Source organism: Xiphophorus hellerii, chromosome 20, assembly GCF_003331165.1.
Source record: "Xiphophorus hellerii strain 12219 chromosome 20, Xiphophorus_hellerii-4.1, whole genome shotgun sequence".
Taxonomy (NCBI): Eukaryota; Metazoa; Chordata; class Actinopteri; order Cyprinodontiformes; family Poeciliidae; genus Xiphophorus; species Xiphophorus hellerii.
Genome location: NC_045691.1, coordinates 3,528,873 through 3,600,961, shown reverse-complemented (window position 1 = coordinate 3,600,961; position 72,089 = coordinate 3,528,873). Strand labels below are relative to the sequence as shown.

General features: G+C 44.0%; 2 long non-coding RNA genes across 2 annotated transcripts; one reads left to right on the top strand and one right to left on the bottom strand.

The window, feature by feature from the left end:
* Positions 1-23,561: 23,561 nt before the first annotated feature.
* Positions 23,562-36,889, bottom strand: LOC116709860 (uncharacterized). Its single transcript, XR_004336979.1, has 3 exons — positions 36,143-36,889; positions 23,980-24,096; positions 23,562-23,885 (listed from the first exon to the last, which is right to left on the bottom strand). It is a non-coding gene; the product is annotated as an uncharacterized LOC116709860 (long non-coding RNA).
* On the top strand, positions 29,960-55,737 carry LOC116709859 (uncharacterized). Its single transcript, XR_004336978.1, has 3 exons — positions 29,960-30,228; positions 55,330-55,335; positions 55,727-55,737. It is a non-coding gene; the product is annotated as an uncharacterized LOC116709859 (long non-coding RNA).
* Positions 55,738-72,089: the final 16,352 nt, after the last annotated feature.

Genomic DNA, 72,089 nt, shown 5'->3' with positions numbered 1-72,089 from the left:
TACGGATGCAAGCATTCATGGACTTGGTGCAGCTCTTTACCAAGAGCAAGATGGGCATCTGAGAGTAATAGCTTTTGCAAGCCGGGGTCTGTCCAACTGTGAAAAAAGATACCCAACACATAAACTGGAGTTCCTTGCCCTAAAATGGGCAGTAACGGACAAGTTTTTCGATTATCTCTATGGTGCCAAGTTTACTGTTGTGACGGACAATAACCCTTTAACATATGTCCTGACGTCCGCCAAGTTAGATGCAGCTGGTCACAGATGGTTGGCTGCACTTGCCACCTTTGACTTTCGTATTCAGTACAGGGCTGGAAAATCAAACCAAGATGCCGACGGTCTCTCCCGCAGACCTCATGTACAAGATGAAATGGACAACTCTGCTAAAGATGAGGACGACCGTATTGACCGGTTCATGTCTGACATCACTCAGAACGTGACTGTTTCTCCAGAAGTAGTACGTGCAATATGCCAACGACACATTGTCCACTCAGAATTTCAACCACAGTCTGAGTTGCCCTTCCTTGGCTTTATTGAGTGTGTTGCTATTGATGCAAATGCTATTCCACCAGATTACAGCCACACAGACATTTTGCCTGGCTCATGCACTTTACCACAAATGTCTCAACGTGACTGGGCTTTAGAGCAGAAGAAAGACCCATCCATCAGCAGGGTCATAACCTTGTTAATGGGGGGGAGGAGACCACCTCACAGGACGCAACAAAAGGAAGACAGAGAAGTCCAGCTCATGTTACGGCTATGGGGCCAACTAGTTATGAGAGATGAAGTGCTTTACCGGAAAAGACTTCTAAATGGTGTACCATCTTTCCAACTAGTTCTGCCGAGGACTTTTCGAAATGAGGCTTTGGACAGCCTACATGACTGTATGGGACATATGGGTGTAGATCGCACCACAGATCTGGTTCGTGCGCGCTTTTATTGGCCACGCATGCTCACTGACATAAACAACAAAATACACACATGTGAGAGGTGCATCAGACAAAAAGCCAGAGCTGAACACAGTGCTCCTTTGGTGAACATTTGTACCAGCAGACCGCTGGAGCTAGTCTGCATGGACTACCTGTCCTTGGAATCCGATGAAAAAGGGTCAAAAAATATACTCGTAATCACTGACCACTTCACCAAGTACGCAGTGGCAGTACCCACAGTTGACCAAAAAGCAAAAACCGTGGCCAAAGCCTTGTGGAATAATTTTTTTATTCACTACGGCCTGCCGGAGCGTTTGCATAGTGATCAGGGCCGGGATTTTGAGTCCACACTGATCAGGGAGCTATGCAATCTGCTTGGAATGAAAAAAACAAGAACGACTCCTTATCATCCACGTGGCAATCCTGTGGAAAGATTTAACAGGACACTCCTTGCCATGTTGGGCACCTTACAAGAAGAGGATAAGTTAAGGTGGAGAGATTTTGTGCAGCCATTGGTGCATGCCTATAATTGCACAAAAAATGACACGACTGGATACTCACCTTATCAGCTCATGTTTGGAAGACAACCAAACTTACCCATTGACATTGCATTTGGACTCGACAAGCCTACTGGGAGGGGCGAAACACATAGTCAGTATGTAAAAGGCCTCAGAGACAGTTTGACAGAGAGCTACAAAATTGCTATTGAACATAGCGAAAAGACTGCCTCTTACAACAAACAGAGATTTGACAACAAGGTGAGGGAGTCTAAGCTCGAAGTGGGAGATCGTGTGTTAGTGAAAAATGTAGGTCTCCGTGGTAAACACAAGATTTCCAACAGGTGGACTAACACTGTTTACAAAGTGATTAAACAGATAGAAAACCTCCCTGTTTATGTAGTAGCTCCCTTTGATGATGTGGGTCCAGAAAGAGTCTTGCATAGAGACTTGTTACTGCCCTGTGGTTTTCTGTCAGTTGCAAAAGAGCAACCTGAGCCCATAACACAAACCCAAACAAGGAAGTCTAAAAGACTGCAGTCAAGTGCGACAAAAAGAGGTGCTGGACATGAAGTTCCAGAGGATTCGCTGCTGGACAGCGAGGATGAAGATGTGGAGTATTATTACTATCCTCCAACAAAGATGGTGACTGATGTTGGAACCCGAAACGATGATGAACAGGACAGAGACATGCAAATTGGATCTGAAGACCAAGTGTTGGACGCAAATGAACTTGCCAGTGAGAGAACAGAAACTGACAACACAGAACAGGACGTGACAAACGAACATGTTTCAGTGCCATCACTTAATCCTGAAGCTTCACCATTTGAGCCACAAGAGCCAAAAGAGACAATATCAGAAGAGCAGCAGCTCAAGGGTGAGTTAACCCAGTCACCCACACCTCGAATGTCCATCCAACCACCAGACCATGTCATAATAGATATTGGCAACCCTGAAACATCTGAAACTGTTATCCCTATTGGAACGGACAACCATGAAGGGAATGTTGAAGTAAGGAGATCAACAAGAGAAAGAACCCATCCCAAGAGACTCACCTACCCATCCTTAGGAAACCCACTTGTGGTAGTTATGCAGTCTTTACTTGGTGGCTTAGACAACGCACTGCAAATAGCCCTTGAACGTGACTTTTATGCCCCTGTATTTGATGCTTAGGAGATGTTGACATGCAGGGACGCATGCAATTAATGGGGGGGAGGATGTAACCCACATGCATATGTGTGGTACTGTTAGTGGTATTTTATTTCTGTAGGATTTTGTTTTGTTATTTAATGTTCCCAGCAATTTAGTTATATTTTCATTTTGAGTTTTCTTGTCATACCAGAAACCGCCAGCAGGTGGCTTGTGAGTTACACTCTGGTTTAGTCAGCAGGAAACTATTAGAAGAAGAAGAAAACCGTAGCTGGCTGTAGCACGTTGTGCGAATTACTGCATGCTATAAGATAAATTCTTGATTAATTCCGGTAACGGTTAAGAGAAAAGAAGATCCGTGACCTGATCCCTGGCAGTAAAACACATTTTTACTGTGATTTTCTCTGGTGAGTGTTGTAACGTGTTTTTGCAACCGAAATTAAGCTAATGCTAACTGGCGTCATAGGCATTACTGCTCATATATTCCGACAAGGAAGAACAGAGAAACGTAAATAAAACCAATCGGAGAAACGTGTGAGATTAAAATGATGATTTTCACTGTATTGCATTTTTTGTTATGTACAAACTAAGAGGTCGGATACAGTGTGATACGTTTGTTTTGCAAGCTTGCCATTAGTTGAATATTATTTTTGTGATAAATGGAATTTATTGCTTCCTGCATACTTTTGAAACTTAATAGTTAATTAAGTTCTATATATATGCAGGTTGGTTTTTTTAGAACCCTTTTCAACTTTGAAGACTGTCCAGCTGCATAGCATCGCAGGCCTGGATTGGATTGCTGAGCTCCAGGGTTCAACCGAAGACCTGGGACTGCTGGATCCGCTGCCTACTTTGCACTGGATAAGATAAGATTTTGGATCCAAAGAAACACATGGCCATTTAACAAAGACTTGACTGACTGACTTAAATTACTGAACTAAGAAAACAAAACTTCCAAAGGACGAACTGAACTATAAGGAATCTGAACCAAAAGAAAATACACTGCCTGATAAAAAAGGTGGACACTTTATGTTGGAACAAAAAAAAACTGTACCATAATATTCTGTTTCAAGTTGTATTAAATACTCTGTTCATTCTTGATAATATGGTTGTTTGTGCTTATTATCCTCCTTTTTGAACTTAGAAAGATAGACTAACTGTAACTTCAACATTGAAATCTAAGTTTCTCAACTTATCTATTCGTAAGTTACACTAGTTGGTTACACACCACAGATCTGGAATAAACTTCCAGAAAACTGACAAGCAGCCGAAACCCTGAGCTCCTCTAAGGCTAATCCAGCTGATTAGAACTGATTTTGATCCATAATCAATATTTGCTTGATAATTTCAATGATTCATAATTTTTTTCTGTTTGCTGTTTTTATGATGAGAATCATTTTGAGCTGCCTTGTTGCTGAAATATGCTGTACAAATAAACCCGACTTATTACAGACTAAATAAAACTAAATGTTGCTTCATCCATTAATCTTTAACTTTACAAACTGCGCCAGAGGAGATTCAAAAACTATAACTGAATCGAAGGAAGAACTGTTGACCAACAGAGTAAATGCTGAATTATTTTATGTTCTTCCATTTCCTTCCCAGATGAGCAGCAGGAACGTTTGTTCCCGTTAAACCGGACAGAAGCAGCTTCAGAGTCAGACTTCAGGAGTTTGGTCTCCAGCCTGGGAGTTTAATGATTTACAGTGATAGAAATGACAGCCAGCCGTAAATCAGCCGCTTCTTCTGCTGCTCACCTGCTGACTGACCTTTAGTGATGAGGAGTGATGAAGGTCTGACGGGCCTTTCATTAAAGGGAACAAGATGGAGGCGGCTTTAATTTACCCCCCCGCTACACGGAGCCGACCTCCGGGAAAGGTCATGATGCCTTCACGGACCGTTAGCTTACGCCGCTAACAGCTAACAGCGGAACGAACCGCGGCTCTGCGGTTCTGGGTGGGAATAACCCAGTTCTACGGAAGCCCTAAAGGCAAAAGGAAAAAAACGGAATTATTTCAAGACCAAGTTTTCTTTCTATCCTGCTTTTAAAAGTCAAATATAAAAAATATTCTCCTGGAGGAACATTTGTTTCCCTGAAGGAGAGGATAAAATCTATTTATTCATCAATTGTGTTTTTCTGACTAAAAAAAAAAATACACATTTCTTTCATTTCTACAGCAAACAACCAACAGAATAGAGAAGAAAAATGTTTTCTTAAAATCTTGTTTTGTTCTGAAGAGCAAGTGGATAAAAATATTTCTGTCACGTCATTTTTCTGACTCCTTTTTCCTCCTTATTCAACAAACAGGAAAAGAAACAGAATCATTTTTTCTCTTAAGCAAGTGAATTATTTCATTTTTCTGTGTTGGATGAGAAGAAAAAAGATTTTTCCACTCAGCCTTCAGGCCCCAAGTCGAACAAGCAAAAATAAATTATGAATGAATACAAAGACAAAAACTCTTCCCTCTGTTGCTTTTTTGCTGTAGAGATTAAAGAAATGTTTTTATAATCAGAAATACTTAATCGAATAACACAGTTGATCAAAATGTGCAAATTGCATTTTTTCAGGCTCCCTTGGGAAAAATGTTCAAGAATTAAAACGCAACAAAAAAGATAAAATATATTTAAATAATTTTTTTCCCCCTGTTGGTTAAAGAGGATCAGGTTAGCTTAGCATCCGCCTCGCTCTCTGGTCTTTATGCTACGCTAATTAACAACAGCAGCTCAACAGGGATTATAATCCCATGGATTCCTCAGCAGGCAGCTCCAGCTGACGGAAATGATTGTTCAGGGAGTTTTTAGTCCAAACATTAATCCAGAGCTTCAGTTCAACACGAGCCCATGGGAGGAGGAATTAAATCTGACATCCTGACTCCGTCTGTTCCACATTCAGCTGCAGATTCACACAAGAAGTTCAAACTCTAAAAAAACAGAAAAATAATAAAAGATACAGGAAAGGAAATCTACAACAAGAAAAACACGGTGCAGCTGTTAAAATAGCATGAAAGGAGGAACCAAGTAAGATCATTTACAAACACAAACAGGATGAATGAAAAGCAGCAGGATGTGGATATTAATGGTGCTTGGAGCAGCTGGCAGGAAGGATCTGTGATAACGCAGCTTGGTGCATCTCGGATGCAGCAGCAGTGGGAGAGACGTCCATCACTGATGATATCTTAACCTGCAGAATTATGACAGTTATAGTTTTAGAAATGCATATTACAGAATTATTTCTTTTTTTTCCTGTACTGAATCTGAAAGCAGATTTGTGATTAACTACAGGAGCTGTTATTTTCCTGTGGATTTGCTCAGCTGGAGTTTTGGTGTCAGATCAGTGATTAATTAGGAACTTCATGTTTTGATGAAGTTTCTGTTTTTAATTTGGTCATTTTGTCTGTTTTAATAATCTGCATTAATTTAAAATTCATTTTGATTACGAGTCTCTGTGTGTCTGGTTTCCATCTCATTTTTACGTTTTATTTTTTGTAATATTTTTGTATCTCAGTCTGGTAATATTCCATCTTGTTTTCATCTGTTAAATTCGTTCGCTTGTCTCCATATTCCTTCCCGCTCTTTAGAGAATTTCTTTGCTCTCATTTTGTTCAGCTGAACTGACAGTTAAAGATGAAACAGAAAAATCTTCCAGCCTGATTTGATTGTTTGCAGCGGAGGACGTTGATGCTTCACCTGCAGAGAGAGAGAAGCTTCAGATGAAACGGAAATAAAAACCCAAATCTGAGTTCATTTCTGATCTCCTGGTTCTGTGCGGAGGAGAAGGAAACTTTGTGTGTTTCAGGTTTCACCTGGTTTCGGTGGGTGATGACGGATTCAGATGTTGAACTGTTTTCTCCTTCATGTTCCTCTGAAGCCGTTAATCTGAGCCTGAGTCAGACGCTGCCTTTGATTTGTGGACCTGATTGCTGAGGGACAACAGATGATGTGACTCGCGCTGTAATTACGGCGCTGACCTTGACATTTCTGATCGCCAGCAGCGCTCCTTATTCCCAGAGCAGCGCTGCAGCTCCTCGTCCTCCGTCTGCGGCTCCAGGTTAACGTGAATCTTCTCATGCAATTAAACTTCACTTCATTCGCTTCCTGTGAAACGTCAGGACTTATCGTTCACATCAAAATGCAGAATTAAGGGTCAAACGGGATCTGGGTAAAAGTGGCTCCTGTGATGTCATTTTAGGGAAATTCTTACAATTTCTCAAAGATTTCTCTCAAAGTTTTATTTTGTAAGAAAAAAAGTCATTCACAAAAAGTTCGGAGTAAGAAGGGAAAATGGAGGAAAAAACGTTTTCTCTGTAAAATGGCGAGCGCTCTGCCAGCAGCAGGCTCTGCTTCGTGACGCTGAGCGGCAATTAATCTATGGTCCAGATTCAATTATCCATTTATTTTTATTAATTGGTTACTGGGGTCAGATTTGGGGTTTTGTCTCATTTTGTTTTGTGTTTCAACCAATCACAGCCAAGACTAAACCTGTTGATTTCTACCAGTAAAACTGCAGAAGTAAAAACAACCAGGTCGGATTCCAGGCTCATATTCAACTTGTTTTTGGTTTTTGGGTGACATTTGGTTCACATTCGTTGACTGATCCGTCTGAAGGAGTTTCCTCATGAGCCGCTGACAGATTCCAGCTGTTATCTGACTATAACAGATCCAAACACCTGGAAGAGTCAACGGAGAAAAATAATCATCTTCCAAATCTGGACCATCAGATTCTCCCAACATTAAATTCACTGCAGGGAAAATTATCTTTATTCATGAAAGGTTAACAGAGTTATGCAACACAGATCCACAAATTATTCACACTAATGTTTCTCCCTCTCCTTAGACTCGTCACAAACCTGACCTGAAACCAGTCAGTCATGTGATCCTCCGTCACCATGGCAACCCTGCAGCTGGAGGATCTGAGGAGGACGGGTCTTCATCCCGAGGGTCCGGCGTGGAGGACGAGATGTTTCTCCAACGGTTCATCATCCAAATCCAAACCAATTAATCAGTTTTTGAGTTTAATTTGGGAAAATCTGGATTTTTTTCCATCAGTGCTCTTGGGTGATGTCAGCGCCCACGGCGGCCATCTTGTTTGATAAGAGTGTTTTACAGCTTCTGTTTATTTGAACTTTGAATTCAGGTAAACTTTATGACAGAATATTAGGAAAAGATTATGATGTTTTATCTGAGATTAAAGTCAAAGTTAATTTAACTGATCAATATCAAGTTATCGATACCAGGATATTGAAATGACCATGAATATGATGATCAGCTGATCACGGAGGGACAATTTAGATTGTCGTGTCTTATTTTGTTTATCAACCAATCAGAGCTCAGACTGAACCTGCAGATTTATTTCAGAAAGAATCAGGAAGTGAAATCTGCAGAACAGATTCTAGTTTAACAGAATATGATGTGATATGATAATCATAATGGAGCTCAACCATTAAACAAGAAGCAGAAGACGAACCAATCAGAGTTCCTCAGACAGCACCACACCTAGCAACGGGTTGACCGCACGTAGCAACAGGGACGACCACACCTAGCAACGGGGTCGACCACACCTAGCAACAGGGACGACCACACCTAGCAACGGGGTCGACCACATCTAGAACAAGGTCAACCACCTCGGTCCGTTTGTCTCACGGTTCGGTGCTGGCCGGTCCGCTCGGTCCAGAAGCTTTCGGTGAAGTTCTGCTGCTGAAGCAGATGAACTGAGGAGGTCTGAGACGAGCCGAGACCTCCCCAGCTCCTCCTCAGGTCCTCATCCTCGCTCCAGCGTGATGAAGATGCCCCTCACAGATAAAAGCAGTGATTACTCTGAATTACATCTCGGTCATGGAGTCATTAGAGCCGCGCAGGAGTCCAGCTGTGTGACAGGATCATTAATTTGTCCTGCTGAGATCCTCCAGTCCAGAAAATTCCCGCTGCTATTGTTTTCTGACAGCGGCCTGAGAAGTGATCATAAATCAGAGCTTTCTGTTGGCGGCAGGACAAGATGTCCCATCCAGAAAGCATTCATCATGTTAATAAAAGTGTCACCGCTGCGCCGCTTTAAGCTCTCACTGAGCGAGTCAATATCAGCGCCGCTTTAACCAACTTTCCTCTAAACCGTCCGGTGGGACTGGAGATGGGAGCGTTTCATTAAAAGCTGCCCCGCAGCTCCATCCGGTTCTGTTTGGGCTGAACGGAACCGCGGACCCGCCGCATCTGCAAAGAGCAGAGTTTAGATCACAACCTGAACCGAAATAAACTGAAACACTGCAGGGAGTGAAAAACTGACGGCAACGTTCTGGTTTATTCAGTCGACAGAGAAAAAAACGGGTTTTTCTTTCACATTTCATCTTTTTATTTATTCATTTATTACCGAAAACTTCAACTGTCAGAAGAAATTCAGGAGCAGAGTCTAAAATGTTCTAAACTGTTTATATTTAGGTTACAAGCTAAATATTTAGTTCCCAACTACATGCCTAAGACTGAGCGAAATATTTAGTTTATAACAAGTATGACATTAGAAACTGCTGATGGAAAGGGCAACATTTGGTCAAGCTTGCTAATGCTGTTAGCGCCTGCTAATGCTGTTAGCGCCTGCTACTGCTGTTAGCGCCTGCTAATGCTGTTAGCGCCTGCTGAATGGATGTGCAGAAGAAGAGACGGAAACACGTTTATGAGTTGTGACGTAGCGATTCACCGCCTTAAAGTCAGAAACATTTCTAAGTCCAAACCTCCAGGAAGTGGAGGATTGTCTCCATTGTCTCCACTTCCTGTTTCTAACAACATCTGGAGAAACTACAGTTTGCGTAACTTGATTGATTCGTCCCAATCCGGCTTGGAAACACGATTAATTGGCTTTTTTTTTCTGTTTTGTTTGTGAGTAAAGCTGCAGGTTTACTGCTTATTAACGGGTAACAGAGCTAATCTGCAGCCATCCTGACCCGTCATGTTTAGCTCTTTAAAGAAGATGATATTAGAGGAAGAGCAGTTCCTCCATCATGAGAGTTTCCTTCTCTTCTTCACTGGTTTACAGGTTGAGAGGAAATGACAGAGATCGTCTCAGCGTGACGAGCCGCCGTCATGTTAACCTGCACTAACTCGCCTCACCTCGTGGCTCTGCATCGATTCTCTGCAGCCAGACAAATGTCAAAAATAATAACTGCATAAAAAGGTCAACATGGCAGTAAAACAGTCTGAAGGTCAGGACAGATCGTCTGAGTCAGAGGAAACCGGCCGCATCGGCAAGACGCTCGACAGACGATCAGGGAGCTTTTATCTGAACGCTGATCTGCTGACTGATGATGATGATGATGAAGACGATTTTAATTTCTTTGTTTGGTCCACTCAGGATGAATTGTTCTGAAACACCCAGAGTTGCAGGTCTGATAGCAGATTTTAATTAAATAAAGTAATTAAACAAAATAACTTTAATGCTAAGATCCAACAGTCGGTTTCTTTCCTCAGGAGCCTGTTGGGTCAAATTAGCATCATAGCTAAATTTACAGCAATGGAAGGCACAATGTTCAGGTTTACTAATCTGATTGACAGTAAAATCATAGATACATTGTTAATACATGTGGATATGAATTTATTATATTACATTTTGCTCCCATAAAACAAGAAATCTTATGTTTTGTTCTGTTATAAAACAGAATAAATTTAGCTTTATTCTGGTTTCTGTGCAGATTCATATTTTTGTTTCATTTAAAACAGTTTTTTGCTCTGAGTCGGTATGAAGGTTAAACTTTTCAAGGTTTTTCACACAAACAGAAACGCATTCCTCTCTCTGCAGATTCCACAATCACAACTTTCACTCCAAGGATTTCCAGCGAGCGTTCAGCCTGAAGCCGTTACCTCCGCGCTGGGAAACAAACGATTCTCGTTTAGAGTTAAAAACACAACCATTTCACCATGGCAACAGAGTAAATCTGCAGTTTACCAACCTCTGGATTCACCCTCCATGGTGGGCCGATGAGGCCGCAGAGTCCAAGATGGAAAAACGAAACTGAGACTCTGGGCAGGAAGAGGAGCTGCAGAGCGGAGACAGGTGGAGGAGACGAGGGCGTGGCTCGGCTCACCACAGGAAGTGACGCCTGAAAACAGGAAGTAAAGAATCAGATCAGATCAGAACTGTCCAATAATCAGAACCAAAACCGGTCAGAAGAGAAATGAAAACATAACATCTAAAAATAGAATATTACATGAAACTAATAAAAAACAACTTTTAAAAGCAGAAATGTGGATTTAATGAAAACATGTTTAATATCAGATAAAGGTTATTTTAAAACGTCTGGCAAACAAAGCTTTATTAGTGAATAAATTAAATATATATTTTAGTCTGGTTGTTCCAGCACAAGCCCACATCACCACCCGTCCACCGCCGTGCTGCAGGATGAGCTGCAGCCCACATCACCACCCCTCCACCGCCGTGCTCCAGGATGAGCTGCAGCCCACATCCCCATCCCTCCACCGCTGTGCTGCAGGATGAGCTGCAGCCCACATCCCCATCCCTCCACCGCCGTGCTGCAGGATGAGCTGCTATCAGGACAGAAACCGGCAGCAGATCCTGCAGATATTTAAATATTTAAGGGTTTTTTCTTGTGGAACAATTTTTCACCAAAAAGAGTTAAAAAAACGTAACGTGCAAAATCTCATCAACGGTTTTCTGACTTTAAAAAACTATATTTTTTCAGCAAACATCCAACAGAGTAAAACAAAGAGTTTTCTTTGCATTTTTCTCTTTTGTTTGGCTCAGTCCCTGAAGGGCAACTGGAAAAAAATAGTACTTTTCTTTTCTTTTCATGCAGGACAGGAAAAAAAATGTTTAAGCAAAAGAAAAAGAAACATTTAGAAAATCCCTTTTTCTGTTTGTTGGATGAGAAGAAGAAAAATTCTGATTCAACCGGCCTTCAGAACCAAAGCAAGAAAAACCAAAGTCTTAAAAATCATTTTTATTTTCCTCTCTGTTGGTGGTTTGCTGTAGGAATGAAATATATTTTAATAGTCGGAAATATTTAATAGGAAAACAAACTGATCCAATTTTGTACATTGTACGTTCTTTACATTTCTCCCTTCAGAAAAAAATAACATATGATCATAAAAGCTTGTGGTTATTTTGGTGATGTTTGTCTTTCCATGTTCAGATGGTCTAATGATGATGTCTGCTGACAGTGGAGGTCAGAGGTCGCCCATGTGACCTGGCTCTCTGATCGGGGCGTTGTTGAAGGAGTCACGCTCCTCTCCTCCAGGCACTGATGCTACAGCCTGAGGAGAGCTGATGAGCCAATCAGAGGCCAGCAGGAGCAGGTGACCCGGCTGCATGGCGGCAGCTCACCTGAACCTCACCGCATTCGGAGCAGGACCGCATGGATCCGTGATGCGTTCAGGAGCAGCAGGAACTCCCAGAGGGAGGCAGAAGACAGAAGAAACAAAAACCCCTCAGAAAAACCACCGAACTGCTGTGACCAGAAAACCAGACCAGCTCCAGATCCGGCAGCGTGGCCCGACTCAGCAGAACCAAAGACACAGAAGACCAAGTTGGCCTGAATATCTTGTAATTTCTCTATTCATCTAAAAGTTACTGTGTTACATAAAAACTCATCATTACTTCAGAAGCTGTTGATCTTTATCGCCATTTTTTCACGCTGGGCCCACGATGCTAGCAGGTTATGATGACCTGGAGTCAATAGTAAAAGGGTGGAGGTGAAGGAGGTGGAGGAGGTGACGGAGGTGGAGGAGGTGACGGAGGTGGAGGAGGTGACGGAGGTGAAGGAGGTGACGGAGGTGGAGGAGGTGGTGGAGGCTGATGAGAGAGGAGCAAAAACATCTGGACTGAGGCCTCAATGCTTCCATGTCCTGATAAACGCGACAAGATTTCTGCTGAAATAAACACGAGCGAATCGTTTACTGTTCACTATATTAGCTAGAGCTAACGTGATTAGCAGCAGCTAACTTCTTTAGGTAGCGCTAACACTGTTAGCCAGAGAACAAATGTCACTATAATGAATGGATGTTTAAAGGGACACTGAAGCATCTTTCAGCCTTTGCAGCATCATTTTAATATATTTGAGAAATGTTTTGATCCTGATGCTAACCGTTAGCAGCTAGTTAGAAACTGGAGCTCCTTGTAGCTTCAAACTGTCTCCTCTTCCTCGTCTTTATTTCCTTTTGTCATTTCTTTCTCTTTCAACGCTCCGGTTCAAATGGCTGACAGTTTCTGTTCTGGCTGGACGGAGCTAGCACTTGTGGAGCAGTAAAAATGTAATCATCAAGTATATTCATGCTTTGAGTGAATTTTAAATTTTTAATAATGTAATCACACTTTTTGAATATCAAATATAATGCTTCATATTGCTACACTGTGTTAAACCCTTTAGAAACTTGTATTCTCATTATAGTTTGAAATGTTTCAGCTAAAGATAAAATGTTTGTATGCAGCAGTTAGATAAGGAGCGCAAATTACGCTAGAACAGGAAGTAGCCGTATGGACGTTTCTGGCAGAAAGGTGTAACATCTAGTACTACCGATAAAACACAACTCCTTAAATGAGTAGCAGCCAAGAGTGGAGTGTTTTATAATTTGTGTGTATGGGAATAATTGGAGGGGTTTCGATGTCTTGGGGTGTGAGGATGAGATAAAAGTATGAAGTTTCACTCTCACCTCCTCCTGCAGGAACGTATTGCTGTTTGTGTTTGAGTTGTGTCTCTTTGTCTTGAGTGATTTTACTTTCTGGTTTGTGGCTCATTTTTGTGTCTTGCCTGAAATATCTAAGACCCGGGTAGAGAGGCGTGTTTTTGAAGCGATGGTTATTTGAGTCTCTCAACACACTGTAGCACCTAGCATGCGTCATCTACCCAGCATGCATTGCAGCGTAAACAACATGGCGACCTTTGTGTTAAATATTTTATTATAAAAACTAAACAGCCTCTGCAGTAATTTTACTGTGTGGCAGAAAGTCCAGACATTGTGATGAAGACGACAAACGGAGGAGAACCGATCCGTTCTGATCCGTTTGGTTCTGCATGTGGAGCTCATCTCTGATCAGATTGCTGCAGCAGGCCGTGAACCGGACCCGTCTGAGGATTCGTCTGGCGTGTCGGACCTGGATGTTTGTTCTGATGACCTTTACGGCTTTAATGGAGCTCCGTCAGGAATCCAGACACCGATAAGCTCGGCGCCGCTGATCGGGCCGGGAACACTTCATTCTTGACATTTAGCAGAAGCCCTTCAGTGGTGGGAGGAGGTCGGTCCAGAAGGAGAGCGAGGAGCTGACGGAGACAAGGTCGCAGGAATTCATCAGGCGGCTCGGCTTCAGGCCGAGACTTTAACCTTCCAGGAAACTGACCTATAATCTGTGAGCAGCAGGAATCACTTTGTCTCTGTCCGGAGACCCAAGAGGAGAGGAGCAGCATGATTTATATGATTATTACATTAACATTGACTTTAGATTAATACCGGAAGGGCCGCGTCTACACGCTGCTACAGAAGGGAAAACTCGCTAAAACTTTATTTAATCAAAATGCAGATTATACTCAACTAAAACCTGAACAGCAAACTATTTATTTATCCAAATGAAACACAAGGATCTGTTTAACAGTGAAAACTATTCAGTTTGTTACAGTGTTAGGACACCGTTAGCCCGTTTAGCTTAGCGTAGCTTAGTTGTATACCACTAGCACTAGCACCATTATGCTAAGTCTATTCAACTTATTTAACTTAAAGTCAAAATTAGTAAATTATTATTGACTAATAATGGCAAAAACTGTTTAACTATTTACCTTATTTTCTCCATTAAACATTTTTCAGCTTCTATGGACCAAAATCTGGGACAAACTTCCAGAAAACTGAAAAACAGCCGAAACACTGAGAGCCTTTAAACCGAAACTTAAAGCCACCTGGCGAGAGTTGATTCTGAACCATAATGAATGAAACATTGACCAACATATTTGATGTGTATTGATTATTCTGATGATGGCATTCATCAAAACGTAATGTTTGTTTCTGGTTTATCCATCGGTGACTGTATGATGTTTTTATGACTTTTTTTTATTTCTGTGTGATAATTTTAATGCACTTTGAACTGCATTAAAATATGCCACACTAATAAACCTGATTGACACACATCATCCTGCCAATGGGAATAGAGATGGAAATTAGTAATTTGGCTGTAATCTCATGTATTTACATGTAAATGTTGATTAATATATAATGTCCTATTTAAAAAAACAACAACCTTAAAACATTCAACAAGAACAAAAGGAACAAACAAAAGGATTTGTGTTGTGTACTGACACGCAGTTGGGAGAAAACACTAATTTATATCTGAAATGAAATAAATTGACTGTGGTGGGCGGGGCCAGGCAAGCTGGCCAATCAGATTCTAAGGATAGCCTTGTGGCCACGCCCCCAGCCAGAACGAAGGAATTTATTATATTCCAGTTTCTGAGATGAAGAATAATGAGCAGCGGAGGTTTTTCCTGAATGATGAGGTAGCTATTGAAATGAATGAGTTTTTAGAAAAGGTGAGTTTGTTTGTTTACTGTTAGAGAGAAAGACATAAAGATGGAGGAGGAGAAGAACGGAGTGAGTCCAGAGGAAAACGTGGTGTTTGTTTGGTGCGATCGTTGTGTTAGCCGCTGTTAGCCTGAACAGAAGGAGGCCAGAGGGAGAAACTGGGACAGCAGGCAGCAGGATGAGTAAAGAGGAAAATGAATTTCATTCTGAAAGGAGGAGGAACAAAAGTTAAATATGGAAATAGATGAATGGAAGGAGGGAGAGACGTGAGAAAGCTGCAAACACTGAATGACTTCCTGTTAGCGAGCGAAGCCTGACTGCCGAGGTGTGAATGAGGGAGAGGAGGATGAAGAGGAGGATGAAGAGGAGCAGAGTGACGCATGTGAGAATCCACGGAGCCTCCAGGTGGTTCCTCCGCCCTGCAGCCCGGCGCCATGGCAACAGGATGCAGAGCCAGCATGTTGAGGCACGGCGTGAGAAAACCGCTCACCATGGAGACCAGGAGCCAATCAGCAACCTCCAAATGGAAAACAACTACATACAGCAACATGTTTCACTGCAGCAGAACCAGAACCAGAACCTTCATCATCAACTCCAGTCCATCTGCCCAGAAACTCCAGTTCAGTTGTGAGGTGTGAACACTAATTGACCTCTGACCTCTGGTCCTCCAAACCTCCGTCTGGGTTCGGTTGAACTGAACTCTGATTTGGTTTGAATGTGAACGCCAAGCAGACCGGAGACCGCTCCAAAAGCAGGAAGTGGACTGCAGCGCAGGGCATTCTGGGTAAATACAACCAAAGCTAACATGCTAGCCTAGCGCTAGCAGCAGAAATGGCTCCTGGTCTTTAGCCAAAGACTAAAGAGAAATCCTCCAACACTAAAATCTGACGCCTCCATCTTGTTTCCATCTGGTGAAGAAGGAAGTTGCTCTCAGCGTCTTCAGAGGTTTTTGTGTCGTTTCCTTCAGTGGTTTTTGGTGCAGCGCCCCCACAGGCCAGGAGGGGAACAGGTTGGTTTGACTCAGAGAACCACAGCAGCTGGAGGTGGAGCAGATGATGGAGTTCTTGTTCTAGTAGAACCGGGTCGACCGGACCATCAGGAGGTGACGGAGGCTGGTGAAACGAACCGGACTTTCTAGGCAAACGGACTGGAGTTGGATTAAAGTGATGGGAGTTCGTCCTCCTACATCCAGGCAGAGATCAGGTTTCTCTTCTCTTTCTGAATCGTCTTAAAACTCATTTATTTGTTGAATCCTTTTGCTCATCCTGACAGGTGGGCTTTGTTTTAATGATCTTATCTATCTTAACTTGTCTGTGTGTTTGTTACTTTGTGGACCTTTATTCTAAAGTTCTTCATGGATAAAAGCGGTATGGTTTGCCGTCCTGCAGACTGCAGTCCAGGTCAGACGTAAAATCCTCATTAAAGCTGCAGCAGGAGTTTCTAATGAAGTTCATCCTGATTATTTTTGCAGTGTTCAGGATTCATGCTGCTCCATAGAACATTTCAGTGTTTTCTCTCAGCTCCAATCTGGCCCACTGGCAGCCACTTGTAGTGAACTGTGTGTGTGTGTGTGTGTGTGTGTGTGTGTGTGTGTTTAAGGTGGGGGCAGCGGGGTCGCGACCTGCTGTCAGGCAGCATCTGCTGTGATGAAAGGCCCTGGCTCTGACGCGGGCTCTGCCAGCTGCTGAAGCCGCCGGCGCTCTGATCTGCTCAGAGTTTCTCCTGTGGATCAATAAAGCTTCACCTTCATGCTTTCTGCTGGCTGGACGTCTGCACACACTTTCTGGATGGATTAGCATCAGCAGCAGGTGAAGGAGAGGAGCAGCAGTGACAGGTAGGGTCAAGTCTGCTCTGAGACTCCACAGCGCCCTCCAGTGGAGTGGTTTATAACCAGTTTGAGCCTGTTTGTCTTCAAACAGGTTTAAAACCTGAATGTGTTCATAACCTCTTTGTCGGGTTTATAATTGATCTCCTGGATCCTCTGACACGTTTTTACCTTGAAGAACCAAAACGCTGAGAGTCGAGGACGAGCCGCAGCCGGCGTGAACGCAAAAACATCAACACCTGAAGAAAAATTCAAACACAGCCTTCAGATTTCATATAAACACTACGTCTGCAGGCGGATCCTGGATCTTAAAGGGACCAGATGGAAACAAGATGGAGGCGTCAGATTTTAGCGGTTGGACGATTTCCCTTTATCTTTGGCTAAAGACCAGGAGCCATTTCTGCTGCTAGCGCTAGGCTAGCATATTAGTTTTGGTGGTATTTACCCAGAATGCCCTGAGCTGTAGTCCACTTCCTGCTTTTGGAGCGGTCTCTGGTCCGCTTGGCGTTCATATTCAAACCGAACCAGTACGGGGGAATTTTTCTGCCATAATCCAAGAGATTATATCTGAAGACTTCATGTCTTTCTTCTCAAAACTTGTAATGCTTGAACTACAAACTTCTCGCGCTTAGACGTAGTTTCTGCTCGGACTCTTTGCTTGCGTACGAAACATTTTCTGCACTCTTCTGGAACAAAAATCCACCGTCGCCTGGCAACCTCTCAGCCAATAGAATGAAAGCATTGTCCTGCTGTTTGTTTCCATCTGCCTGTGTTGCTACTATCGATTGTAGGAACCTGCGCCACCTACTGGATGCAGGGAGTTGGTTGCAGCAACTGAACTTGTTCCTGATTCTGAATCTCTATTGATTTGTCTTAAAGCATCTTTTCTCTGATTAATAAGCGCCTGTGTTTGCAGGAGGCGCCGTTCCCCATAACGAGCTCTGCTGCTGTCAGAGGTAAACAATTCTTTCAGGATTATGGATCCGGCGACACGTCACGTCTGAGCGGTTCACTTCTAAAAGCTCATTTCAATGACAAAATACAAAGTTCAACGCCGACACAGTTTGCAGACACGCTGAGCTAATTAGACGTCGCTAAGCAGCAGAGTGAGGAAGCCGACACAAAAACAGGAATTTATGACTTTACTGACGGAGTGGAGGCTGAAGGGAAACGCGTTTCTGCTCCAGACAACATGCTAATTACACAGAGCCGGCTGCAGGCACCGGGCCGAACCCACGTTAAATCAGACCCGACCGGAACCGGCCCAGAAACCAACCCGGTTCTGACCCATCAACATCTAAGAGAAACTGAGCAGAATTTGTGAAAGAAACAGGAACTATTCATCAGAGAGAAACAGAGAAAACATGAAAACCATACATCTTAGAGATTTAGCAGTTTTTGCTAAATGTCCTAGTTAAAGTCATGAGGAAACTGCTACAGTTTCAGAGGTTTTAAACTAATAAACTTTGCATTGGAATTCAGCTGATTGACAGAGTAAATGTGAGCAGGGAAACTGCTAGCAGAGTTTATCGGTCTCAGCCAATAACATGAAAGTCTGAAAGGAACAGGTCCGTTTGCGGTCCGGCCCAAATGACCAGAACCAGGCAAGAGAAGAAATGAGGATTCCCCAAACCAGCGGTTAGAGAAGGTGGCGTGGATCGGTTCAGGAAGCTACCAGTCAGAAACAAACCGCTGAAAACTCACCAGGACTCCGTGTCCTGCTGAAGCTTCATTCATGTCTCGGTTCAGGTTCTGATGGGCTTTTATCGTTTCTAGAACATGATGCAGATAGCGACCAAACCACCGACAGATCTGGACCTGGGCTGAGCTGAGCGATCTGATGGGAACAGCAGCACCGAAACACCCGGATGAAAAGGTTTCTGTGATCCTTCATGTATCTGCGTTAATCTTTCCCGGGTCGGGTCACAGGGTCCAGTCCTGGAGTCGCCGTTAGTTAGAGACAACTTTGGTTTTTGCTAATAACGAATAAATACAAAACAAAAAGTGTTTATATGCTATGAAAATGTTCACCAGTCTCTGAATGAATCTCAGGGCGTTTCAGGCCCGACGGCGTGAATTTAAAGATCAGGTTTCCGCGGTTCAGAGAACCACGTCTTCTGAATCTGTAAGTAACAGAGAACGCCGGCGGGGAGGTTTGTTCCTGGCTGTTCAGTCATAAATACTAAATTATTAAACCTTTTACCTGATAATTTATTGTTTTTTGTGTATTTTGTCGCCGCTGTCCTTCATCCGGATCCGTTTGACTCCGTCTGTCGTGTAAATCTTTCCTGAGTGGAAGCCGTCGCCGCGTCAGTAGCTGGGTAGACTGAGGAGAAGTCTGTCAGTTTCCAGATTTTCTGTGGAAACTTCCAGCTGAAGGTTGCTTTGTCCCTCTGACTCGACTCTTCTGAAGAGAACAAACATTTCAAAGAGAAATCTTCTCTCTCACGTCTGAAAGGAAACAAAAGGCAGGGAGGAGAAACACGCCGTCTCAGGGGACGGCCTGGTTCCTCCGTCAGCCGACACTTCGCTTCAAAGTTCCCTTTCTTTCCCCGCCGAGCAGAAAGCCGGAGCCGGGCCGCGCAGCAGCTTTAAACACCTCAGACGTTTATAATGGAGGAAGAAATGAAAAGCGAAAGGAGCAAAAAGTACCTGGAAGCAGACGGAGAACTCAGCCCAACACAAAGCTGCAACTTATCAGAGTTTAGCAGAAACAGGCGCCGCGGTTTTACAGTGGAAAACATTTCATGATGAAACTCGGAGAATCTCTGGTTCCTCTGGAAGCTGGAGCAAATCTGGTCGGCTCAATGAATCCACTTTTATGTCTGATATCTTCCTGATAATACAGATGAAAAACATCGGCTTTGTTCCAGCAACAGGTCAAAGTCAGAGACTCGATCCGAGACTTTAACCTGAAGGTGAAAATAAATCTGCACGAGAGAAAATGCACTGAAAGGTTATTTATTCTGAGTTGTAGTGAACTGAGATCAAAGTGATTTATAAGAAAGAAAAATTAGGAAAATATAAAAAAATATAAACTACTGGAGTCTTTAGACGTCAGCTGTGTGATTGGTCAGCTCTCTGATTGGTCAGCTGTGTGATTGGTCAGCTCTCTGATTGGTCAGCTGTGTGATTGGTCAGCTCTCTGATTGGTCAGCTGTGTGATTGGTCAGCTCTCTGATTGGTCAGCTGTCTGATTGGTCAGCTCTCTGATTGGTCAGCTCTCTCATTGGTCAGCTGTCTGATTGGTCAGCTCTCTGATTGGTAAGCTGTGTGAATAGTCAGGTGTCTGATTGGTCAGCTGTCTGATTGGTCAGCTGTCTGATTGGTCAGCTCTCTGATTGGTCAGCTCTCTCATTGGTCAGCTGTGTGATTGGTCAGCTCTCTGATTGGTCAGCTGTCTGATTGGTCAGCTGTGTGATTGGTCAGCTGTCTGATTGGTCAGCTCTCTGATTGGTAAGCTGTGTGATTAGTCAGGTGTCTGATTGGTCAGCTCTCTGATTGGTCAGCTGTGTGATTGGTCAGCTCTCTGATTGGTCAGCTGTGTGATTGGTCAGCTCTCTGATTGGTCAGCTGTCTGATTGGTCAGCTCTCTGATTGGTCAGCTCTCGTCCTGCAGGTCTTCATCTTTGTTTTTGCTCCTCGGTGAGTCTCTGCTGCTCCAGTCTGAGTTGGACGTGAAGCCAACGATCCGCCCTCGGCTCTCTGGCAGGTGGCCAGCCTGAAGCGATGATGTCACATGATCTGCTGTCCAAACCTTCATCAGCCTCTTCATCACTGCTAACAAGCTGCAGACAGAAAAAGATTCTCTGTCCTGATTTAGTCTTTCCTGCTGCATGTTGGACACATTCATATTTTTGTGCATTTGGATTTCTTCCTTCATTTTGGACGTTTCTGTTTATGTCCAAGGTTTTTCTGCGGCTAATTTTATTCACGTTTTCTGGCTCCTCATTTCTTCCCCCTGGTCAGTTTGACGGCCAGCCCAGTTTTCTGTGGCTCAGCCTTCCTCCCAGCCGTCAAACCAAAACTTCCTGTTTCCTGTCTGATAAAACTCTGAGTGATAAAATATGAACCCCAACAAAAGAGGAATAAACATCTGAGACTCAGGTGACAGAGTTGGACTGAAGGAAAATCACCCAGAAATCAAAATGTTTAGGAGTTAAACAGTAAAAATAGAAGAAAAACCAGAGAGAAAATCAAGGAGGAAACCAGAAGAGGCTGAGTGAATAAAGGTGGATGAAGGATGAAGGGCAGACATGCTGGTTGGACGTTAAGGCCACAACAGGAAGAGCTCAGCGCTGCGCTTCCTGCTGGATGGATGATCCAGTAAATCCGTCCTCTGCTGCAGGAGGATCGTTACCGCGGGGAGGCCGGGCGCGGCGCGGCGCGGCTCTGAGCCGTCCGAGTCCACGCTGCTGCAGAAACCAGAGGAAACACAGTCTCACCGCTGACTGCCTGGTTACCGTCTGTTTCCACGACTCAAACCAAAACTCTTCCAGTTCGTCCCTCCCTTCAAAACCTGAACAATCGGTTTGAAACGACCGCAGGAAGTCAAACTCAGTTTCACTCTGGCTCAACTCATGAACCAGAATGCATAAAACCATCAACTAAATAATAATAAGTAGATTACATGTCTGAATTCAGTAGCTACATCGTTTTAATGAATAAAAAAATAACACATTTTGTGAAGCTAATTTAGAAATAGAAGAAATTTTCCTGTATTTGTGTTTATGTCTGACAGTAAATGTGACTTTTTGTTTCTCGCCGTATCGATTACAGACGATAACTTCACCTCAAGTCCAGCTGAGGCAGCAGCAGAAGGAAGAAATACTGCCACCTGCAGGTGGGAGTTAGCATCACAGAAACACAATGTTTTGGATCATTTTTACAGAAACTCACAATTTTACATTAGAGCACAAAAAGTGCAGGATTTGTCGACTTTGCATGAACTTCTGTGCTTACGGAGAGACTGACTGATTTAATCAGCCGAGGTGGAGAGAAGCAGGAAGTTGAATCGTCTCTTCCTGTTTCTCATCAGGAAGAGAAACAGGAAGTTGAATCGTCTCTTCCTGTTTCTCATCAGGAAGAGAAACAGGAAATCTTTGGTAAAATGGATGAACTTCAAACCCAGACAGAGTTTTACATTTATTACGGTATTGAATGGATCTTATCCCCTACTCCAACATCTCTCAGTCCGACTCGCAAAAGCAAAGGAGGTGGATTAGCAGCTGATGATGTCATCCACTCATGTTACTGTAGGTCGTCGTCTCTGCTGATTGACGCTGAACTGTTAGCATGTTAGCAGAATAATGAAATTGTTACCTAGCAACAGTCTTCAGCCAGAGGCCTCTTCAGAGTCACTGCGTGACTGACTGCTACTGGAGATGCTCAGCATCAGCATCCACAGACTCTTTAAATGATGTGACAACATTTAGTTTCCTTTGTGATAAATAAACTTCAGATTTTTATGCACTTTCTAGTTTTTGATGGATGAACTTTATTCTTTCTGCATTTAATCTGTTTTGAACTAAAAGTTTTAGCGTTTTGTTTGTTTATGAGTCAATAAAAACAGAACTGAAGTCATTTTAATCAGTTTCTCCCGCCTGCTGATCCGCCCTGAAACGTAAAACTGGCGACAGACTCGAGTTTCCTCTGCAGCAGCTTCTGGTTGGTAGAAGAAGTGAAAATCTTTCTGTAGTTTCTGATGCAGGATGGATTCCCAACAGGAGGAGAAGGTGCTGAAGGAGCCGTTTTCTAAAGTCAGCTCCTTCACAGAGAGTTCAGTAAAACGCTACAGGGCGGCGAAGAGGAACGTCTCTGTCAGGGAAAATATAAATGTTTCAGTGTGTTTGTATCTGCAGGCTCCTGTGAGCGTTTAACCTGCCAGACGTTCCAGGGTTTTAAATGTTTCTGAGGGATCAGGACTTCCTCCGTTTTCTGCTTCCCTCCTGCAGAAACATGCAGATCCGACTGACTGCTATGCTTATGATGTCATAAATTATTCATGTCAACAACACGACCTAAACAGCTTTAAATCAATGAAATATTTACAGTGTGGCAGCTGCTTCAGAAGTTCAGACATTTGAGTAAAATAATCAAATCTTGTTTTATTGATCTGAATATGAAACGGAAGGAAAATTCTCCAGGATTCTGATGTCGAACTGAACGTCGGACGTCTGGAAATCCGTTTTCTGCTGCAGATCGACTGGAAGACGAAGGAAAACGAAACCCTGACTCCATGTGTGACCAGTTTTAACGTCCTGAGTCACAAACTGGTACCGGTCCGTTCAGTCGTTTCCTCTGGGCATCAAAAAGACTCTAAACTCTGAATGAGAAAATAAAAATGTTTTTCTCTGTTTGTGGTGCGTTTTTCACTTTAATATTAACATCTGCATTTCTAAGAATCATTAATGCTAATAGTTGATGAGCTGTTAAAGTGAATCAGTTCAGTCCTGGAGATATTCATGGTTGTATGTTCCATAGATTTCAGGTCAAACTCTCCAGATATTTTCTTTATGTTGGCCTGGAAGTCATGAAGGTTCAGCTACGCCCTGCGCTGCACTTGCCTACCAAGATGGCGGATCAGTGGCGCGGCTCACTTCTGGTTCAGATTTGTGGGAACCACATATTGAACTGCTGGGCTCAGCAGTGAAACGGCGTTCGGCAAAAATAATGCAGAAGTTTGCAAATTTGCACAGAAACACAGAAATAACTTTAATCTGTTTAGACATCAGTCAGCTAAACAAGGTGATTTGAGTTACACTTTACAGGAATCGGTTTCCAGTCTTGCTGTCAGAACTAGCATGCAGCTAACTGTGTTAGCAGTAAGACGTCCAGCGCTGCCAGGTGTAAAAATGACCCGACTCTAATAAAATCTGACCTGCTGTCGGCTGGAGAATCTCCAGCAGAACGGCGTGGAACAGAGTCTCTGCTCATCCATTAACTGCATCCACCGTCTTCAGGGTCCAGCTGCATCGATGCCGTCTGCAGGACAAGCACAGCATCAATAACCAGCAATCTGTTGACACTGCCAGTCGATATCTCACATTGTTAAACAGCAAGCAGCAGCTGCACTTACTGCTGACGGACTCTGCAGGTTTCCAGACTGATGGACAAACTTCAGGTCGCCGTTTGGCTGCTGATGTTTCCACCTGGACGGATCCGGACCAAACCAACCGGGTCCAACCTGCAGAAACTACAGAAACAAAGCTGGTTCAGATCTTCACTGACTGACTCGGCTGCAGATTTTTACCGTTATGTTGGGATTCTGCAGATCCACGCCGGCTGGTGGGAACAAGGAGAGGAGCTCCAAACAGTTTCTACGACGCATCAGAGAGGAAAACGTGAGGAGCAAATTTCTGCCAAAAAACTCAAATTCTGAGACTAATCTCAGAAATTTTAACCTTTAAAATTTCTGAGATGAATCTGAAAATTTGGAGTGTTTTCTAGAAAAGTTTTGACTCATTAAAAACAGATTACAAGGTTTTTTTCTAAAACATTTCTGAGGTTAATTTTTAGGTTCTTTTTTCCGTTTATGGCCCCTAAAAGCTGTAATAAGTCTGAAGGAGTTTTCCATCATGAAAAATTTATTTTTTATCTTTCAGATCCAGTTTGACTGATATCAACCAACAAGTAGGAATTAAGAACTGGAAATGGGATCAGTTCTTTACTCACAGAATGTGTAAACACAAATAGTTTCTGTAATTATGGTCTAATTTTGTTTACAGTTGGTTTGATTTATTATTTCGTTTATATTTTAATATTCTGACATTGCTGCAATCCTTCCTTTGTTGTTTTGCACTTTGCAGCCAGGAAGTTGCAGCCAAGTTGATTTTTACCATAAATGCCATTTTATATCATACAGTTCTGCCGTGTTTCCACTCATACGACTGTTCTACAGTTTTAACAGAGTCGTACAAAAAGCAAAAAGACAGAAATATATTCTCCGTTCTCCAAATCATGGTGAGTTTGAGCTCCAACCATCTGGGAGAGATTTCTCCAGCCAGGACATTATTCAGAGAAATTTTAAATGTAATCTGGCATGATGTTTTCACTCAGTTTTATTATTTCATACATTTTCTGTTTTTCTATTTAAACTGTTTTTGCCTTGCTTCAAGGAACATTTCCATAAAGAGTCAATAATAAAGTAAAACTGGTACATCTACAATTTTTATAGAAATTAACTGTAAACCGACCGGAGTCGGATTAAACCGGACTGGAGTCGGGTTGTACCGGGCCGGAGTCGGGTTAAACCGGGCCGGAGTCGGGTTGAAGCGGACCGGAGTCGGGTTGAAGTGGGCCGGAGTCGGGTTGAAGTGGGCCGGAGTCGGGTTGAAGCGGACCGGAGTCGGGTTGAACCGGACCGGAGTCGGGTTGAAGCGGGCCGGAGTCGGGTTGAAGCGGGCCGGAGTCGGGTGGAAGCGGACCGGAGTCGGGTTAAACCGGGCCGGAGTCGGGTGGAAGCGGACCGGAGTCGGGTTAAACCGGACCGGAGTCGGGTTGAAGCGGGCCGGAGTCGGGTTGAAGCGGACCGGAGTCGGGTTGAAGCGGGCCGGAGTCGGGTTGAAGCGGACCGGAGTCGGGTTGAACCGGACTTGAAGTGGATTTCTGGCCTGGTTTTCCTCCGTTTCTTAATGTCAGCTCCTTCATTCAAACTGCTGAGGTTCATCTGAATCCAGTCTCTGTTTAAAACAGTCGTATTAAATAATCATAATGTTATTTCATCCTAAATCATATGTTGTTTTTTCTTGTCCATACCGGTCGGAACCGGGAGCGGACCCAGATAACGTTCTGGCCGTTTGCTGCTTTATTACCGTCGTTTCCCACAGCGTGACTCGTGCAAATCAACGCCGACTCGTAATCTGGTCGCGTCTTCCTGCGGGTTGAGGTGATGAGTGGCGGCAGCCTCAACATTACGGCAGTAAAGCCCAGTGAGCGGTGAAGCCGGCGCTCTGCGGCGCAGAACCGGCTCTTTCAGTACATTATGACAGGAACGCAGCCCGTTGCAGTTAATTGAAGGGCTCTGGGCTGTGCATGAGGATGACAGCAATAGCTCATGATTTATTGTTTTCATTTGGGTAATTTTGCTTCTTCATCTGCCGTCTCCGCTGCCCACAGCACCAGATTCATTTTAACACCAGAGCCTGAGTCACTGATGAACAAGATGTCAGAAAACTGAACCAGAGCTGCGACAGAGTCCAACCGGTCACATGACTTCACTCCACAGCAGAGACGTTAAGCATCCAGCCTCCAGGCTGAAGCTCCAGGTTTTTCTGAACCGTAGAGAAGCTGCTGCTGCTGACAGAGGAACCTGAACCGAGTGCAGGATCAGAGAGGAAATGTTCAACTGTTTGTGACTGAATTTCCCCCTGATAAGCAGAATCTGATCAGCAGACGTTTCACACCTTCCTTCCATCTGGAGATAATAATAATATAATAACAATAAAATGCATACAGTTCCCTTGAGAAAGAGCTAATTATGCAAACCGAAGGTCCATGTGTTCACCACTAAGGCTGCATTCAAACCAGCCCTGTTCAGTCCTAATCCCACTCCAGTCCGATTTAAATCCAACTCCAGTCCGTCTGCCTAGAGAGTCCGGCCCGGTTGGTGAGGTGTGAAAGCTAATCGACCTCTGACCTCTGGTCCTCCAAGGACTAAAGAGAAATCCTCCAACCGCTAAAATCTGACGCCTCCATCTTGTTTCCATCTGGTGAAGAAGGAAGTTGCTCTCAGTGTCTTCAGAGGTTTTTGTGTCGTTTCCTTCAGTGGTTCTTGGTGCAGCGCCCCCACAGGCCAGGAGGGGAACCGGTTTGGTTTGACTCAGAACCACTGCAGCTGGAGGGGGAGCAGATGATGGAGTTCTGGTTCCAGTAGAACCGGGTCTAAGACTGAAACCAGCGTCTCATTTTTACTTTCTCTTCCCAGGCTCTCATTCTTCCTGTCGTGGTTCCTCTCATGTTCTCAGGTGAGGTTAGAACATAGATGGAGATGTAAAGCTGGAGTTTCATCTCTGCAGACCAACAGTATTAAACTCTCAGCATCACCATCAGTAATTCAGAAAATTAAACCATGAGTGAAACCCTTCGAAGTGTTTACGGCTGAATCCGGTGCCGTTTGGCTAAAGGGATGAAAGACGTTTTATTCATGCGTCGTCGTCCTCTCTGCTTCGTGCCATCGGAGGAAAAGCCGTTTTCTCTTTAACTGGCTGCTGCGCCGTCGGGCCTCCAGTTTCTGTGACTCATCCTGTGAAACTCATGAAATCTGGCAGCAGGCAGGTAGACTGTCCCTGAGCCAGAGCGGCTAAATTTACTGCAGCAAACTGACGATTTCTCCCAGTCACAAAGAAAACGACACCTGGGTCCAAAACCAGCAGTCAAAGCTTTCATTGGGCTGATCTAGCGGGTTTTACTGGTTCTGTAAGAACAAGGAGCTGGATGAGTTTCAGCTCTAAGGATTCCCTGACGCTCCGTTATGTTTCTGTTTGGCAGTAATGATGTTGCACCTCCATCTGCGGACAGCAGTTTGGTTTGCTCCTCATTAGCAGTCTGCTGAGGTCCGGCGGGTCGCAGCGGGTCCGTCTGAAGCAGCGAACAGATGGCGGCCGAGCCACCATCACGTTTCATATCCAAGCCCCGAAAGACGGGAGGCGGCGAGGAAATTCAGCTGAGACCAAAGAACAAACGAAACCAAACGAAGGCAGCCGGAGGTCAGCGCTGTAAAAACGAAACATCACCAGCTAGTTCTGGTTTAGTTTGTGGTCGGGACGCTCCGATCCGCTGTTTTCATTTCTGAATTATTAATTTACCTGGTAACTGAACCAGAACGGCTTCACCATGTCAAACAAAACAACTTTCATTTATTCAGTGCAGTTTGGGCTAAAAACTGGAACAACAGGATGTGGGTCAAATATTTAAAACAAACTAAACCTGGTTCAGAAACTTTAATTAATCTGAAATAAATAACAAAACCTGATGTCCAAACAGAATTAGAGTGAATAGATCTGACATTATGCTGTCACCAATATCCACGCTTGAATTTTTTCAATATTGAGATCGATACAGATATTAATATCAGATCGTTGCATCTTTAGATTCCAGTGAAAATAGTTAGACAAAACTAACTTGTGTAACTTTTCAGCAAATATAGGAGCTGGTTTAAAAATAATCCCTTGATACGGATCAACTAATAGCTATAATTACTTATTAATTTGAAAAGGAAAAAACATTTGAACTCACAACAGGAAATAAATTTTGCTCCACTGCAGATTATTTAAAGCGAGTCGTTTTCATCAACATGAAGGAATTATTGGTGTAAAATAAACTCCTGATTTTAACTGAACATCCTGTTTTAAATGAGTTTTGTCTTATTTTAAATGCGCTGAAATGTCTTCCAGTTTATCGCTTCCTTTCGGTCCGAGCGGAACCAGAACCAAACTCTAAACTCGAAGGTGTCGTTCCAAAGGGAAAGCAGGAGAAAATGTAAAAACAATAAAACTCAGTTATTAAAGTTCATTCATCTGAACTCGTCTTAATGATCAGTTTTCATGTTTTAATCTGATTTTCTTCATGTTAAACCTGCTGAACTTCTAGATCCGCTTGTTTTAATTTTATGTTCTGTCTCCTTGGTTCCATAATAAATATGAATAGTAGTGAGCGTGTGTAAGCCTGCGTGTGTTCGGCTGCATCGTGTCGGTTCTGGCTGACAGAGGAGCCAGCCGGGTCGGTTGGTGTTTCTGGGCTTCAGCCAGATTACAAACATACGGCCTCTTTATTACGCATCATACGCAGTAATAAATCACAAACTGAGCGGTTCTGCTGGTTAATCACCATGGTGGGTTGGAGGTCCGTATGGACCGGCGGATCATTACGGGGCTCAGATGGAACGTCCTGGTTCTGGTTCTGCTCAGGATTAACTTTAAAGGTTTCCTGCTTCTGAAAGTTCTGGTGGCGATTAACAGAATTAAATGTGAAAGTGACTGAAATCAAATCAAAACATTTATTTATTCAGCATTCGTTTGTCAGGTTGAAAATAAAACTTTTAATCGTTAAAGATTCTTTCCATTAAACCCACATTTATGTATTAAAATGTATTTTATTGATCTGATGTAATATTCAGGAGTTAAATGTGTTTAATTATCAGAAATAAAATCTTGAAAACTTGTGTTCAGCTGAGCAGCATCATGTTTCACCTAAAGCTGCAGTAACTTTTGTTTGTTATCAATCTCCTGCCTGAGTAATTTTACCGTATGAAGCAATGCACCAAAACAACCAATCAGAGCCAGGAGGCGGGGCTTAACGCTCTCAGTCATCATCAATAACATAATTATGAATAACATCATAAACCGTCGACTGTTGTTTCATTTTCCATTTAAAACATGTTGAGTTTTCCTGAAAATAGTTGATGCTAATAAACTTTGTAATGAGAAATAAATCTAAAGCTGCAGGTTCTGGACCCGCGGCCCGGGTCCAGAACCTGCTCCCCCGCCCCGGTTGGGGTCATGTTAGCTCCAGTTTGTCAACAATATAAAACCAGTTTGCTGTTAAACTGGGATGTTTGGAGCCATAAAAGCTACAGCAGCATTTTATGAGTGAACTGGGAAATAAAGCAGCGTTAACGGCTGGAATCATGTGTGTGTGTGGTCTGGTGTGTGTTTGGACACACATCATCCAAACACCTAGCACTGATGCCATCTTTTAGAGTTTCTATATTCTTGTTCATTTCTTGCTGTACATGATGAATAATAAATTTATCTGGAACTAAACGGCTTTAAAACCAATGAAGACGCAGCAGCACACACACCCACACACGCACACACACACACACCCTGCGGTGGGAGGGAAAGGTCAGGCTGGTTTCAGAGTGACACGATGTTTCCAGGTTTCATAGAAACGCGCCTCCGGTTCCTCAATCAGACCTCCTGAGAGGTTCTGCTGGTTCTGGTCGGGTTATCGCCTGATCCAGAAGCGATCCTCTCAGCCTCCAGAGACAAACGCAGCTGTTAGGCTGTTAGGCTATGGAAATGCCAGCGTTGTGAGTGGAATGTCCTCACACACACTCACTCTGGGTGTTTCAATTAAAAACCCTTAAGTTGTTGAATATCCATCTGAGCTCAAAAATAAATAGATTTATTTTTTAATCTGTTCTTCAACCATCAGATTGGAACAAAGTTCAACTTTCCAGAGTTTCTCTGATCATTCATGGAGCTTCTTTAGAAATCTGGACGCTGACATTAGCGTTAGCTGCTCATGTTTAGCATTCAGATACTATTTTAGGCTAGCATAGCTTTGCTGATAGGCTAACTCCTTTTAGCTCAAATTGAACACAACAGTCTTTTCCAGCGTCCAATCAGATCGTTTAGCAGAAGAAATTAACCCAGAGAGAAGCGTTGTTGTTGTTAGCGGATGTAGCTGTGCGTCAGAATTACAGGCGTACCAGAAACGTGAATATAAAGTTTCCGTTGCAAAATGGAATTTAGTTTATGGAAAAGCAGTAACACCCCGAACCACACGGTTCATGTTGTGTGTGTGTTGACTGTGTGTTAGCACTGTGTGTGTCAGCAGTGTGTGTGTTAGCTGTGTGTGTGTTAGGGGTATGTGTGTGTTAGCAGTGTGTGTCAGCAGTGTGTGTTAGCAGTGTGTGTGTTAGCACTGTGTGTGTGTTAGCTGTATGTGTGTCAGCAGTGTGTGTGTTAGCTGTGTGTGTGTCAGCAGTGTGTGTGTTAGCTCTGTGTGTGTGTAGGGGTGTGTATGTCAGCAGTGTGTGTGTTAGCTGTGTGTGTGTATTAGCTGTGTGTGTGTGTGTAGGTGTGTATGTCAGCAGTGTGTGTGTTAGCTGTGTGTGTGTGTGTAGGTGTGTATGTCAGCAGTGTGTGTGTTAGCTGTGTGTGTGTGTAGGTGTGTATGTCAGCAGTGTGTGTAGGTGTGTATGTCAGCAGGGTGTGTGTTAGCTGTGTGTGTGTGTATGTTAGCTGTCAGAGCAGGGAGGGAACCCAGACGGAGCTGCGCTGAGCGGCTGCAGATGCTTCGTGTCACAGAGACATTGTTAGCGCGCCGCGCCGCTGACACAACGCTGCAGACTCACACGCTCCAGGCTCCTCGTTTTTAACTGACATCTTGTTTTTGCTCTCATTATGCTGTCACAATATTAGTAATTTGTTGGGAGCTGAGACTGTGAGTGAATTCTGATGAAGTCGAGTCTTAATGAGCTGTGACTGTTAACGAGCCGGCTGCACCAGTCCTCCCGATCCGTTTTTCATCTTTTGTTTCCATCTTCCTCATCGGATCAGGAGGTGGTTGTCGCTTCCAGCACATTTCCTGTTTTCTGTCAACAGGAAGCTTTCCTCTCATTCCACCAGCGGCCGTCCAGAAGTCAGCCTTCAACCCAGGTGATCAGGTTTTCATCCTGAGACTGTAGGAAGTCATTTTAAACTGAAAATCTGAGCCTGACTTCCTTCCTGTTTCTCCCTGAAGGCCGACTGCTAAACAAACACTGACACACAGAAGCATGTATTTCTATCCATATTAGGACTTTGCATTGACTTCCATTCATTTCTACATCCTGAACCTTACCCCTATCCCAACCCTAACCAACCAAAACTCAATTCACACCTTAGTCCTGAATCTGACCCCTGACCCAAAAACAGCGTTTCCCCTTGTGGGGACCCACTGCTCCTTGTGGGGCCCAGGCTTCAGACCCCACAAGGAGCAGTGGGTCCCCACAACGTAGTATGTGTCAGGAAAATGGTCCCCACAAGGTATTAAAAACAAACGCGCACACACACACACAGATTAGCCAGTAGTCGGTATGAAGTTACAGTATTGTTGCACGTTTCCTTCAGTTCGCATCCTGATGAAATGTGGTTGGAGGGTATAGAAAAGGTTTAGGTTAGAAAATAAATCAGAAATGTTTAATCCTGTTCCAGTAAAGGAAGTCGAGCCGCTCAGAGTCGTCTGCAGAGAGCAACACGCAGAATAACCTCCGTCTGACTGCGGATCAGTTGATGCGTCTGCCTTATTAAAACTGGATTTTTCCTGCTGGTTCTGAGGAAAACATGTTGGTTCTGCTAAACGGTGAACTGCAGCAGCATGAGGCTTTTCTGAAGGAGAGTAATCCTGCTGCTCGTTTTGTCTGGGACTTTGGGTGGCTTTAAGAGAAATGGATTTTCAAGCTAAAGCTGACCGGCAGAGATACAGAACCGGCTCAGTTTGGAGAGCAGAACCGGCTCCCTGCAGAGTTGAGGAAAAACCCAGAAAGTTGTTTTCGGTTTCCGTCACAACGTCTCTTCAGATTATTTTGGATTTCATGCTGAATGTGGTGCTGAACACTGAAACATCTGGCTTCACCTGCCAGGAACAACAAACTGGTTTCCTTTAGCAGAAATCCAGGTTTGGTTTTTGATCCAGTTTCAGACAGAAAACTGACAGGAAACTGGACGCATGTGACCTTTGACCCTTGGCAGGCATGAGCTACGAGCGAGGGGTGAAAACCGTGACCAGGTGGAACCTGAACGATTCCAACTCTGCAGCATCAGAACCATCTTCCTGTGTTAACGTCTGGTTGTCCCGCCCCCAGACCATCTGACCAATCAGCGAACAGCCAGCTCTTTAACGGAACCGGTTAAAGGTTGTCCATCACAGCGCAGCTTGGCTCTACATTTGGATTTGAACGGTTTTTGGTATTTTCCCATCAGATCGGGCGCTGAAGCGTCTGAGGAACGTCTGCTGACCTGCTTCACCGCAGCGGTTATGGGACAGGAATCAGGCTGCAGATGTTCCTGCATCCATTCAAGTTTGACAAATATTAGCAAAGAAAAAAGGTTCTGAATCAAACTCCAGGTGCTGACAGCCTCAGAGAGAATCTGGAGAAACTTTTTATGGGAAGTTGGATTTCCGTTTCTTCTGAGGTGAGCAGCTGAGCCGTCAGCGATATTAACCGTCCAGATGTCCGAGTTTGTCTTTGTTGGTGTTGATGGAGATAAAAATGTCCAGAGGAGCCAGTGAGGAACCCGACATGCCGGACAAGATTAGATCACTTTAATCCAGAACATTTTATCCTCTGCTGAGGAAGCTCCGCCTCCTGCTGTGGTGAATTTCCTGTGAAGACTGGGGGAGCTGGAGGCTCCGAACGGAGGTCCGGAAAGTCCAAACGTTTCTGTTTGGAGCTCAGCATCATGAGAGAAAAGCAGCAAATCCAGATCAGACGGGTCTGAAGACAGGAAATGATCTCAGCTTTAATAAAACGAACCAGGAGAAAAACTGATCAAATTGCTACAAGGGTTAATAAATGACGGGGATGATCAAAACGTAAATTACAGACCAATTTGTTACAGTCAGGACAGAACAGAACAGAATCTGATCCAGGTCCAAACATCAGGAGGAAAAGATTCTTCTGGTTCTGGGCAAAAAGCAAAACAAAAAAACACCAACAAAATGGACCCAAGAAGAGTTTGAAATGAGTCTCAGCCAGTCCTACTGAAGAACTGTTCAGCAGCAGAGCTGGAGATGAACTATAACCTCGTCTCCACTGAACCGGACTGGTCAGTTCGTACGAATCGGTTTGGTCCAGTCCGGTTCGTTTCGTACGGTTCGGTTCATACGGTTCAGTTCGTACGGATCGGTTCGTATGGTTTGGGTCGGTTCGGTTCATACAGATCAGTTCATACGGTTTGGGTCGGTTCAGTTCGTACGGATCGGTTTGGTCCGGTCCAGTTCAGTTCATACAGTTCGTTTTGTACTGTTCAATTCGTACGGTTCGGTTCATACGGTTTGGGTCGGTTCAGTTCGTTTGGGTCGGTTCAGTTCATAAGGTTCATACGGTTTGGGTCAGTTCAGTTCGTTTGGGTCGGTTTGCTGTTTTGTCCGTTTGTCCGTTGTATTCCACGCAAGCGACAGTCTGCTAGCAACAGTCCGGTGAGAAACGTCTGTTGCCATGCTGCCATGTTGCGGGGTTTAGCCCCGCCCACCCAGCGAGAGTGGGCGGGGCTGGTGGAAACGCTCTCCTCAACACGCCGGAACATAAAACTGTTGCAGTTTCATGGCTGCAACACGATTTGCAATCGTAAATAACTCATGTCCCGTTTCCACTGGGGCGTGAGGCACTTTATTAAGATGCTGTGTGTCCAATACAACGCCCCCTGCTGGTAGAACAGAGTAAGTGCCAGGACATGCTGGAAACAACAAACAATAAGGATAATAATAAACCCAACTTTTGGGAGGATATTACTAATAAATAACACCTCTGGTTATTTTTACCTGGAGTCTCTGCTGTTTCTCTGACTTAAACCTCAGCAGCTGTTTCTGTTTGTTCATATTATCTGACTCACAGCTGGTGTTTGATCAAAACTGAGCATCTACCACAGAACGACTTCTAGACGAGCGAATCTCCAGGAGAAATCAGAAAATCATGAGAATATCTGAAACTGGCAGCTCTAAAGTTTTCAAACTGATTTTCTCCAAAGTGTTTCATCGACTCTGGAGTCAGCAGCTGTTCATAGAGGAAACGGCCCAGTCAAAACCTCCACCTGAATCAGTCAGGTCCAGACGAGGACGACTAGACTGGACTCAGTGGAAACGTTTGTTTCTGTCTTCATCTTCACGCTTTGACTTCCCACTGAGGGACAATAAAGAGGATTTCTATTCTGATGTTTCCCATAAAAAGCCAGTTCCTCACTGGTTTGCTGTTTGTCCACCAGGATCTGTTACTATTTCCCCCTCTGAATGTGTTTTACAGGAGCTGAGCTGATGAAGGTGTAAATAATCCCAGAGGAGCATTCAGCCGTCTCTTCTGCTTTGAGTTTCGCCTGAGCGGAGTTCACCTGCCTCATTACGCCGCCGTCTCTCTGAAAGAAACCAGCTCAAGCTTCACTGTGGAGAGCTATTTTAGGAAGCCAGTCGTGTTCTGGTGCTGAAAGGCCGAGTCTTTCATCTGGAGCCCAACGAGGCGCCGAACCGCCGGGACGGTCTACACAACCTTTACATTAAAACAACAAACTACTTCTGTTATCATCCATTATTTTACTTTTATTTTAAAGTCACGTCCGTTTTTTAAAGAAGACCTGAGCAAGAGGCACAGCGATGTTACTGTAAATGCATCAATAAAAACAAAACCATAAAATTCACTTAATACTAAATAAAAACTTCAAAGAATAAGAATAGGATTAAGTCTTATTGAAAATATTAGCAACTCCTCAGTTAAACGATTTTAGAATAAAAATGTTTTATTTTTTTATTATACAACAAAATTTAATTTCAGTAAAACCAAAACAAAAAGAAGAGGAAGGAAGGTGCCTGGGCAGCTGGAGAAGAACTTTTAAATTCATTAATAAAACATAGAATAAAATATAAAATGATCCTATAATCAGAGAGCAACAGGAGAAAAAAACTTTTCAATGAGACGAGAAGCTCACATGCTAACAGCACCGCTAAAACGGATCAGGAACCATTTCAGTCCAACCAGTTCCTGCTAGCCAACCTGCTAGCTCTCTGTTACCATGACGCCCAACTACGATGGCACAGGGAGTCCAGAAAGAAATCTACTTCCTGTAATTGGTTCGGATCCAAGCCGGTCTGTTTTCACACAGAACCAAGAACCAAACCACAGCTGGTTTGGTCAGATCAGGAAGTGGATCTGGGTCCGGTTGTTTGGTCCGGTGCAAGATTCAGTGGAGTGGGTTCAGCTGGACTAAAAGTCCGGACCAACAAGGAAACAAACGGATCCGTTCAAATCAGACCAGATGGTCAGGTGAGAATCTGGTGGATTTAGAAAATCTGCAGCGTAAATGAAAGTATCATCAGCAAACAGACGGAGCTCAACGTTCAGATCTGGGACCAAAAAACGATTCCTGAACCTTCTGACAGCAGAACCACGCCAACCCAGACTCCCAGGCTGTCTGACAGGAAGTGACGGCCGAAGCCTTACAGAGCGAACAGCGGCGGCGGTGATGAGACCAGATCGCACATCATGACCGGTTCACGCCATTTAGAACCAAACGGCGCTTCAAAACGTTTGGCAAGTACCGGGGGTTTGGATATCCATCTGTAGTTTAAATCTGTTTCCAGATTTTAGGATGTTAGTTTGGATTCTCAATTATAGATGAAATCAGATGATAGCAGCTGACAGTAGGTGACAAATATAAACTAATAATTGTCAATGAATTTCTCTATATTAACTTGTTTGCATAGACATAATTTGAAGGATAATTTATTTAAGTTGTCACTAATAATAAGAGTTAAGTTTTACACACAAAAGAAATAGTCTGGCAAAAACAAATCCTGAAATGTAAAAGTAATGAAAGTGAGTGGTGAATGTGTTTATTTCAGATTCCTGCATGGAGAGGCGGAGCGGCTCCTCAGATGTTCTCTCTCTGCTGCTGCAGTTATCAATAAATCATCTCAGTCTGACTGAAGCTTCACACTTTCAGCTTTCTGGATGTTTCTTCCTATTTTCTTTCTGCACAGCATCTCTTTGTCTCCAGCATGCAGCTCCGCTCAGACTGAACGTATTAGGATGTAATTATGTTTGAGGATGAGACGCTGAGCTGCAGCAGGACGGCGAACAAACGAGCGAGCCGCAGAGAAGAGACGGAGCGGAGCTCATCACGGAGCGGCAGGGACAAGTTTATGATGAAGCTGCAGCCTGAACACGTCTTCATCACTGCAGCCTCTGATTCCTCCTCCTCAGTTTGCCTCAGGGTAACTAAAGACGTCTCCAACTCTGAATCATCTCTTTGGAGCTCAGAAGATCTCCAAACCTCTGCAGCAGATTCTGTAAGCTCTGAAAGTCGCTGGTTGGTTCAGAAAATCCTGAAGATTCATTCAGATTTGGAGAATTTGGAGTTCAGAGACGAAGGTTTGACAACTTCCAGCAGCCCAGTTCAGTCCGCTTTAACCCAACTCCAGTCCGTTTGTCTTGAAAGTCCGGTTCGGTTGGTGAGGTGTGAATGCTAATCGACCTCTGACCTCTGGTCCTCCAAACCTCGGTCTGGGTTCGGTTGAAGTGAACACCAAGCAGACCAGAGACCGCTCAAAAAGCAGGAAGTGGACTACAGCGCAGGGCATTCTGGGTAAATACAGCTAAAGCTAATGTGCTAGCCTAGCGCTAGGAGCAGAAATGGCTCCTGGTCTTTAGCCAAAGACTAAAGAGAAATCCTCCAACCGCTAAAATCTGACGCCTCCATCTTGTTTCCATCTGGTGAAGAAGGAAGTTGCTCTCAGTGTCTTCAGAGGTTTTTGTGTCGTTTCCTTCAGTGGTTCTTGGTGCAGCGCCCCCACAGGCCAGGAGGGGAACAGGTTGGTTTGACTCAGAGAACCACAGCAGCAGGAGGTGGAGCAGATGATGGAGTTCTGGTTCCAGTGGAACCGGGTCGACCGGACCATCAGGAGGGAAACAGCCTTCATTCCCTGCAGCTGCTCATCAGCAGCAGATCTGTCTAGTGTTTGTAAACTCCTCCCAGAGATCAATTCAACATTTTCATTACTGACAGATTTTCCAGATCAAACCTCCAGCAGCTGCAGGATAATCCTCCTAACGGGTTTCCTGCTAACAGAAATCTGGCATCATCTGCTGTATTCACAGTCAGAGTCCCGGCTTCCCGCTGCCTTCGCTCCACAGATCAGACCCAGAGAGCAGGAAACGGGCCGAAGGATCAAACTTTCCTCGTGTCATTCCCACGCCAGCGTTCCCAACCGCCTGGAAGCATCAACGCATCCCAAACAGCGCAGCTCACATCGTTACCAACACAACAACGAGATTCACCTCAACCCACGTCGCCATGGTAACAGCCGCAGAGTCAAGCTGATTCCTGCACACCGGAGGACGCTTGTAAAGGCTCGTCTGCACGGAGCGAGGAAGAGGGGGAAGAGTGGGAGGAGGAAGACGGGTCAGCTGGACGGCTCCTCTCCGACTGGAACCATCAGAATCACTAAACCCAAACGGGCTGAACTGAGAGGACGGACAGAAACCCGTTTCCTCCACAGCTCAGCCTTCAGCCGTTTTCTGGACTCCTTTGAGTATGGATCAGTTTATCATTCATGGCTGAGTGGCAACATGGCCGCTGCGCCTGCTTTAACCCCGGAGCTGATCCAGTCGGTAAACAACACGATTCAGCACCAGGCGGGAAAAACCCAGGAAACGATGCGTTCGCTCCAAACTTACTTCCTGCTCACTGATTCATTTAATAATCCATATTTATTTGGTGCTTTACTGAGACTCCATTATGAATATTCATAGTTTCAGCTCAGAGCGGTTTCAGGTCGGACCGGGCCGTCGGACCCGGATGAATCGGAACCACTGATGATCCCTCGTGATCCCGTCCTGCTGGACCGCCTTCTCAGCTGAATAAACCCGTTTAGAGCCGCTGATGTCAGATCACTTCTAAAAAACTTATAGGTTTTAAAACTCATCTTTTAAAAGTTTGGTTTTTGTTAATAAAATAAAAACTATTTTGCAAAGAGGATTTCTGATTTTTTTTTACATATAAAGTTGATGTTTCAGTAAACTGGTGTAAAAAAACATTTCCATCCTAATCACAACAAAAATAGATTTAAAATGTATTATAGTTACTATAGAGATGAAGATGTCTTACTGTATGTGTATTTAAAAACAGTTTTTTATCATTTTTAGTCAACGTTACAGAGAAGGATTGTGGTCTAGTTAAAGTTTGCAGTGGAAGCTGTCTGACGTTTCTGAGCCAGAGCAAAGGGAGAAGAAAAATCCGTGTTTTTGGGACTAAATAGTCGAGTTCATGAACATCAGAGTCACTACAGGCACCATGATGTGCAGCAGCTTTGGTCTGGTCGCAGGTTTGATGAGATTTAGTTTGATTTTTGCTCCAACGGTTTAAATCCTCCCAGAACTGCAGCAGCAATCAGTCGGAGTGAATCCCGTCGATCCTCCTGCGTGTTTACCGAGGCTCGGCGTCCGCTGGGGCTGATGGGAGTCAAACAGGAGCCGTGTTGGACGCACACCTCGTTTTCAGAAATTCCCTCTCAGGTTTTCCTTCCTGCCGGTTTTACGTCCAGATCTTCATGACGCCGCAGAAGCTGCTGGGCCCGGTCTGCAGGGTTCACCGAGTCTGCAGGGTTCACCGAGTCTGCAGGGTTCACCGAGTCTGCAGGGTTCACCGAGTCTGCAGGGTTCACCGAGTCTGGGTCATCGGATCTGTGAGCTCACAGGACTTCACTCTCTTCTTCATCACCACTATCATCATCGTCATCGTGTCTGTCCCACCAGGAAGCAGAGACATGAACGCCATGAACTAAACGGGTTACTTTGTTTTTATGACGGGGAGAATCAGGTCAGAATATAAAATCATTACAGCACTGAGCGTCTCAGGAAGTTAAGCTTTGGTATCAGTTTTACAAACAAGGAAATAATTAATTTTTTTAACACCAGATCAGAAGCAGAACTTTGACTTTAAGTCTATTTTGAAAAAATAAAACTATATCAAAGCTTTTCTCTCATTAAAACAATTTCTTTCTTCTAATTTTACAACTTTCTTCTGGTGACGTGACATATTTACCAACATTAAATTCACAAAGTATTTCATGTAGAAGTCGGATAAAAGCGTCATGAGCGTTCAGACGGTTTAGAAACGATCCGATCCGATCCACATCTGGAAGTGGAGCAGATCGGATCGTTTGGTGGAGCAAAGATCGGATATGGATCCGACCTTGGCCCAGTGTCGGTCCAGACCTGAGAACAGCGGTACCAACACTGGAGGGAAGGCGTTTGATTGGACGCCGCCAGAGCTCCAGCCAATCAGAAGCTGAGGATGGATGAACTCCAGTGAGGATGATGATGTTCTCTCTGTGGGAAACTTGAACTCTTCCTCTTGGTGTTCTGACCCGAAGGCGCCGTTTCCTCTGAACCCAACAGAATCATCGTCTCAATCAGCCGCCATTTTCACTGCTGTGACTCCGGCCTCCTCTTCCTCCTCCTCTTCCTCTCTTACTAACGGCTCGGCGGCGGGAAGAGAGAGGAAGGCCTCCCTCCTCTTCCTCCTGGTCACTGCTTGTCATTGGCTGTAATGAATGGATGATTCCTCCACTGCTGGATTTAATTAAATTTCTTATTCTTACACTCGGGCAGGATGAATGAATGAATGAATGAATGATGGAGGAGTGTGTTCATGAACAGCGTCTGGTTTTACAGGACGTGTGAAACGTGAAGTTCCAGTCGCAGTGAATGATCATCAGCTGATTCTGGATCAGTAAAGGCTTCCTCCTCCTCCTCTTCCTCGCTGGACGCTGCTTTGTTGCCTCAGTTTATCATCATAAATCCTGTTAGCGTCAGCAGCATCAGTCGTGTTTCCATCAATGTTTCTTATGCGCGTTTTGAAGTTTTGTATTAGAAACAGTTGATGGAAACAGCAACATTCAAAATAAAACCTTTCTACACTTGCCTGAGTTGGTTTTCAGTTTTTCTGAAACAGTTAAAGCACTAAAGGCGAGTCGGGAACATATGAAGAATTTTTTACCCAACCAGTGGTGAGTCCGTGCCTTAGCAGAGGAACGACTCCTATTGTTTTGAGACGTGGTTCATGATGATTACTGTTACTACTTCCTGTTTATTACAGCCATGTGTAGCATCAACATCTGACTAAATTAGCCTGTTGATTCGCTCCAAACCGTAGATAGAAACGCGTCCAGCTCACTTCTTCTTTGCGTGATGGTTGGATGGAAACATGGAGTCTGTTTCTGGATCAGTTCCTTCTTCAGGACCAAAGATCTTCTATGTTCATTTTAAAGCACAAGATAAAACCAATCAGGCTCAACAAATACGCGAGAATAAATCCTGAATATAATGAAAGGAGCAAAACTGATAAATAGAGTCTGGTGCTGATGATCAACCAGGACAGAAAGTCTTTCCATCTTGCTGAAGATCTCAGGTCTCAGACTCGTTTTCAACCTGGAACTACAGGAAGTAGAAGAAGTTGTAGTTTTGAGGTTCTCAGGTGTGTTGGAGATAAAAAGATCTGTGAGATGTTGAGGTGGAATTACATTAAAAACCTTTCATTATAAAAGGAAAGATTAGGGTTATGCTCCACTTCTGAATCTGATGATTTCTGCTCTGCTTTTCTTGATGCCGGCATGTTGGAGCACCTGAGCTGCAGCAGAGCGGCCATCTTGAAAGTTGTGCCCTTGAATCTGCAGCGTCAGCAGTAAACATGCATCATGGCTGACGGGGCTGAAAATGGCCAGCGGAGAGCTTTGTGGAGACTGACCTGCAAAAGCTGACGGACGTGATGTGACAACCTGAGTGAAACAAGGTGACATTGGCCTGATTTACACACCTTGTCATCTCTAATCCGGCTCCGGCAGTCGGTCGGTGGGTTTCTGAAGGACTCGGACGCTCTGGGTCACTTTGGCTTTCAGTTTTGATTTATCTCTCTATTTTGGTTCCCCAGCTGTTTATTAACCTTCTGCTCACTCTGTGTTTCTGTTTGGGTTAAAATCTCTGTTTTCATTTGATAAACTCTCCTGTGTGTTTTAGAAAAGTTACACAGTCAAACTGACAGCAATAATTTGGGTTATTTAACATACTGTACAAAAAGTAGGATTTCAGACTCGTTGTTCATTCATCTGTAAACATCACAGTTTCAAACTTAATACTGAGCAGACTAAATATTTAGGTTGAAGCTCAATATTTAGTTTACAAACTAATTATTGTGGTCTAACCTCAATATTTAGTGATCAGGCTAACTAAATTTAATATTTAGCTCTCAGCTAGGTAAATATTTAGTTAGCTCAGAACTAAATATTTAGTTTGAAGCTAAACATTTAACTCCAATTTAAATATCTAGCTTCAAACTAAGTATTTAGTTTGCTGACTAACTTTAGTTGTCAAATAACCCAAATTATTACTAATGTTTGACTTAAAAGGATGAGAAGTTTTAGTTCCCTTTCCACTGCCGTTTCTTTATTTTCTGTGATATTTAGTTGAAACGTCTCAGTTTTAGTTTTTATTGGTTATTTTAGTTCAGACGACATTTTATTAACTGGCTAAAGCTCAAAGCTGCAGCTCTTCCTGGATAATTACCAAGAAACAAGAAATAACTGCAGTGAATGTTGACAAGTTTTCAGCCAAACCCAAAGAAATAAGAGCATTAAACCAGAATATTCCTGCAGAACCTGAATCTGCAGGCTGACACCTGAACACCCACTCTCCAACCTGCTAACTCATCCTGAAGTCTCTCCAGCAGACGCCTACAGGCTCCCAGCAGAGCAGGAAACTCACCGGGATCATCGGCTGATCCACAGAGGAACCGAGCGGGTTCAGGGGTCACCGGTTGCTATGGGAACATGTCTAGCTCCTGTCTGTTCAGCGGAACCGCTAACAAAGTGCTAACTTTGACTCAGGTCTGATGAGTCAACGCCTGCAGAGGACGCCTGTCCTGCAGGACAGACTTTGGACACCATGTCTGTTAGGAAACATGCAAGAGAAGCAAATATTCATAACATAAATCTGAGTTTTCCTCTTCAGGTGAACTTCCCATGAGGAGTTCTGCAGTTTTAACTTTTTTATCACAAATATTGTGAAAAACCAAGAGGAGGAAAAATCCCACCTGCTTTGTTTCTCGTTAAAAAGTCTGAAAAGTCAAAGTTTTCTTCTCTGAAGCCTCAGATTTCTGCATCCTCGTCATCATTATCTAACCAGCAGTGACACACTGACCACATGCACCCCGACGCGCCGCCGCCTCCCCCGACATCGTGACTGCGACACGCCGGCTCAGATCAGCCGGCGCTGACTCACAGCAGCCGTCCTCACGTTAGACAGCCGCGCTGTCCTCCAGCTGCTACGCGTCAGCTGCTGCTGAACGTGGAGGACGGCTGGAACCCTGCAGCAGATCCTGACCTCAGCTGGAGCCGCGCCTGGTCCAGAGATCCTGATGAATCACAGGAACAACAGCAGCAGCTTCACACAGAGTCATCAGTTCAGTCTGTCACCTAAAATCTGACAGATTTTAGGTGCTCACAGAGCACCTAAAATGCTCTGTGCTCACAGACATCTCAGCCCGATGAGGAGGATGAAGAGCTCACCCACAGACCGTCCATGTTTAACCTCCTCAATCGAGACGAGTGAAACGGTTCATCATCACACTCTGGATGTTTTCCCTCCTGATGGTCCAGTCGACCCGGTTCCACTGGAACCAGAACTCCATCATCTGCTCCACCTCCAGCTGCTGTGGTTCTCTGAGTCAAACCAACCTGTTCCCCTCCTGGCCTGTGGGGGCGCTGCACCAAGAACCACTGAAGGAAACGACACAACAACCTCTGAAGACAGTGAGAGCAACTTCCTTCTTCACCAGATGGAAACAAGATGGAGGCGTCAGATTTTAGCGGTTGGAGGATTTCTCTTTAGTCTTTGGCTAAAGACCAGGAGACATTTCTGCTGCTAGTGCTAGGCTAGCATGTTAGCTTTGGCTGTATTTACCCAGAATGCCCTGCGCTGTAGTCCACTTCCTGCTTTTGGAGCGGTCTCTGGTCTGCTTGGCGTTCACATTCAAACCAAACCAGAGTTCAGAGGTCGATTAGCATTCACTCACCAGCCGAACGGGACTTTGACTAGGCCAGGGGTCAGAAAGCTTTCCAATATTTTGCATTCAGTTCACCAACATGAACCAGCTTAAAGCCATATTGTTATAGCTACAAATGGAAATTTATTTACAAAAAATCTTATTTCTATTTTTGTTAAATTAAAGGAAACATTTAAGAAGAAATAAGAGGATGATACACTTTCTTCTGATAAAATATTTGTGGAAAATTATTAAAAACATCCCATTGTTAAATTAATGTAAAAATCTCTTGATGCCATTTTGCATAACCGTTTTAACTGTAAATTATTAAATTGTTTAAACACAAACAAAACAAGTGTTTTACATTAAATGTATTCAACAGCTTTAAGCATTTTATTAATTATTTAAGTAATGATTTTATTGCAAAGTCAAAAATCCTGACGTAAACATGACTCGTGTTTAAGTCAAACTTCCGGAGGCCATAGCGAGACACGAGGCCTCCTGCCGCTAGCAGTAGTGCTAGCTAGTTAGCTGAATAGCTAACTATTTTAGCAGCAAACACACAACTCTGCGGTACAAAACAAACCAAACACACACAAACATCCACACGCCGTTCTCTTTAAAGTGTTACCTCATTACTTACCTTAAAGGCGGGAGACAGAAGGAGAAAACAACCACAGGGAACCGGATCGATGCTCCCGCATTCACTCGCTTGTATTGAGTAGGGAAAAAAACACGCGAGTGCCCCTAGTGGATCTTTTAGGTAATGGCGCTAAAGGCTAAACCAACACAAACTAAGGCAACTTAATTACTTTTTCACATATTAAACCAAATTAAGAAAACATTCAAATGCAGATAATAAAAATAAATGAACCTGGGGCGTGCTGTGGTGGCGCAGGGGGTTAGCAGGCCTTAGTCGACGTCGCGAGTTCGACTCCCGGTCCCGACGACCCTTGCCGCATGTCTTCCCCCCTCTCCTCACCCTCCTTCCTGTCTGCCTACTGTCGAAAAAATACGAGCCACTAGCGCCGCAAAAACTCTTCGGGAAAAAAATAAACAAATAAATGAACCTAATATTAATAAATCTAAATTACTCAGGATTACAGCCTCCAACACTAAAATCTGCATTTCTTATATCTATACTTAAAACATTACAATGTTAAGTAACTCCACATTTTTTGTGGAAGGTTCATCTTTTCACATATTTTTTCATAGAATATCAAACATTTTCAAAAAAAATGACGATTTATTTTATTTGGGACTTTTTGGTCGTACACCCACAGCGGAGACTATGAAAGCCGTAGACGTCAGTTTTTCCAGTCCTAAGATGTTTGAGCGTATGATGATAATGATATTTGGTCCACCTGAGGAGCCATGATGGAGAAGCTGGTGGATCTATCGGATCCCAGAGATCTGTTGGACCTTCATCGAGTGTCTGACTGATGGTTTGGTTTGGACCGATGGACGAGCGATGCGTCTTCACTGACTGGGCCCGTCTCTGCACTGCAGAGCATGTCTGTCTGATGGTATCAGAGAAGCAGGAAGGTCAACTCCTGACTTCAGGATTCAGAGGATGAAGCATCGTCCTCGTCCTAATTAAGCTGCTGACCTGTGCCAGCAGCTCTGTTTCATCAGCTTTGATGTCTCCTGTTGGCAGAAAACATTTTAATTCAGTGGTTTCATCTGGACTTGATTTGGACTCGGTTCTGTTGGTTCTGTCCGGCTTCAGCATCAGCTGAAGATCCAGCTGCTGCCAGATGGGCGTTGCGTTTGAAATTCAGATACCTTCCTTAAAAATCAGCTGAATGGTTCCCTGTGGGAACAGGAACGCTTGGTTAGCACATCTGTAGGTTAACCTGCTCCAGGAAGCATAAATCAGCAGGGACTGCCCGTCGCCTAGCAACGCCACCGAAGCCTCACCCGTTGCCTAGCAACTCCCGCTTTATTGTTGTTGACTTCCAGGAACCACTTACTGGATTCTTGTCGGTTGTGCAGGAGGCTCCACTAATGCTTTTCAAAGATGTGGTTCTATTTGCAGCCATTTTCAGGTGTGAGTGTAAGCTTTGATTTGGGGGGCGTGGCCAGCAGCTTATTAGGATTTAAAGTGACGGAGGCCCTAAAACAGCTCAAAACAGGCAGGACTGATCAGACTGCAATCTGATCGTCTCAGAATGATTTTAGATCAAATGTTTAATGAACGTGTTTCTAGTAGCCAGTAGACCTGTCCTAACCTGATCTAGGAAGCATTCTGCCTTTCAGCATCGTTTCTCCTGGGAGCAGGAAATGGTGAGGCTGGATCCAGTGTTTGAAAAGTCAAAGATTTACAGCAAGCAAGCTGAATATTTAGCTTCAGTTTCTGAACAAGCTAAGAGCTAACTGTTTAGTTTGAAAAAAAAAAAAGCTGAATATTGAGCTTGCAAACTAAATACTTGCTAATTAAGCATTGAGCTTGGAGCTGTAAATGTTTAGCTTGCTAACTGAACATTTAACACAGTTAGATGTTAAATTTAACATCTATATATATAGCTATAAACACATATCTTGTGTTTAGCTATAAACAAATATATAAGCTAATATAGCTAAATTAGCTTTGGCTAAAATCCATCCATTTTCTAACACCTTGTCCCTGTGGGGTGAGGAGGAGCTGCTGCCTCTCCAGCTAACGTTTCGGGTGAGAGGCAGGGTCACCTGGACAGGTCGCAGGGCAACACAGAGACAGACAGGACACACACACACACCTAAGGAGAATTTAGAGAGACCAGTTAACCTGACAGTCATGATTTTGGACGCTGGAGAACCGGAGAGAACCCACCATGCACAGGGAGAACATGCAAACAGAAAGACCCAGGCCAGGAATCAAACCCAGAACCTTCTTGCTGCAAGGCTACAGTGCTACCAACTGCGCCACTGTGCAGCCCTATTTAGCTTGTGGCTAAAACTAAATATTCAGCTTTAGCTAACAACTAATGAATGCTGAAAGTACTGTATTTATTGATTTGACCATAAATGATCAGTTGATTATTTATGCATTCAAACATCTCATCCATAATTTTGGGTTTTTTGCAGACATTCTCCAGCAGCTGTTTCTGGTCCGCCGATGATTTGTGCTGCTGGTTGTTTCCGACCGCAGCTGCAACACGGATCAGGAGGAATCAGCTATGCGGCCTCCCATATGTTTCCTCCTTCTCATTTCTCCTTTTCTCTCAGAGAAACAAACTGAGAATGTCTCTCTCTCTCTCTGTTCCTGATTCAGTTCTTGGGTCTCTGTTTCTTCTCTGAATCGTTGTCTCTGTTGCAGGTGAAGCGTTGAAACTCTTCCTATCTTATCTTCAGGTAGGAGGTTCACAGGATGAAGGTTTGTGTGTTTTAGAGTTTGGATCTTCTGCAGAGGATGGAGCAAAGCTTCATCTGAGGAGGAAGAAGGTTCATCTGAGCTTAAACTAACACCAAACAGGTTTTACATCTTCAAGGTTCGTTTGAGGAAAAGCGGATTTAGATTTCAGGAATGTGTGAAACGTTTTTCTGTCTCTTCTGTTTTACCTTCTGTCGTTTTCGTCTCCCGCCTCTGTTATCACCTCGCTGTGTTTCGGCAGCCAGTCTCCCTCATGTCTGCTTTCCTGGTGTTTGTCTTCAGATCCAGCTGGACTCTTCTCCTGCAGCACATTTCTGTTTCTGTTGGGTTTTACTGAAGGTCTAACTGGCATTTCACTGTTTCTCCTCGTTTCTCTTTGTAGAAGTTTTTATCTTTTTTACTGGATCCAGTCCAAACCGGTTTAAATCCGTCTTTATCCTGATGTCAAACCCAAACTGTGTCCGAGTTTCAACCATCTACATCTTTATTATCCTATATATATGCTACATGGCTAGCATTGAGATGCTATTTTACATTAGTATAATTCCACTCCACGTCCTTTTAGCACAGCTTGAACACAACAATAGTCTTTTCCAGCGTCCAATCAGATGGATTAGAAGCAGAAATGAACCCAGTGGGACGAGAGAATCGTCCATCGCTGCTGAGTGGACGTAGCTGTGCGTCAGATTTATGGCCGAACAAGAAGCACACAAATACAAAGGTTCCAGTCGAGGGAAAAAATGTGATTAATTGCTTAAAATCGCAACGTTAAAATTTATGTAATTAATTAGTCAAAATGAACGCGCTAAAGTCCCAGTCCTAATTAATTTATAGTTATTTGAAGTGATTATCTTCTCCAGTTGTTCTGTAAATTGGTCCTAACTTATCTGGATCAACAGTTTTCGTTCTTCTTCTGGAACTTCCTCATTAATGTGAGTATTCATAACAAACAAACCCTTTAAGGAAAAATAAGCTGCTATTATAGGTGCACATAAACATCAAACATGGACATGAACTACTAAAATGCATCATAGATATTGTTGTGTTTGTAAAATGTTCAGACACAGATTAGAAGTCGTTGCCGCCTGTTTCTGTGCAGAGTCTGTAAAAACGTAGCTTCAGGAAAAATCTTTCTGTTTCACATCAGTCTTCTCTCTTCATCCAGTCAATCAGCTGGAGTCACATCAGAGATGTGGGTCAGACGAAAGGAGGACATTAGCTCAGAGAATCAGGTTAACCCAGATCTCTTCTTCTGATATTAACATGGCCTCGGGTGGAGGGGAAGTAAGTGATTATATCAGAAAAGTTTTCTGGCACCTGGAATACGAGTGTCTCTGGAACGAATGTCTGCCTCGTCTTACCTTTTTGTAGACAGTAAGAGAGAAAAGTTTCCTGTAACCAGAGAAAATCCAACCATCCATAAATCTTCTGCTCCTATTTACGGTGTTTCTAGGTGTTGAGGATCGGTTCTGGTGGGTCGGGTCTCTGCGTTTTGCAGGTGAAATGGTTCTGGTGATTTCATCAGGTCGTGACCTTTGGCTGTCATTGGAGCGGTTTGCAGCCGGGATGAGGACCGGTTCCTCCAAACCCGACACCAGGGTCTCCGGATTAGAAGCTTGTTCCCACCAGCTGGGAACAAACTTCCAGAAAACTGCAAAACTGCTGAAACACTGAGTTCCTTTAAAACGAGGCTAAAAACCCTCCTGTTAGATTCATAATCACTGGAACACTGACTGCTACGTTTGATCATTTTGATGATAAACTTGATAAAATCCATCAGTCTGGAAGTGGTTCCTCAACCATCTCCCAGGTTCTGGACTCCACAGAACCACCAGGATCCACACCTGCAGAACCTTTCCAGGAAATTACTTCTGGAGCGATTAGTGTTATTTTTATTTCTATGATTATCCCAGAAGGGGAAGCGTTCCTCTGGTCGTGCCTCCAGTTGAGAACCAGCTGATGTGAAGGTGGTGGAAGCGTCCGGGGCTTCGCCTCCATCAGCGTTCGCTGGATCAGCTGCAGGTGGAAGAGCCCGCTCTGTCCGTGACCTTGTCAGTGTGATGGAGCAGGATGAAGAGTCGTCCCTCCTCCTCCTCTCGCTGCTGTAATTGGACCATTGATTGGTGCTGTCTGGACACAACAAAGGAGTGACGGCAACAACTGTCTGCAAGCAGCTGGAGACGGGAGGAAGCGACAGAAAGGAGACTAAATGTTACCTTTAAAATAAAAACCTGCTGAATTTCATCATTTGATCAAATTCCTGCTTTCTGAATGTAAACTGGAAGCTCAGTTTGAACAGAGATGTTGTCTGATTAAACCTCTTTGGGTGACAGAAATACGTTCATCCCAGTTTTTGTGCGGATGGAGAGGAAACGGATCAGTTGCATGTTTCAGGTTCCAAGAATGATGGAGCAGAAAAGCAGGAAGTTTCTTCATCCAGACTGTACATGTGTCTGCGTCGCTCCGCTGGTTAAACTGCAGGGTCAGGAGGCGGAGCTTCTTACGGGTCTGAGCTGCAGGTTTTACCTCCGGAGGAGAGCGGGGGCGGACGCAGCCAGGTAACGGGCTCCTGGGGGCCACATGATGTTTGCACATATCTGCACTCTGGAGACGCCTCCTATTAACGTGACTAATGTGTGTTTTATAGACAACATCACTTCAATGTGTCCATTACAATCATGGGAGGCAATAAGAGCGATGCGGAAAGCTAAACACATTTTTATGACGCTCATGCATCTCCATAAAACACTCCGCGGCAGCCGTAAAGGAAGAGAGGAGGCGACAGAAGCTTTTAAAGCTTTATTAAATGGAAACGGACTCCTGGCTGCGGCGCACCGTTAAACGGACTCAGTTTGGAGGTGATCACTGCATGACGGCGGCGTTTCTCCCTTCAGGCTCAGCAATGACTTCCCATCATGCCTTAGGAGGTTTCACACAGCTGCCTCATTTCAGACAGAAACTGAAACTGAGCAGGTGTGACCCGGAGGAAGAGGAAGATGGAGAGGGAGAGGAAGAGGAGAGGAAGATGGAGAGAGAGAGGGAGAGGAAGAGGAAGAGGAGAAGAAGAGGAAGAGGAAGATAGAGAGGGAGAGGAGAGGAAGAGGAAGATAGAGAGGGAGAGGAGGGTATGATCCTGGAGTTTCTGTTTGTCTCAATCCTCCAACTTCTGCTTCCAATCTGCAGCAAATAAGAGCAGCTGCTGGACTGACCTGGACTTCAGGGATGCTAACGCTTCAGTGATGCTAACGCTTCAGAGATGCTAACGCTTCAGTGATGCTAACGCTTCAGAGATGCTAATGCTTCGGAGATGCTAATGCTTCGAAGATGCTAATGCTTCGGAGATGCTAATGCTTCAGTGATGCTAATGCTTCAGAGATGCTAATGCTTCAGAGATGCTAACGCTTCAGAGATGCTAACGCTTCAGAGATGCTAATGCTTCAGTGATGCTAACGCTTCAGAGATGCTAATGCTTCAGAGATACTAACGCTGCTGCTGTACTGATCCTCTGTTTTCTGCCTAGCGACGCCGCTGCCAGCAGGTTGCGGGTCAGAACCTGCAGAGCTTCTTGTCTCCTTCAGCTGCAGCAGCATTTACTGTTCAGAGATTAGAAACATCATAAACCCAGCGCTGAATGATCCTGTGTGTGAGGACAGCGGTGTGTGAGGACGGACGGCGGTGTGTGTGAGGACGGATGGTGTGTGAGGACGGACGGCGGTGTGTGTGAGGACGGCGGTGTGTGTGAGGACGGACGGCGGTGTGTGTGAGGACGGCGGTGTGTGTGAGGACGGACGGCGGTGTGTGTGAGGACGGACGGCGGTGTGTGTGAGGACGGCGGTGTGTGTGAGGACGGACGGATGGTGTGTGAGGACGGACGGCGGTGTGTGTGAGGAAGGCGGTGTGTGTGAGGACGGCGGTGTGTGTGAGGACGGACGGCGGTGTGTGTGAGGACGGACGGCGGTGTGTGTGAGGACGGCGGTGTGTGTGAGGACGGACGGCGGTGTGTGTGAGGACGGACGGCGGTGTGTGTGAGGACGGCGGTGTGTGTGAGGACGGATGGTGTTTGAGGACGGACAGCGGTGGGCGTGGCCTGAGACGTTTGGTTTGTTTGGTTCCGGTTCGATAGAAATCCAGTTTAATCCTCATGGTCGTGTTTTTCTTCCAGCAGACACACTTTATTCTTCCGGCTAAAACTGATCGAATGTTTCTCTTCAGTTCTGGCAGCAGATCCTGTTTTAATGGGCATCATTAAACGTATTACTGCCACTGTGAGCCGTGACAGCTCAGCGAACATTCCCGCTCTGAAAGCACGCCGCGTTCTGATCCGGCTGAGGGATGACTGAACGCTGCTGAAAGCTCTCAGAACCGTACGATCCGGCAGCGGGCGCGCCAGGAACCTGGAGGTGATGACAGACGAGGAAGAAAAACATCTAAATTACTTCTTCAAATTGTGAAAGCTGTTAAAAGCAACTCCCAGCAGCGTTCGGCGGGACAGGCTGACCAGACAGACAGATTTCCCTCTGCTGAAAAACTCTTTCAGAAAGTTAAAATGCTGTTTGTCACATAGAAACGGCAAAAACACTAAATATTACAAAGTATTTTTGTTCAGTTGAAATAAGACAAAACTAATTTACAAATAACTTTTCAGCAGGAAATATCCAAAATGTTGATTAAAAGTAACACGTTCACTGGCAGATGTTTCCTCATCACTCTATTCCCACTTTGTAAGTGAAACAGCATTTTAAGTCGATATGAAACTAAATATTTGGTGGATTTTGTGTTTCTACATTCAGCACCTCAAACTCCCATTAAACCAGACAAACTGGTGTTTAGCACAGAAACCAGTGAGAATGCAGACCAAACGAGGTCACATGATCAGGATCAAAGAGGAACTTTCATTTAAATAAATGACCTCACTTCCTGCCACTGCTCCTCCTCCTGCTCCCACATTCATCTGGACTCATCGCTAAATGATTCTGTCTGCTGCCTGAGTCTGGCTCTGGTTCTGCTGCAGGTTTCTTCCTGTTAATAAGGAGTTGTTCCTTCCCACTGTCACCACATACATGCTCAGGATCAGAGACTCCTGCATCAGCAGCATGAACGACGAATCGACCTGCTGAGAGGATGATAAACGATAAAGATGCTGTTTCAACCACTTGAGCCCGACTGACAGACTGGCGGCGCATTGTGACCTGAATGAAATGTGAATATAATCGGTGAGCAGCTGGTTGTGAACGTGATTAATAATAAACCTGAGCAGAAACAGCAACGACTCAAAGCTCCAGGTCGACAAGAACACCTTGCAACGCTGGAAAGTGGATTTTACATGACACTGGCCCTTTAAGTCACATCAGACATGAACAGGTGGTTCTGTCAACCACAGCAGAGCATGCAGGAGGATCCGCATCTGTTCTGCATGCAGCGGATAAAATCCTGCAGCAGAACCGGGTCTGGAGCTCAGAACCGGGTCTGGTTCCTCTGGGATTCAAACAGGGACAGAAACAAAGAGCAGCAGCTCTCCCTCCTGCTCCATTCAAACGGCTACAAAGGATTCATTCAGCTTTTAATTGGCAATTAGTTTCTCTCCAAAACTAATTATCTGGATGATTGAAGCTCACTAAGAGTTAGCTCTGTTAGCTTTGGTAGCTCAGCTGGGCTTCAATGTTGTGACAGGATGAGGCTAGCAGGAGGGGCTAGCAGGATGGACTAGCAGGAGGCTAGGAGGAGGCTAGCATGAGGGGCTAGCAGGAGGCTAGCAGGATGCTAGCAGGAGGTTAGCAGGAGGCTAACTCAAAGCTTCTCTGCTTGGAGACACCAGAGAGCTGCAGAGATGCATCATGGGAGAAAAGCCAGTGGTCAAAGCAAAGCCAGCTGCTGAGCGTCTCCAACATCGTTCTGTTCTGAACAGAAAGACCCAAACCAGGTTTGAAACCCGGGAATTTAACCTCTGCAGCGCCGCTAGGCCTGAAACAGGAAGTGAGAGTAAAATCCTGAGCTGATGAAGCATCAACACCTTAAACTGATTCATGATGATTTAATGCAGATTTCACCAGAGCTGGTCTGTAAATCGTCTGTCGGAAATGAATGAAGGCGATCAATTTTATCCAATCAGATCAGCTGTGTGATCGGATTGGATCGGACAGGTCTGTTAGGGCCGTCTGGAGGAATCAGCGTGGTCAGAGGAATCCACCTGTAGTGCGGTTTGTAGAAGCTGGAGTGAGCTGAGCGGGCAGAACCAGCTGGTCCGGACCGGGCCGAGCCGGCGGAGGAGGAGCGGCGCTCTGATAAATGGAGAGGCAGGACAGCGACAGTTTAACGCAGGGAGATGGATGGCGAGGAGTTCAGCAGATCTCTGAGGGCTTTGAAGCCATTAAAACTCCTCAGCAGTTATTACACGCTCCTGTAGCTGAGATCAGCGGCGCTGCGCTGAAGCCGGTCCTGAGAGGCGCCATCAATCAGCCGCCTCCTCTGCTGCCAGGGTCTTCATTTTATATCCACATAAAGCCACAAAAACACTCCGGATCACCAGATGGTGGACAGAATCCGCTGCTTCCTCCTGGTTCTGTCTTCATTCAGGCTCCAGAGGAGTTAAAAAGTTAACCTTTGACCTTTGACCTGCTACCTGAGGCCTGTGGACACTGAGCTGGGAACACTGGCAGCTGACTGAGATGTTTTCCTGGTGGAAATAATCTGCTGAAGGATGAACCTGTTGAAACTCAGGCTGTTGGTTCTGAGTCAAACCAACCTGTTCCCCTCCTGGCCTGTGGGGGCGCTGCACCAAGAACCACTGAAGGAAACAACACAAAAACCTCTGAAGACACTGAGAGCAACTTCCTTCTTCACCAGATGGAAACAAGATGGAGGCGTCAGATTTTAGCGGTTGGAGGATTTCTCTTTAGTCTTTGGCTAAAGACCAGGAGCCATTTCTGCTGCTAGCGCTAGGCTAGCACTTTAGTTTTGGTTGTATTTACCCAGAATGCCCTGCGCTGTAGTCCACTTCCTGCTTTTGGAGCGGACTCCGGTCCACTTGGCGTTCACATTCAAACCGAACCAGAGTTCACTTCAACCGAAGTCTGGAGGACAAGAGGTCAGAGGTCAGAGTTAGCTTAGCATTCAGTCCAAACAACTGGACCGGACTTTCTAGACAAACGGACTGGAGTCGTGTTAAAGCGGAGGAATTGGGCCCATTTGTTCCGGTTTAAACAGTTTGTTTCCCTCGTTGTTTTTGAATCCAGTTCAGTGAATTCTGGTGCGGATCAAACAGCCGGATCCAGATCAGATCCAGATCCTTTTTCTGATCTGGTTTTCTGTCCAGTGGGAGTACAGATTGACACCATTTATTTACAGATTATGAATGCTTCCAAAAAATCCCAACATGAAAGCAACCAGCACCAAACGTAAGAAATAAAGTCTGCTTTTGGGTCGGACCAAACGATTTCCTGCTGTGAAAACGTCCTAAAGTGAAGAAACCTGGTTTGATGCTAAACTGTGTTGGATGCTAGCAGAGCTAACTGTTGCTGTGAACATTTGCTGGGCTGATTTAGAGAAGCAGGAGAGTTGCTGGGTGGATGAACGCTCAGATCACAGCCGGATCATAATTCTGTTCACGTCTTCCAGGTTTACTGAGTTTCTGGCCAAAAGAAGCGCTGGCAGAAGAGCTGCAGCTGGTCGGAGATCAGGAGGTTCTGATGGGCCGACGTGTCGGTTCTGTCTCATCCTGTCACTGAACCAGCGACGGCAGATAGTTTCTGTTCCCCTGCAGAGCTGCAGCTGTCACGCTTCCTCCTACGCTGCTGTCACCGCGGCTGATAGGAAAACCTTTACCTGACATGATGACGGTTCTGGAGAATCCAAATCTGTTTCATCAGTTTGATGATAAATCATCATCAGGCGTTTCCTAAAAGCTGCAGATGAAAGAAAAAACAGCTGAGATGTTTTAAATATTTTCTTTCTGACTAAAACCTTCAGTAAATCAGTTTGTTACATTTCAAAACCCACAAAGTTTTAAACGTTTCTTTGGTTTGAATCATAAACTTCAGTGGGATTTTATCAGATGAGACACTAAACGGAGCCAGCTCTGTTCAGACCAATTTAATCCAACTCCAGTCCGTCTTCCCAGAAAGTCCGGTTTAGTTGGTGACCTTTGACCTCTGGTCCTCCAAACCTCAATCTAGATTCGGTTGAACTGAACTCTGGTTCAGTTTGAATGTGAACGCCAAGCGGACCAGAGACCGCTCCACCAGCAGGAAGTGAACTACAGCGCAGGGCATTCTGGGTAAATACAACCCAAGCTAACGTGCTAGCCTAGTGCTAGCAGCAGAAATGGCTCCTGGTCTTTAGCCAAAGACTAAAGAGAAATCCTCCAACACTAAAATCTGACGCCTCCATCTTGTTTCCATCTGGTGAAGAAGGAAGTTGCTCTCAGTGTCTTCAGAGGTTTTTGTGTCGTTTCCTTCAGTGGTTCTTGGTGCAGCGCCCCCACAGGCCAGGAGGGGAACAGGTTGGTTTGACTCAGAGCAGAGGAAGAAGTGGGTCACCTGGACCATCAGGACAGAAACATCCTAAGAAAACTGTGACTGATAAAGTCCTGCTGTGTGAATATAAAATGTCGAGGCTGCAGCCTGTGAAGTGAGTTCTGACGCAGAGAGCTGAACAGAAAAACATGCCGCACGTTTAGGATTTCACATGTAAAAATGTTTGACATTGGGGGGAAGTGAACATCTGAAGGTGTATGAAAGGTGCAGCAGGACTCTTGCTGCCTGACGTCTTCTCATTTCGGTTTCTCAGGCAGGTACGACGGTGACCCACATACCGAAGATCAAAGACGAGTTACAGTTTAAAAAACTTCAGTTAATCTCCAGAGCCAGGCTGCATTTCACACAGAAACTTCAAGGAACGCGATCAGCTTTAAAGATCTGCTGACGCCTTTGGTTCAGAAACACAAACTAACAGAGAACAGAAAGAAAAACGGTTTTCAGATTCTCATTTGGGCTTCATGGATGTTTCTGCTCTTCATCTCCAGACCAAAACAGTCAGAAAGACAAGCAGCTGGCTGCTGAGAGTCTGGATGAGTTTAGTCTTCAGTGAGTCAGGTGAAGTTGACTTTCAGGTCTCAGCAGGTCTGCAGAGGCTTCCAGCCCCCATCAGTCATTCTCTGCGCTTCTTTGTCTCCTTTGTTTCCCGCCTGTTGCATCACTGAGTCTTTCACTGTTTATCTGTGCTGAGAAGTCAGTCGCTGAGCGCAGAACCTTCGTCTTTCCTGCAGTGTTTTCTCCTCTTTTGTAAAACTGCTAAGTTATGTAAGAGCAAATGTCCCAGATTTCAGAAGAACCTTGAAGAATCAGACAGAAAACATTTTTCTGAGTCCTGCCAGGAACATTTCAGCTGATTCTCTGGTTCAAAGAAAGGCCTGAACGCATCATCTGAACGCAGCGCCTGAACGCAACGAATGCAGCGCCTGAACGCATCACCTGAACGCAGCGCCTCAACACAACGAACGCAGCGCCTGAACGCAGCACCTGAAAGCATCACCTATTTACAGCGCCCAAACGCATCACCTGAACGAGGCGCCTGTTTAAAGCGCCTGAACGCATCACCCGAACGCAGCACCTGAACGCATCACCTGTTTACATCGCCGTTAACAACTTTGTTGTTTCAACAACAGAGTTTCATATTTTGTTGAAACTCAACAACAAACAGGTTTGGTTTGTTGCTGAGCAGGTAAAGATTTTTTTCCTCTCTTGTTAACTTGGTGATTTTGTCTCATGTTACAGAAAGTTCAAACATCAATACGTTAAACTTTAACTTCCTTAGAAGATGCAGATTTTTCTTTAGTTTCACATCTTCATCTTTCTGAAAATCGGTTAAAATAATGAATAAACATTCTGAACATGTAAGTATTACAGGTATTAGCTGCTGCTTCACGCTGTGAGGTTCGGTTCGGCCTAATCTGTATCGGTGACCCTCTGACCTCGGCCTCCTGGATGACATCTTCATCCTCCGTGGTTTCGCCGCCGCTCGTCTTCACCGTGTCTCTGCTCTGGCGTCGGTTCTGCTGCCGTCAGCATCCAGGCTGCCGGATGATGCAAATGAAAGGATAATTACTGTTTATGTCGGCTGCTTAAATGTGAAACTCTGACAACAGAGCTTGTGGATTTTATTACGGGAGTTTAATTTTAATTGGATGTAGCTTATGTTTAATCATCCATACGTTTTGAAGTGGAGGATTAATGAATGAAAAATGGAGAACAGTCAGAACTGCAAAAGCTGCCAAGCAGCAACAACTGAACGAAACCTCAACATAGAAAACTCATCAGCACAACCGCGGAGTTTCACTGGATGAATAATATATTTATTATATTTACATCAGAACCAACAATGTTTAAATAAAAACAGTTTGTGAAACATTTGCTAAGCTACGCATAAATCCTAAAGACAGCAGAACCTTTTCTCATCAGTAAATATTTTTTAACATATAATGGTTCCAGCTGGAACCTTTGTACTCACCAGTTTCTGGTACGACCGTAAATCTGACGCACAGCTACAGCCGCTAACAGCTGTGATGATGATGGCTTCTGTCGAGTTAATTCTGTTTCTAAAAAGACCAATGATGTGTTCAAGTTGTGCTAAAAGCAGTTAGCTTATCAGTGAAGCTATGCTAGCCTAAAATAGCATCGTGATGCTAACATGTAGCAGCTAGCGCTAATGTTAGCATCCACATTTCTAAAGGATTTGCTCAAAGAAAAAAGAATCAGCTGTTTAAATAACCTGAATATCAGATTAAAACAATAAACATGTTTGTTGTTGAGTTCGTTTATTCAATAATTTAGCAGCAAAAAAATGTTTCTCAATTTATTGATTATATAGTTATTGATTAATTAAAGATCCTGAAATGAACTCAATTAAAATTTTTAGTCAAACTAGTTGAAGGAAATGAAACTTTTCTGCCGTCAACATGAGTTCAGGTTTGTTGACAGGTTTAGGTCTGACGTAGTCGGCCATTTTGTAGCCGACCGGTAATCACTCTCCCCACGGCGCCTTGTCAGATCCTGTTTCTGACTTTATGCTTTAAATCCTGATTCATGTTTTCTTTTGTTCGCTTTGACAAACATGTTGAAAAAAAGATTTTATTGTTTTATTTTCCTAAAATATTAAAGTTCAGAGTTGTACGTATTTCTGAATCGGATGACGTTCGGAAACGTGAAAGAAACCTTGAATGAACAATAATCTCATGGCGTTGCATTAATCCAAATAAATCAAATTATTGCTGTTAATTTTTACTGTGTAATTTTGCAAACTGCAGTGGAACAACGCAGACCGGGTCGGGCTAATGTGCTGCTCTGTTTGCAGAATTTATTGTAGAAAATGTGCTTTTGGTCACTTCAACTGAAGCTCTATGTTTGTTTTCTATGTTTATTTATGTTTTTTCCTTGCTGTCTCCATGCAGCTCAGAGCTTTTAAAGCAGAGCGAGAGGAAAACATTTTTCCTTTTTAAACAGTGAACGCTCCTTCCGCTCCCTTCAGTCAGACACGTTCCAGGTCGTCTCCAGGTTTTCAGAGTAATGGGGGTCAGAGAGCAGCACAAACCCGGCATTTCCGCTCCACAGCTGAGTGGAGAGACAAACAGCGGAAACATCCGCCGCTCGTGTTTGGCTAAATTGAGATCAGATGGAGTGTGAGTACTTATGCAGGTCAGACGCTGCTCCGTGTTTTCCATCTGAATTTCACTCTTGACAACATGTTTTCTGCAGCTGCAGCATCATGGCGGATGCTGCAGCTGCAGCGACCGAATGCTTCATGAATCGGTTTCAGGCGGTTTCTCTGACGGCCGACGCGCCTCAGCGTCTGTCAGCGTTTGGTTAAGAGTTCATGATCGACGGCGGGCGTCCTGCACACAATCCGTCTGAAAACAGAAACGTTTTCAATAAAACATCTTTTTCCTTCGTAGCTGAAGTTTTTTCCTCCAGATGAGTCAGAAACTAAATCATCAAACCTGCAGAGAAGAAACATAAATAATATTTCGCACTTGATTAAAGCTGAGATTTAACTGAAATGAAAACTGGATCAGAGTTTTTACATTTAAATAAAACAACCAGAACATCTGAACATTTTTAAAGTATTCTAATAAAAAAGAACAAAAAAAATGTTTTATTTATTTTGTTCTTAAGCTTCCAGTAATGGCATAAAAGGCCAAATGTAATAATTAACATCAATTTATATGGAGATAAATTAAATCTGGTCAAAACTGATTTTGAAACTAAAATAAAAAAGATTTGAAAGTTATGAAGCAGAAGCCGCCACGCAGAACCTGCTGCTGATTATTAATCAAACGCTAAAATGATCAAATTAAATAACTTCCTGTTTAAAGGTCAGAAATCTAAAACCTTTATTCTGTTCTATGGAAACTTGAGAGCTGCTGATTTAGAACCGAGATCTTTAGAGACGATTCTCACCGTCAGAGGAAACATCGTGTGTGTGTCGGGGTGTGTGTGTATGTGTGTGTGTAGAGCCATCAGCCTCCATCCTCTTTGATCCAACTGACCAAACTCCTGTTTCCATGGAGACGGAGGCATTGATAAAGACCAGGAGCTGCGACTCTGATGAACATTTTCTTTTTGTCTGAGTTTGAATGTGATTGTTTTAGTAACTTTACGAGTTTCTGCTCCAGGTTCGGTCAGTCTCCGCTCTGACTGCCTTCCTGGCGCTGCTGGTCCCAGTGGGACCCGGCCCGGCCCGGCCCGGCCCGGCCCGGCCCGGTAGAATGAGGCGCGTTCAGCAGTTTGATGCTGCAGCAGCATAAACTCTGGCCCAAGAAAAACATCGGACTATCTGCTGACTCTGCGTTCCTCCGGACCGGGATTCGCCTGAACATCAGCGGCTCTCTGTGTTAAACTGTTTGGAGGAAATCGTTACTTAAAAACCAGAACTCCCAGTTGGCTGTAATGGGAACTTTGGGATGAAAACTCTTCATAAAAGCAGCATGAAGAGGTTTTTTGTTCTGCATTCCCAGAATCCTCTGAACCGATTTCCTCCACATCAATGGGACAAATAAGCCTATTGTGCGCTTTTAATTTTAATGAGATGTTCTTAATTCAGACTGGATGTGACGCTTAATGGGCAATCAGGGGGTTGCTAGGCAACAGAGCGAGCAGCCAGGCGGCGGCGAGGTCACCTGAGGAGCAAAGTCCCAAAAACAGGCGGGAGCATTTCAGAGCCTCAGGGAAAATAAAAATCATTATGACAATAAAGCCACAATATTATTCTCTATGACAAGTTGATTATCTTAATTTATTTTTTCATTTTTTTTCATAGTCCTAAATCTTTATCATATGTTATAAACTCTGAGATTACATTTGATTTATCCAAGAAAAACAATAAAATATATTTTTTTAAAAAGTGGAAAATTAAATTCTACTTACAATAATAAAAAGTTTCCAGCAGAGACCCAGAGTAACAGGCTGAACTAAAACATATTTAGAAATATGTTTTATTCATTCTAATATTTCTGGTAAAATTAATCTAATAATAAACTTTGTGATTCAGAGCCGTGAGAACAAACCGAGGAAGTTTTTACCGACACATTCTGGACGTCATAACTGATAATAACAATTGATCCACGTTAATATTTGAGCTTTTAGGAATATTTCTGTAATATTTAGTGAAATAATCAGCAGCATGTGGAGAAGCTCAGAACAGTTTAAACTTCTGGTTCCATCAGATCAACATAAAACCAACAGAATTTAGTTTGAACGTTTTAAACATTAAAGGTTTAAAGGTTAAACTCAAACAGATTTCATTCTGTGGTCGAAATGATCTCGTGTTCTGCAGAAAAACTCGTCTCCAGTTTCAATCTAAATCTTTGTTCAGGAACAGAAACATTTCCTTCCACTGGCTGATATTCATCAGATCAGATTTCTCTGAAACTCATTTCTGTTCGATGAGAAATATGAAAAAGTTTCGTTTATCTGAGAGAATCAGCAGGAAATCCTTCGGTTTCTGTTTCCTCCGTCTGCAGCGGGAATCCGACCTGCAGCTCCGTAAAACAGAGGAACAATAATAATGTTAATAATCCAGCATCACGCCATCAAGCTGAAGAGTTATTACGGCTTTATTAACGCTTAATATAAAAAAAAATTAAAATGTTGCAGAAAGAAAACTAGAGATTGGTTTTGAGTCTGAATCCAAATCTAATTTTCAGTCTGATGCTACAGGAAGTAAAACAGTTTTCACTTCTTTCCATGTGATTTTACACAAAATCAAGAAAATGATGGACCAGCCTGATAATCCTCTTCATCAGACCGAAGAAGAAAAACTGTCTTCAGTCAGAGGCATCTACAACGGCGCTGCAACACAGACTGCTGCAGGAGATCTGTCCTGAAGAGAGCCCTCAGCATCTGCAGTAACTCTGAAGAATTTGAATTAAAATGAGTTACAATATTTAATTTCCTGTTGGGATTAATAAAAAATTTTTGATTTTAAATTGAAAACCATTTAGAGATTTATTCACTAAATTATTCTGATTTAGTAACTTTAAATTACACGTCTGAACCCAAAGCGGCACCGATGCGTCCTGCACTCTGCCTGCATTGAGGTGAGTCCTGACCTTTGACCCTGATGGACAGACCTCCAGGTGTCGGTGTGTAGAATATTTTCTGTTTTTATTCGTTCTGCAGACAGAAATCTGGTTCATGAGAGGAAACAGAAACTGATCAAAACTCAGCTCCACTTAAACAGCCAATCAGTTCTAATAGTTACAAAGAAACATTTTCCCAATCACAGCTGGTTCTGATCTCGGTCCGATTCTTCACACCGGCTGCTTCCTGGCACAGCTTCTCCCAGTGCAGCTGCCAGAGACCCTCACAATGCGCCACCGCCATCTGTTTGTGTGAAAACCTTTCAGTCAGAGCGCTGGGCTGCTGCCAGCAGCCGGCCCAAACGCCGCAGACAGAAACACTCAGAGAGACGAAAAGAGACGAGACGAAATGACAAAACGAGACAAAACAACAAAACGAAACGAAACAACAAAACGAGACAAAACAACAAAACGAGACAAAACAAAACGAGACGAAACAACAAAACGAGACAAAACAAAACGAGACAAAACAACAAAACGAGACGAAACAAAACGAGACAAAACAAAACGAGACAAAACAACAAAACGAGACAAAACAACAAAACGAGACAAAACAACACGAGACAAAACAAAACGAGACAAAACAACAAAACGAGACAAAACAAAACGAGACAAAACAACAAAACGAGACAAAACAACAAAACGAGACAAAACAACAAAACGAGACAAAACAAAACGAGACGAAACAACAAAACGAGACAAAACAAAACGAGACAAAACAACAAAACGAGACGAAACAAAACGAGACAAAACAAAACGAGACAAAACAACAAAACGAGACAAAACAACAAAACGAGACAAAACAAAACGAGACAAAACAAAACGAGACAAAACAACAAAACGAGACAAAACAACAAAACGAAACAAAACAACAAAACGAGACAAAACAACAAAACGAGACAAAACAACAAAACGAGACGAAACAACAAAACGAGACGAAACAACAAAACGAGACAAAACAAAACGAGACAAAACAACAAAACGAGACGAAACAACAAAACGAGACAAAACAAAACGAGACAAAACAACAAAACGAGACGAAACAACAAAACGAGACAAAACGAAACGAGACGAAACAACAAAACGAGACGAAACAACAAAACGAGATGAAACTAAATGGAAACATCAAAGCGAGACACAAACATTAAAACAGGATGTGAAGATTTGCAGTAAACCCAGTAAACTTGGTCCAGGAAGCTGAGACGTTCTGGTCCGAAGCGACGGGGAAACGCTGACAGACTGAAGGTCTGATTAATGACCTCACCAGCTGGGATCGAACCCTTGAGCAAGGCACTTCATCAGTGACCAGGGAAGCTGCTCAGAGGCCAGGAGGCGACTTTAGGCACCAAGAAGAAAACCAGTAACAGCTGCGGAGTTCAAACAACAAGAAGCTTTTATGAGGCGGGCAGATAAATCTTCATCATGACATCCAGACGTTCATTAAAACACGGATTCATTCATCACCAAGAAACCGAGTCAGATTTGATTAAGAAGTGAAACCTGCAACATGTTAAAGTTTTGAAGTCATGATGCTGACGACTTTAAATGGTTCGGAACCAAAAACCCGGCAACATTTCAGAGTTTTAGTTTCTGATTTTCTGGTCTGAGCAGCAGACAAATTAATATATCTTAGAGGTGGGACTAAATTAAAGTTCTGTAATGAAGGTCATTTCAGACTCTGTAAGTAATTACATTTTAATTGAAAACTATATATTGACAAAATAAGCCACATGTTTAATTTAAATCCCATTTTTGCTGCTGAACTATTGAATAAATACAACAAATATTAATTTTTAAATCTGTTCTTAAAAACTTCAGCAAGCCCTGATCATTCATGCAGCTTCTTTAGAAATGTGGACGCTGACGTTAGCATTAGCAACACTAGCATTAGCAACATGTTGGCTGATAGGCTAACTCCTTCTAGCACAATTTGAACACAACAATAGTCTTTTCCAGCGTCCAATCAGATCGTTTGGAGCAGAAATGAACCTGCAGTGTGTAGAAAGAAGCTGCCGCTGTTAGCGGATGTAGCTGTGCGTCACATTTAGGAGCGTAGCAGAAACACACAAATACCAAGGTTCCAGCAGGAACTTTTGAATATATATAAAAAGATGATTAATTGTGTTAACGTTTTTAACATAATAAAAAAATGTAACCGTGTTAAAATTATGTAACTAGGGCGTGCCGTAGTGGCGTAGGGGATAGCGGGACCCATGTTTGGAGGCCTTGAGTCCGTTGCGGGTTCGACTCCCGGACCCGACGATATTTGCCGCATGTCTTTCCCCCTTTCCTGTCAGCCTACTGTCATGTAAGGGACACTAGAGCCCACAAAAGACGCCCTGGAGGGGTAAAAAAAAAAGAATCTGTAATTAATGAATGAAAATGAATGCGTTAAAGTCCCATAGTTTTATATTTATGTCCAGTTCAACAGTCGGAGTTTAAGGAGGACACGTGGTTAACTTGTTTATTCTAACTTTAACACATATTGTATGATTGATGTTTCTATATTGTGGGCTCCTTGTTGCTCCTGCTGATCAATCATCCTCCTCTTCATGCTCCATTTACTGCATCCAATTTATTTTCCTCCATGGCTGCACACCTGTTCCACCTCCACCTGGTTTTTTCCTCTCCGCTCCAACGTATTTTTATTTCAGAAATGTTCCACAGAACGAGATATTATTTGTTGTCGAACGCAGAGGTGGCATTATTATTAAATTTTAAAGACGCCAGTCTATTATCATAGAGGCACAGTTATTGCTATTCAAGGCATTTCTTCTTCTTCCATCTCATTAATGTGTTTGGTTCCTTCCTCCTCCCACAGCAGTGGAAAAATCAATCCAACATGCAGCTCCAGTGGGAAACAAGTTGTTAACTCTGAGAAGTTTATAAAATTATTTTAAACTGCAGATAAAAATCCTCATAAACAATGAAAGGAATTTGTGGAAACACCGAAAACGCAGCACAGTTTGTGCCTCCATGTTTTCAACTGAACCATCATCAGCTGTCAGACTTTATCCGAGTCCGTCATCGTTCAGATCGCCGTTCCTAACGGGGCTGCAACTTTAACTCATTCATTTTAATTCATTAATTACATCAATTTTAACGTGTTAAAAAGTTTAACGCAATCAATCACGTCTTTTGTTACATGCAAAAGTTCCAGAGGGAACCTTTTTATTCACGTTTCTGGTACGCCTGTAAATCTGGCGCACAGTCACGTCCGCTAACCGCAGCGACGAAGCGGCTTCTCTGGGTCGCAGAGGGTTCATTTTCGTTTCCAAATGATCTGATTGGACGTGGAAAAGACTGTAGTTGTGTTCAAGTTGTGCTGATTTGCCTAGCAGCAAAGCTATGCTAGCCTAAAATAGCATCTCGATGCTAAACACATAGCAGCAGCAGAGACGCTAACGCTAATGTCAGCACATTTCCAAAGGATTTGTTAAATAAAAACTAATCTGAAGGTTGAATAACCTGAATATTAAAATTAATATCTTTGTTGTTGAGCTCGTCTGTGTTTTTATTCAACAATTTAGCAGCAAAAATTGTTTTAGAATTGAAAACGTTGCTCATTTGATCACTATATAGTTTTCTATTCATTAAGGTTTACAGCTGCTGAAGCTCCGCCCACTCTGAACTGAACGTCTTCCTGTTCCGGGTCTGGAAACCAGCAGCTGACCTCCAGCTTTCAGCTCCTGACCTTCAGTGATCTTCAGCTCCAGTTTCATCTCCATGTGAGTTCTTGGAGACCTCGTGATGAAACGTCTCTGCAATCTGAACTGAATTCTCTGATATTGTTGGATGAATTTCAGCTTTGACGTCTTCATGACTGTTATGTAAATAATATCAGGTTGTGGTCGAGGCTCTCAGGAGCTAGCGATGGCGGCTCTGGATCGTCAGACGGTCAGATCCAGGAACTCCTCTGACTCTGTACAGCTCTAGCATCCTCACCGTCTTCCTTCAACGCAGCCGTTTCTGTTTCTACGTGTAAGGATGATAAAAATCGACCCAAACCGATCTTTTAACGCACAAACAATCCGATCTATTCCAGTTGCAGATGTGGATCTAAACCGTATCGGATCATTTCTACATCGTTGACGTGAGACATGGCAGACGCGACAAACAATGCCTGAACGTTAATGACCTGATGAAAGCAGTCCGGGTCAGTGAACACATCACATCCCCTCCCCACCGCTCCTGGTTGGATGTTACTACTGGTGGAAACGTTGAAGGCGACGACAGGAAGTGGTGGCGGTTCGATGGTTTGTTTTTGTTGGTTCAGTCGATGTGCAGCTGGCTGTTCAGAAAACGTTCTGTTGAATCCAAAGCTCTCCTGGAAAACTAGTTTCCTCAAAAGGCTACATATGTAGCCCAGCCATCGACTAGATGCTGAGCGCTAGCGCCACCATGGCTGAATTATGAATATCTCATGATTTTTAATGACTTAAATCATGACCAAAGTTATTCACGTGTTATTTTATTGTATTTCTTATTTAATGGAAACACCAAAGTTGTGAAATTGTGTTTTTTTTATTGAAACGCAGCTTTTCAGGCAGGAAACTTCCTGTGTTTTTCTGTTTTAACGTGCGCTGCAGCCCGACGGCCACATGAGGCCGATTTGTTCTCCCTCCCATCATCTGTTTCCCTCCGCCCCCCGATCCGCTCACCGCCATCCAGATCTCCTCCTCTCCGTCTTTTTTCATCTTTTTTCTCAGTTTTTCCTTCTTTGATCGTCACAAATCCACTCCTCTTCCCACTCTCTCTCTTTATCCTCCATGTAATCATGTTCTCTTCCTTCACACCGCCCCCTCGCTCTCCTCGCTGCACTTCGTGACGTTTGGACAGAAAGCAGATTCCCCCTCATGTTTATTCACACCCACTCGCCGCAGCAGCGTTTCCTCCTGTTGTTTACATGTTTGCTGGGCTTAAGGGCAGTTTTTTTTTCTTTTCTTCACAGTTTGTCCTCAGAGACTAAAACAGAACAGCAGAAAGTTTCAGGGCGGACTTCCCCAGGAGGGGAGCGTGGTGTGGCTCCCCGCTGCGTCCTGCGAGCTTCTCGGATTTGTTCAGACGTTATCTGGTCTGATGTCTGGCTGTGGAGGAGGAGTGAGTCTGACTGGGATCTGAGCAGGAAAACAGGAAAACCTGAGAATTAAAAATCAGAGATGAGTCAGAGCATCACGACGCTCCGCATCCAGATGCTTTCTGGGAAACGTCTTCACTGATCTCCACCAGGATGCTGCATGATGCTGCCACCACTGTGCTCCGAATAATCCATTCATTCTGAACCGCTGGCCTTTCACTGAAGTTTTTAATAACGATAAATATTTATCACTGAATACTGTAAATGCAGAGCGTTGCTGTTTCCGTCTGTGACGGAGTCAAACGCCGGCGCCATCTTGTGACGTAATGAGGGAAACCGTAAAACACTGAGGCTGAACACAGAAACAGACGTTTGGAGCGATTCCAGCAAAGATTTCCACATCTTGAGTTTCATTTTTCTACTTGATAACTGAATAATCATTTTATAATCTTGTGGGATTACCAGTCGACGTCTCGCTGTGTGCAAAATATTTAAACTATTTACAGTCACGCTAACAAAATTATTTACCACTAGCAGCCAGCGCAGATCACCTCTCATTGACCGGTGCAGGGCATTCTGGGTAAATACAGCCAAAGCTAACGTGTTAGCCTAGCGCTAGCAGCAGAAATGGCTCCTGGTCTTTAGCCAAAGACTAAAGAGAAATCCTCCAACCGCTAAAATCTGACGCCTCCATCTTGTTTCCATCTGGTGAAGAAGGAAGTTGCTCTCAGTGTCTTCAGAGGTTTTTGTGTCGTTTCCTTCAGTGGTTCTTGGTGCAGCGCCCCCACAGACCAGGAGGGGAACAGGTTGGTTTGACTCAGAGAACCACAGCAGCTGGAGGTGGAGCAGATGATGGAGTTCTGGTTCTAACAGAACCGGGTCAACCGGATCATCAGGAGGGAAACGTCTATAATCTAATTATTGGTTGTTCGGAGTAAAATCTGAGTCAGATTAGCGTCATTATGAATAATTCTTGACTTCCTGTTGATTCTGACTCATTTTTCTGCTTCCAAACTGAATTCTGTGAGAACGAAGCTCCGTTTTGTCAGTAAAATGCCATGAAGAAGAAAACATCGTTGACAAAACCCCACAGAGGCGACATTATCCCTGCAGGAAGCCGGGATAACATCACACACCTCAGGATCTAATCCGAGAAGACACGGCGGCTTTCACAGAGGAGGATCAGGCGGTGCATGTTCAGAGGAGCTGCAGCGAGTAATGAAGATAAAGACGGCGGAGAACAGGAAGCTGGAGTCTCACGCTGTTATCTGATTCGCTCACAGCCTCGCTGGAGGCTCAACGCCGCAAACCGCTTCTCGTTTCAAACCAGCGCTGGAGGATCAGGGCAGAGGAAGTCATCATCCCGACGCCTGGCTTCTGCACCAGCTGCTGTCCCAACAAACCAAACTGGTTCTACAAACAGCTGAGACCGGTTCTGTTCCATCAGAACCGGGCCTGTCCCAGCAGAACGAACCGGTTGTTCATGAAGGATGGAGAGGGTGTGAGGCTCCGTCTCCTCCTGTTTCACTGGCGCTCCTGCAGCTGCCACCGTCCTCTTCCTCACTTCCTGGTAAAATACTCCAGAACATGAAGCTCGGTTTGAGCCTCGATCCGACCCAGAGAGGAAGAATCTGAACCCAACATCACAGATGAATTTTTCATCTTTTCCTCCTCGCTAAAAGGTTCAGATCAGATCATCTTCAGTCTGACTTTCTGAGTTCAGGTGAAAACATCTGATGAGAATCTTTTACTCTTACGAGTCGATTCAAATCGATTATTAATTATTTCTGCTTCAATCTGTCGGTGAGTAAACGGTCCTCCTGATCTGCTGCAGTCTGAACCACAAATGGAGACATCAACATGTCTTTTTCACATTTATTAAATGTTAAATATGACTCCATTTTGTTTTTAGCTGTTTTTCCTCCATCAGCAGATTGAATCTCTTCAGTCTCTCTGACCTGCAGCAGTTTGTTTCTCCTCAGACGGTGACGCCGTCGACTCGAAGCAAAGAGCTTCACCTTCCTCCCTCCTGGGAGCAGACGTGGCGGTTTGCCCAGATGCATCATGGGAATCGTGTCTGACTGATCCGCAGCGCAGACTGAAAGCTTCAAGAAGTTTAAATGTTTTCTCTGTTTCACTGAATTACTGAGCAGAAACTGAAAGTCACAACATGGATGAACTAAAGAGGCGACTCCTCCAGCCTGACCAATCTGAGCTTCAGGTGATTCTGGTCTCTGAGATTCTGAATTACTGCAGAAAAATGGAAATAAAAATACTTTCTTTATTAATTTCAGCCTGTTGATGGTCAGGTTTCCTGTACTAATCTTCCTTCCTGATATAAACCTCCTCAGTTTAATCTTAGTTCTGTTTTGCTTTTTGCTGAGAGTTCATGACCGGATCTGGTCCTTCAGGAGCGGCCATCTTTAAAGTAATCTCCTCTTCCTGTTTGTTATTTTGTTGCCTTGGAATCCACTTTTCTCCTTGACTTTCAGTTGGAGCAGATTTCAGACTCCTTGGTTGATGTGAAATGTTAAAGTTTATGATTAATCCTCGGCGTTGGTTCTGAAAAGACGATCCGGAGGAATCGGCCCTCTGAACCCTTCACAGGGTCGCTGATGGTCCCGGGAACCAGGGCTTGGTCACCCTGCTGTGGGGAAAGTTTGGATGTAATCCTGTTTCTGTTGTCCAGCCTGACCACATCGTTCCTGTCAGTTTTCCTAAACCATCGGACGGGAGGTTTTCTCAGAAAGCCTCTCTGAACAGAAGCGGCGGATGGAGCCGCTGGGTCAGTGGCAGCGTGTAACGACTTCTTTTGGTTCTTTTATTCAGTCTCAGCTGAGCAGTTAGTGTCAGGATTTGATGTGATGGGCTGGAAGGTCCTGTCCTGCCTCGTTCCTCTCTCTCTCTCCGCTCCTTCCCAGGAGATTTGGAGACTGGACTCACAATGTGACGGCCGAGGAAAGGCCTGCCACTCTGCTGTCCGCGCCGCCGCTCCGTTTAAATCGCCTCAAGTGAATCTCTCTCTGGATCTTTTTGTCTTTCTGGCTGTCATGCAGCTTCTCTGAGAGCCTTTGTTCACAAAGTCCTGAACTTCTCTTCCTGTCACATGTTCAGCGAATAAAACAAAGAGCTCAGACTCTTCTGGACCTTTCAGGCTGAAAGCCTCTGGCACACTTTCAGAAACCTGAATAAATAATTAGACTTCTGCTCTTATGATGAGGTTTTTGTTCCTCATTCCAGTAATAAAGTCTTTTCTGTCAGTCAGACAGCGGCAGCATTCACCGTTCCTGTAAACTCAATCTATGGATTATTGGTAGATTTATTTGTTAAAGGTGGTTTATAGATTAAATGGAACCTGTTTCACTTCCTGTTAAACTAATCAGGATCAAACATCTTCATTACATTTTGTGTTGATCCAGTTTCTCTGCTGAGTTTCTCCTGTTGTCACCATGAACTGTCACTTTTATGCAAATAAGCTGCTGCTGGCCACGCCCCCAAATCAATGTTTACACTGTAAAAATGGCTGCAAACAGAAGCACAATTTAATAAGGGTGGGTGTTTGGAGCAGAGAAGTGGAGCCTCCTGGATGCAGCAGCGTTTCTGAACGGCGAGACAATAAAACACTTCCAGGTTTGTGAAACCGCTCGTTTTCCAGACACCAAAAAACACAAATTACTGCCAGGAAACGACTGCAGGGTTTTCTGTCATGACTTTGTTTCTGGAATCAGTAGAGACCCAAATGGAAGCACAGAAACATGCATAAAGTAAATTTAGGATAATAGGTACTTTAAAATGTCATCCATATGTAAGGAGGTTCGCTTGTGTGCAAGCAGGTCAAAGGTCGTCTTAAGTTTAGATCTGTGACTCTTGAAACAGACGGACAAACGGATCAGCAGGAAAATATGTGGGAACTGGTTGAAGACTTTTGCACATAATCCTGAAGTATGAACAGTTTCTGACTCTAATGGGTATTAAAGTCTGTAGAACGGGTCATGGTGTTGTTTTAACCCAAAAGCAGAGAAGTTTTTACATGAAGGATGTTTAAAACAAAACGTTTAAAACAAAACGTTTAAACACCGACAGGGAGCCAGAGTCGAACAAAAACAGGAATCCAGAAGGAAAATTCAGCGGGATGAAACGGGGAACTAATGAGGTTCAACAGGAGGAACCAGGAAGGAGAGAGAGGAATAAAAACTGGGCGAACGCTGCAACAGGCCGGGCCGACCCGGTGACAGGAGAGAGAGGGAATGGCACAGGGGGCGAGCGAGAGCACACAACAGGAAGTAGGAAAATGAATCAAACATTAAAGAATAACAAGAAACTGAACTAAAGTAAAATAGAAACCAGATCAATCTGATAAAAAATAATAAATAAAACTCAAAAGTAAGTAAAAACACTCAAACATAATCATGAGGAGATTTACAGCGTTTGGGTTTAATCATCAATCGTTTCCCATCAGTTTGGTCATTCTCACCATTTTAACGTGAGGAAAACGTTTTCATATTTGATGTGATGTGAATGTTGGTGCGTCTCAGGCAGCCTGGTGCATTCTGGGACATTTAGCTGGTAGCGGCAGCCATGATGCAGAAATGGACTCCTGTGGCCTCCTGGTACCCTCCCAGTAATCCCAGCAGCTTCCCAGCTTATTATCCTGTCAGAACCAGAGGAGGGAGAGAGAGCGCCGTCAGATGGCGAGTCGCCGCCCGGCGGTCCTCTGAGATCAGCTGATTAATCTCAACCTGCAGGGATTGTGGGTAATGCCTGCTTCCTCAGCGTCGCTCCATCGGCAGTGAAACTGTCCTTAAGCTCTGCAGTCCATCATCCACTTTCATTATGTGACACAAACAGCATCAGTGTCCAGGAGACGAATGTCTTCTTCACCTTTAAAAACCACAACGCTACGCTGGAGAAAGAAAACGCTTAAATGATGAAGAAACGCCGATGAGTGAGCAGGATGACGCTCAGAGTGGATCTGATTATCCAGCTGGAGAGCTGATGATGAAACCTGCTGTAAACTGACAGGAAGTGAGGCAGTTAAATATTGATTAGTCATGTGGGGACACTTCCTGGAGCCAAGCTCAGCCTGAGCGTCTGTTTTTACGCTCCAACCCAGATGACAAGTAAAAACTTTTATTCCTGGTTCTGCACCATTTCTGTTCCAACCATAAAGTCATTTCCATTTCTAATTCAGAAAACATGAAGGGCTGGTTTGTTTAGTACGATGCTAGTGTTTTGGGACAGTTTCACCGGATTTTAGCTTCAGATTTGTATTTTTTGTCTGAAATCCGATTTTTTTCAGCGTTATTGTTGCGGATACTAATTAAATATGACCAGTCGGACTTCAGTGTGAACCATTTCCAATCACAAAACTCCCACATGAGGCTCCGCAGCACACACCCAGGGAGAGGTGAAGTCTCTACTTCCTGCTTTAATGGCTGAACTTCTTTTTGAATGAATTTCTGAAGGATTTTCCCGTTGAGTTTGTTTTTTAGCGAGATTTTACACCTTGTTTGCTTCCAGCCTGAGCTCACGTTGCGACGCGGCGACTGTCAGAATGGGGAGTGCGTTCACCGCCACAAGGTCAGCTCGACCCACCCACATTTATCACATCCATCTC